Source organism: Mus caroli, unplaced genomic scaffold (genome assembly GCF_978045245.1).
Source record: "Mus caroli unplaced genomic scaffold, Mus_caroli_1 scaffold_15, whole genome shotgun sequence".
In the NCBI taxonomy this organism is placed as follows: Eukaryota; Metazoa; Chordata; class Mammalia; order Rodentia; family Muridae; genus Mus; species Mus caroli.
The window spans coordinates 87,446,132-87,518,220 of NW_028227270.1; the positions used below are offsets into that span (position 1 = coordinate 87,446,132).

General features: G+C 38.1%; 1 protein-coding gene across 3 annotated transcripts; it reads right to left on the bottom strand.

Annotated features, from left to right (window-relative positions):
* Positions 1-2,756: 2,756 nt before the first annotated feature.
* On the bottom strand, positions 2,757-39,634 carry LOC110288157 (vomeronasal type-2 receptor 116-like). Of its 3 annotated transcripts, XM_085831193.1 has the most exons (7): positions 39,454-39,634; positions 39,228-39,282; positions 28,372-28,663; positions 27,281-28,087; positions 26,338-26,565; positions 25,117-25,240; positions 2,757-5,362 (listed from the first exon to the last, which is right to left on the bottom strand). In XM_085831193.1, exons 3-7 carry the CDS (start codon positions 28,495-28,497, stop codon positions 4,431-4,433), a joined length of 2,217 nt encoding a protein of 738 aa, XP_085687319.1. In that variant the 5' UTR covers positions 28,498-28,663; positions 39,228-39,282; positions 39,454-39,634; the 3' UTR covers positions 2,757-4,430. The 3 variants fall into 3 exon arrangements, with proteins under 3 accessions (XP_085687319.1, XP_085687317.1, XP_085687318.1); XM_085831191.1 differs by having other exon boundaries at positions 39,228-39,634; XM_085831192.1 differs by lacking the exons at positions 39,228-39,282; positions 39,454-39,634 and adding an exon at positions 32,424-32,537.
* Between the last annotated feature and the right edge of the window lie 32,455 nt (positions 39,635-72,089).

Genomic DNA, 72,089 nt, shown 5'->3' on the forward strand with positions numbered 1-72,089 from the left:
ACCTCAACGATGCTGGTCTCTTCTTAATCACCACTAATTTCTTAGCTCCAGCTAACCAGCATCAATAGTCCCAGTAATGCAAAGTTTTTGCTTTAGTAGTTCTGGTATCTTGTTAATCACAGCTGATTCTTCAGCCCCAGCTAACCAGAACTACAAAATCTTCACAATAAAAACAGCAATGGCCCTGAAGAGAGTCTTTAATTTTTCCCTCTGAAATTTCACAAACCAGGCCTCCATCTTCTGCACTGTTCTCAGCATTATCTTCCAAGCTCCTACACAACATCTGACAGAGCTCTTAACAACAAATGGATCTTCAAGCCCAAAGTTCCAAAGTCCTTCCACAATCCTCCCCAAAACATGGTCAGGTTGTCACAGGAATACCCCACTCCTGGTACCAATTTGTCTTAGTCAGGGTTTCTATTCCTGCACAAATATCATGACCAAGAAGCAAGTTGGGGAGGAAAGGGTTTATTCGGCTTACACTTCCATGCTGCTGTTCATCACCAAAGGAAGTCAGGACTGGAACTCAGACAGGTCAGGGAGCAGGAGCTGATACAGAGGCCACGGAGGGATATTCTTTACTGGCTTGCCTCCCCTGGCTTGCTCAGCCTACTCTCTTATAGATAGAACCCAAGACTACCAGCCCAGGGATGGTCCCACCCACAAGGGGCCTTTCCCCCTTGATCACTAATTGAGAAAATGCCTTACAGTTGGATCTCATGGAGGCATTTCCCCAACTGAAGCTCCTTTCTCTGTGATAACTCCAGCTGTGTCAAGTTGACACAAAAATAGCCAGTACACTATCCTACAGTCAAAACTCTAACCCATAATTGTTCCTGTCTAAAAGAACTGCAGCTACAAAAATGGAGAAAAGTCTGAGGAAAAGGAGGTCCAGGGACAGGTTCAAAGTGGGATTCAGCTCAAGGGGAGTCCTAAGGCCTGACAATATTACTGAGGCTATGGGGTGCTCACAAAAATGGACCTATCATGACTGCTCTCCGAAAGACCCAACAAGCAGTTGAAAGAGTCAGATGCAGATATTTACACCCAAGCAATGGACAGAAGCTGCAAGTGGATATTAGCCAAAAAAAAAAAAAAAATCCAGAATATCCATGATAAAACTCATAGACCATGAAGATTAACAAGAAGGAAGGCCCAAGTGTATATGCTGCACTACCACTTAGTAGTGGGAACAAAATAATCATGAAAGTAAGAGGATTAGGTGGAGACCTTGGTGGGAGAGGGGAGGGTGAGGTAAAAGGGGAGCAGGAGCAGGTATGGGGGAGACAGGAAAGATGCTCAAAGATCCAGGAGAATGAATAGAAATGTGCCAGTGAATACATACCATGTATATCCTTTTGGGCCTGGGTTGCCTCACTCAGGATGATATTTTCTAGTTCTATCCATTTGTCTTCAAACTTCACGATTTCTTTGTTTTTAATAGCTGAGTAGTATTCCATTGTATAAATGAGCTCCATTGTCTGTATCCATTCTTCCACTGAGGGACATCTGGTTGTTTCTACCTTCTTCCTATTACAAATAAGGCTCCTATGAACATAGTGGAGCATGTGTCCTTGTGGTATGGTGGAACATATTTTGGGTATATACCCAGGAGTGGTATAGGTGGATCTTCAGGTAGAATTATTTCCAATTTTCTGAGGAACTGCCAGATTGATTTCTAGAGTAGTTGTATTGGTTTGTAGTCCTGCCAGCAGTGGAAGAATGTTCTTCTTTCTCCCCATCCTCGACAGCATCTTTTTGTCACCTGAGTTTTGATCTTAACCATTCTTATTGCTGTAAGGTAGAATTTCAGGGTAGTTTTATTTGCATTTCCCTGATGACTAAGGATCTTGAACATCTTTTTTTAAGTGCTTCTCAGCAATTCGAGTTTCCTCAGTTGAGAATTCTGTTTAGTCCTGTAGTCTGTTTTTAAACTGGCTTATTTGGTTTTCTGGAGTCTAACTTTTTGAGTTCTTTGCATATTTTGAATATTTTTTCTCTTTCAGATGCAGAGTTAGTGAAGATATTTTCCCAATCTGTAGGTTTGCATTTTTGTCTTATTGACAGTGTCTTTTGCCTTACAGAAGGTTTTCAGTTTAATGAGGTCTCATTTGTGTTGATCTTAGAGCCTGAGCCATTGTTGATCTGTTCAGGAAATTTTCCCAATGCATTTGAGGCTATTTCCCACTTTCTGTTCTATTAGATTCAGTATGTCTGGTTTTATGTGGAGGTCTTTAATCTACTTGGAGTTGTGGTTTTTTTCTAGGTAATAAATGTGGATCAATTTGCATTCTTTTACATGAAGGCCACCAGTTTGACCAGCACCATTTGTTGAAAATGCTTCCTTTTTTCCATTGTACAGTTTTGGCTTTTTTTGTCGAAGATCAAGTGTCCATAGATATATGGGTTTATTTGTGGGTCTTCAATTCTATTTTCAATTTAGAGTCCATAGTGCATGTGGCACTGTGGTGCTTTTACCTCCTGAGACATGAAGCACTACCTGAGACAGTGAAACATTAAGGCCACCTGTGTATCTCTAAATTCTTTAGACATCAGGAAAGCATATAGAAACTTTGCAGAACAAGTAGTCCTAGATGTTAACTTATATAACCTGTATAGCTTGCATATACTATATTCTGACAACTGTATTCTTCCTGAAAACCTCTGTCCTGTCCAGCAGGACTCAGTTATTTGTGGACCACAAACCTGGGAGAAAATGGGAGGGAGAGAAAGGAGAAGCAGAGACCAAGAAGGGGTCCTATCAAGGTCTCCGTTTATTAGGCTGAAACGCCAGGTTTTTAAAGCATACATTGAGGGGAATAGGGTGGGGTTGAGGGGGGGAATTAACAAAGAACAAAGAAGTGGGCATCTGGGAACATGAAGGCCGACGTCAGGCTCCAGGCGGTGGGCACTCTGTTTCTTATCTCTGGAATTCGGATCCTTCTTAACAGCCTTGGGTGTCAGGCCAGGCTCAGCATGTAACTCATGTCCTTGGATGTCTTGGGAGTCAGGAAGAGATAAGGAACAGGGGACTATAATTCAGCTTTTACAGCCTCAGGTGCCAGGAAGGGAACAGGGAGAAGGGAGTGACGACCCGCTCCTTAGCACAAGGCCATTTGGCTTGTCAGGATGGGAGACTGTGAAAGGCTCCCTTTCTCACGGTATGTTCTCCAACAAACCTCCATTATATTCTGTTTCTCATATGGCTGTAAATACTCAATTGTATGCAAAAACTCATCTATGATCCCTTTCTACTTTCCCTCTTTCTACATTGCCTCAGAAATATAAAAAAAATCCATGTAGTTAAAGTCCTACTCCCCACCTCTGAAAGTTTCCCTCTTCACTCATAACACAAATATAACAAACTTTACACAGAAAATACAATAGGGACTGCAGATGTCCAAACTACATCAGAAAAAAACTGACTGATATTGATGACCTTTAGATTGTTACTAGAACAAGAGACATTAACACATCCTCCTTTCATGGAGCCATAAGTTTTCTTCAGGAATACTGAATATCTGACATTGAGTCTATGATTACAATCAGTCTTTCCCTGAGATCATCAAAAATAATATTTCACTTCCATTGTCAATTATCCATGTTTTCCACTTCTCTGAGAAAAATATGTAACTTATTTCAACAAAGAATATATCCTTTATATTATTATGTTGAAGGGTTTTAGTAACTCCATCTTCCATAATATCTCTTGTCAAAGTAAGTTTATGCTATTTGCCTTGGCTCCAATGCATTGTGATCATAAAAAACTATGGATCACCTGACTAGTCCCATTATTTCCCTGAGTGCTATGTTTCTGAACAACTACTAGTTACCAGTCAGGTATCTCTTGTAGTTGCCTACTCTGAGCAGCTTCATTTTTCCTCATGTAACAAAATAATTAGATTTGAAAATAGGAGTCTTTACTCTCATTGTAAAGCATGAAATTTCTTCTCAGAAATCATTGAAAACAGGAATATATTAAATTGAGGCTTGAAAGATAATATTCTCTCATACTCTTCAACTTACACAGAAGAATATAAAATAATCCTAAGGAGTACAAAAACAAATGAAATCAATTGATTGAAATTTATTGTTTTTTGTTGTTTAAGAAGAATAAAATAAATACATCATGAGTAGACACTCTGTCACATCTCCAAAAACTAGCATTTTTAGGGAGATGAAGGCAGATATCCTTATCTTTATGCCCTACTGGACTACTCTTATTTGGCTCCAGTCCAACACAGTATACATAATTAGATTCTCTTACATAAAAATGTACAACATGAAATTAAATTATAGGTTCAGTATGAGAGTCCTTAATATAATTAAATGAAGAATTATAAACCCACAGAATCACATCAAAAGTTATAATGCAGTGGCACTGGGATCAGTCAATTGTTTAATTTACTAGAATATACTAATTCTACTTTCTAAATATAGTTTAAATGACTATTTCCTCTAGAATGATTTTTGTACTTGATGTCAAGACAGGAGTTCTTATCTGGCTTTATCAAAATGATGTAGCACTTGGGGGCAAAGATCAAGCCAAGAAGTGCTGAACTGGAAGCCAAGATAGAAAAGACTTCCATAGCTACCATTATGCTCCCCTTTGTGCTATGGTAGACAAGAAGGAAGGTAATCCAGACACAGAAGAATACCTGCATGCTGAATGACAGGAACTTGGCTTCATTAAATGTGTCAGGCAGATTCCTGGACAAGAATGCCATTATGTAGCTCCCAAATGCCAAGGTGCAGAGGTATCCCAAAACACAGTGAAAGGCAACTGTTGAACCCTTTCTGCATACAATGATGATATGTCCATGTTCAGCATGAGCATCTTGATCAATGAAGGGTGGAGAAGTAATCAGCCAGATTCCACAGAGAACAAGTTGGATCAGTGTGCAGATGGGAATGATGAAATTAGGGGCCTTTGTTACCATTAACCACCTCATCATTCTAGCTGGAACAGTGATCTTGAATGCAATAACCACTGTAATAGCTTTGGCCAACACTGTAGAGAGAGCCACAGTGAACAAAATTCCAAATGCTGTCTGCTGCAAAATGCAGGTGGCTGTGTTGGGTTGACCAATGAAGAGCAGGGAACTGAGAAAACAGATGATGAGAGTCAATAGCAGGAGGTAGCTGAGAGACCGGTTATTGGCCTTGACAATGGGTGTGTCTCTGTGCTTCACAAAGACTATAAAAATGACAGCTGTGAGTACAGAGAAGCATAGAGCTGTGATGGTGAGTACCATTCCCAGAGGGCTTTCATAGGCCAAATAGCTCAAAGACTTCGGAAGGCAGTGGTTTTTCTCTGAGTTTGCATAATGACTTTCTGGACACCTCACACACTGATCCATATCTGTTCAGGAATGAATGTGACTTTGAAACAATTCTCAGGTGTTCCCTTTCCCCCTAATCTGGTACTGAATCCAGATCATTGAAATAATTACATAATCACCTTCTTTTATTATTTCAGAAACAAATGTTTCTGTATTCTTTGAATAATGTCAAACCTATACAGCATGGTTTGCCTATGCTGACAAAAATCAAAGAAACTCAAAGATTTTCTGTTTTAGTTCTATACCTCCCCTGAACTGGTGACTCGGTGACATCTATTTTATAATTAACAAAGTTACAAAATAATACTGTATGATCTTAACTTGATTCTGACATTGTCTTTCAAAAAGTCACAATTCTGGAAATATCTTTTACTGTATGGAAAATCTTCATTGAAATTCATTTTTTAAATTATGGTCTCAGATTTGAGATCATTATTTACTTAATTTCATAAAATTCCCGTAGATACTTCAATTAGTTTCATACTCTGGATCATTTTGAAATAATAAATACGGTCAAATTCTTGAAACTTAAATGCTTCACTACTAATACATTGTTAAAATTAGATATAGGATGATTTTTAACGTATATGGAAAGAATTGTTGATATATTTCTATGTATTCAAAAACAAAAATTTGAACACTCTTTTTTTAACACTCTTCTTTTAACCGTTTGTGATTTTTAACTTGAAAACCATGTACACATTAATTTATATACCCATATTTCTACCATATTAACACTTGTGTATTTCTGAAAATAAAATAATCACCTCATCAATGGATTTTCCCATTTTATGTTTTGAGGTAAATATTTTAAAGTTTATTTTCAAGAAAATTGATTATCTCTTTTGGTATATTATTTTGTGTGTGTGTGTGTGTTTTCAGTGATCATGGAACTGTAATCAAAATTTTCTCACAGTTATTTATCAATCTATTTATCAACACTCACACTGTTTTCCTTTGCTTTTATTATGTGGTTTTGTTGTTGATTTTCTATTGTACAATGCATGTTTCAAGTATAGAATTTAATTTTTGACTTAATTAAGGTACTAGATATACATTTTTAACACACTTATAGAAAGATAATACTGCTCTTTAAAAAGTAGGTTTTGTTTATTCTAAAACATTAAATTACCACTCCTTGACAAAATATCTTTCTACCATCTCTCAAGGACACATTATTGAATAATATGGATATGACAAGCAGCTTTATTAATAATAGCCAGGAACTGGAAAGAGCCCAGATGTCTCTCAAGTGAAGAATGGATAAAGAAAATATGGTTTATATATGCAATGTAATACTATTCAGCTATTAAAAACAGAGAAATTATAAAATTTGCAGTCAAATGGATAAAACTAGAAAATATCCTGAGTGAGGTAACCCAGACCCAAAATAGCATACATGGTATATACTCACTTATAAGTGAATAGTAGCTATAAAGCACAAGATACTCCCACTTGAAATAACAAACCCAAAGAAGCTAAGTCACAAGGAAGACCCAAGGGAGGATGCTTGAATTTCACTCAGAAAGAAAAATATAATAGTCATCAGTGGTGGGCAGAGGAAGAGTATTGTGTGAAAGAGGGATGGTGTGGGTAGTGGGTGAGAATTGTGTGTATGGAGAGCCAGGGAAAGAGGGCCATGAGAGTGAATGGCAATTCTCAGCAAGCTGGCAAGTGGGGCATCTTGAGGATGTTCCAGAAATCTGAGATAAGAGAGGCTTCAGGAAGTCTCTGAGGGTAACTCTACCTAAGACTCCTAGCAATGGAGAATATGGAGCCTGAAGTGACCACATGCTATAGCCAGGCAGGACTCCCAGTGAGGAGATAATGATATTAACCACTCATAAAATCTTCAACCCAAAATTTGCCCTGCCTATAAGAACTGCAGTGACAAACATAGATCAGAGAAGGAGGGAATCAGCAACCAATGACTGCCCTAACATGGGACCCAATGATAGACAAGAACTAAACTCTGATGCTATTAATGATACTCCATTATGCTTGCAAAGAGAAACCTAGCATAATTGTCATCTGAGAGTCTCCAGGAACATCTAACCGACACAGAAGAGACCTACAGCCAAAATTTAGACAGAATTTGGAAAGACTTCTGGAAGACTTGGGGGAAGGATTTAGGGAAGCAGAGGGGATAGGGACTTCATAAGATCAACAGAGTAAACTAGCCTGGATCCTTGGGGCTTCCCAAGACTTCACCTTCTACAAAGAGCATACATGTACAGGACCTAAGTCCACTGTACATATGTATCAGATGTGCAGCTTGGTCTTCATGTGGGTCCCTCAACAACTGGAACAGAGGGTTACATTGACTCTGTTACCTGCCTTTGGATTCTATTACCCAAAATGGTTTGCCTTGTGGGACCTGAGTAGGATTTATGCCTAGGCCTTTTGAGTTGGCAGAAAGGGTTATTATCTGGGGGAGCTCCAGAAGAGAAGAGGAGTGGGGGCCGAGGGAGATGCTGTGTTGTGGGAGACAATGAGAAGAGGGGGTATTTCAATAGAGAAGTAAAATAGATAAATAAATAAATAGGAAAATGTTGAATCAATGATGATATTAGAAATTTTAATCATGTATGTTACTCTACTTTGAATTATACATGATTTCAAAATATAGTCACTAACAGAAAACTTTGTATAATTTTATATTCACCACTGAATTGACCCTACTCTGTTCATACTGAACATATTTATGGATCTACCATAAAGCTAAAGTACAGGGGAGGAATATTTATCAAAACAGTATTTCATACCTGGTCATGTGGACCCACATGAAAATTCATGGTGTGTGTGTGGGAGGAGTAACCATATTACATAAGGAGGAACTTGTTGCTGCCATTTATATTAATCTATTTAGTGTCAAGCAACCTTCTAAATGTTTCTGTTTATGCACATAGACAAGTAAAGCATCCTTAGCCAAAGAAGCATTTTTTCACATTGATTTGTAATAAGAGCAAAGACTGTGGAGTATATTTAGAAAAAGTTATACTTTAATCCTCACCCATGAACAAGTGCTCTTAAACTGTCTCCTCCAATGTTCATGGAATATAATGGAAATGGAAGATGATTATGAGGACTAAAATTTGCCTGGTTCCAGGTAACACGTGCATTGCCTTAAAAATTCTTAAAAAATAAAAATAACTTCCCTTGTTGGTTCTGCATAGGCATGGGCTGAAGAGTGGGGGAAATATTTTTCTATCATCTACAAATATTCAAAGAAAAGTAATTGTTTTATTTGTGTACCAACTGGTGACTACACCAGGCTCAAAGGTACAGTCTGAATCTAGGTGGTCTCAAAATTGACCATGATTAAATCAAAAATTTCATACCAAAAATGGAAATATAAAACTTGTAAAGATGAGATTAGTTAACAAATGTTGAAAGGAGGAAGCATCCCTGTGATATATTGAATACATGTGAGAAATTGTGAAAGAGTTAATTTGACAAAAAGTAAACCAAATGGAGGTTAATCCTGCCAGAAATGCAGATATACTGACCCCAGACTTTCTCCTTTCTCTGTTACCACAGACTATATCCCTCAATCTCACCCTTAGTGCTGCAATAGAGCAACAGCGGAAGCTTTGCTTCTTCCTTTCCCCCATCTTCTGTGGATCCCACAGATTACTCCCTATTTTAACTCCCACAAGCCTCACTGTATCCCAGCTTCCAACACAAGTAGGAACCCCTTGATAACTCAAAAGATGCACTTTCCAGGGCTACTGGCCAGCTAAAATAGGCCTTAAGTACTCTTATGGCTCCAGAGTTCCAATTCATGAAGTCTCATCCCCAGCTCTATTGAATAGTGTTTTCTCTTTCTCTTTCCTCTCCTACCCCATCCCTAACAGATCATGAGGACCTGTTCCTCTAAATCTTTTGTTGCCCCATAATTTATTTAATAATGCTAGCCTTCAATACCAGCAGGCATTGTCTGTAAGCACATCAGCTTATCTGGAAAGTAAAATAGGTAACACATAACTATCACACTCTCCAAGTATCCGGAGAGGAAACAGAAAAAAAGGAACAAAACACCAAAGAAGAAAGACAAATCAACTTCTAGATATATAATCAGCCAAACCCACATATCTAAATGATGGCCTAACAATCAGATCAATAACAGTCAAGACAACTTGTCTCCATTAGAGTCCAGGTATCCTACCACAGCAGGCCCTTAATATTCCAACACATCTAAAGCAAAAATCATTATCACAAACTATGAAAAAATAGTGGAAGTCCTTAAAAAGAAAATAAACAATCTCATAAAGACATCCAGGATAATAAGAAAATGGAGGAGATTATTAAATCTCTTAAAGAACTCTAAGAAAGCACATTCAATTTAAAGAAAAGATTAAAACTGTTGAAGAGATGAAAGTGAAATTAAAACCAATAAAGAAAACACAATATGAGGGAATTCAGGAAATAAAATATTTAGGAATTCAAAATGGAACCAAAGATTCAATATACAACATGAAAATAGAATATAGGAACTGAGAATCTAAGCATTTGAGATATGTTAGTAAAAAAAGGAATCCAGTGGTAAAATAAAATATTAAATCCAAAATCACCTGAAATAAATGAAAAACAAAACAAAACTTCTGTGACACTTTGAGAAGACTAAACTAAGAATAGGCATGGAAGAAGGAGAAGAAACTCATCTTAAAGACCCATACTATGTTTTAGACTAAATTTTAGAAGAAAATGCATGTAAATGTGTATGAAATATAGGGAATATATAAGATCAAAAAAGATACTACTACTCACCACATAATAATAAAAACTACACAGAATAAGGAAAGAATGTTAAAAGCTCAAGGAGAAAAGATAGAGTAGCATCACAGTAGAGGCTCTGAGTTTAGAAGAGCCTGTGCCGATGTACTGCATTTTCTAAGAGACTACAGTTTCCAGCACAGATAATTATATTCAGCAAAAATTTCAACTAGCATAAATGGAAAAAATAAACTATTCATGACAACAAATTTAAACAATATCTACCTACAAATCTAACCCTACAAAAGGCAATGTATGCATATTCATGTGTAATATACACAAAATGATCTATAAATACCCTTTATAAGTCATAGGCACTTTGATATTTATGGAGTTAGTAGGGATTATGATGTAATTAATAGCTTGAAAATATTCACCAGTACAGTCGAGTTTCATTATAGAAATTTCCAAACTGGCACAACTATAGATTCAACATAATAGATAACAAAATACTGACAAAACTGTTTTTATTTATAATGGGAGATCTCATGAATATGTTTTTCATATGCTTCTCAAGTAGAAATTATGTGCATTGTGACAGCCTTCTGAACTGATCATATTATCAAGTGAAGCAGGACAATCAGAAAGAAATCTATCTAATTAAGCGATTATTGCAACTTAAACATGCTGTGTCATTCTGAAGGTAAATTAATGGAGCTAGGAAAAATCATCCTGACTAAGAAAACCAGACCCGAGTTGACAAATATGCTATATATTAATATTTATGAGGATTTTATCTGTTAAATACTAATAAGCAGGTTTCAATCCATGTAGTCAATGAAGGGAAGTATAAAGTAAGGGACTGGGAGAGAGAGGGATTACCATATGAAGCAGAAATAGAATCTGTAGTCAAGACTGATTGGGAGGGGAGATTGGCACAATATAATCAAATTAGGAAACCAGAGAAGAGTTCAATACAGAAGAAAATATGAGGATGGACAGGTAAAACTTAGGGCTATTTGAGAATTTTATAAAAAGTCAGTACAATAGGTGTTACTTAGAACAAATACACATATGAAAGAAAGTTAAATTGAAATCACAAAATAATGAGAGAGCCAAACTACAAATAGACAGTTCTAGCCAATAAATATAAGCGCTATTATCAAAAAAGTTACACACAGCAGAAATTATACACCTATAAATTCCAAGACAGTCTGGAGGGATATACAGTTCTTAGTTAAGGAACCCCAAGGAAACCCCCAGCAACACAGGCTATTGTCAATTCTATTGGTTTCTCCCTACAAACTGAATAGAGGGTATTTGGCTGAAGGCAACATTTCATAACTCACTGGAGAGAGACAGTGAACTGGGACCTACCTAGAGTCTTTGTTACTACTGAGCAGTTTTCATATTATGGAGAGTTACTCTGCATATTACCAAGAGAAAATAAGATACCATCGCTGCTACAAACACTGCAACATATGCCCTTGAGCTGACTGCAGGATGCACTCCTACAACACTGGCAAAAATTGTGAAAATAACAACCTGATATCTAATTTCAATTATGGCCCACTCCATGGCATGTAACCCATGCCTGACACTGCCAGGGCAGTCAAAAACTGAAATTAGATAGGCAAGAGTCTTAGGAATCAACCAAATAGTATTGGTTCTACAAAAGGAGCATAGCAATATACTCCCAGTGACCTTTGTCTATACACATAGAAAACTTTTAAAAAACTTTCATTATATAAGCTTCATCTTACAGTAAATGAGAATAAATACAAAGACACACAACTGACAATGTATAGAGAACAGACGTTGAAACACTCAGTTCTAAGTTGTGTGTCTCTACAAAAATGTTTTCTTTGGATCTTAGGGAACACAGTAGAAAAATATCCAGAAAGATTATAAGAGCCAATGATAATGAAAGACACCAAAGAAAGAAAGCCTTCTAGATACATCAGAAATTATACACCTATAAATTCCCAGGGAGTCTGGAGGCAAGGTATATACATAAGACAGATGAAATTCTAATGCTGAAATAGGAAATAGACACAAGCCAATTCCATAACACAGAAGCTATCTCCAAATGATAACTGCTTATAAATGATATTTTTCAATGGATTGCTACAGGGTAACCAAACAGAACTTATAGGGATCTACATGCCAAGTAGCAGATAGACAATATGAAATAAACTCATTCATATTTTGGGGAGTTTTCATTGTTTCACAATGCTCTGTTTTGGTACTATATTTTAACCTTACAGATCTTTGTTTATATGTTATGGTTTCTGATTTGGTTTTTATTGGAATTCTGAGTGTGGAAACACATGTATGTGTCAATGTCTGCATTTGTTTCTTGAAATATTTTTGAGTTTTCTTTTTCTTTACTTATTTAGTTATTCAGTCTGTTTATCTTACTCTGGTTTGTGTGTATTTACTTTACCATATTTCTTTTCCTTATTACATTGAGAGGTCTATTTTAGTCCAGCGAGAAAGAGAAAGTAAGGATATGGATTTGAGCAGGTGGGTAAGAGGGGAAGGATTAAAAGGTGTTTATCGAGGAGAAACCATATAACATGTTATATGAATCAAAACTAATTTGAGATTCCACCTTATGCCTGTCAGAATGCCTATGAAAAAATAATTCAATTGACAGCTCATACTGGCAAGGATATGGAGAATGAATAACACTTCTCCATTACTGGTGGGAATGCACATTTGTAAAGCTACTGTGGAAATAAATAACCTATTTTCCCAGAAAGTTGAGAATCAAGATTCCTCAATACTTATTTTTCTCACTTATGGGAATATGCCAAAAAGATGTTTCATCTCACCACAGGGAAACTTGACTAACCATGCTCAATGCTACTGTATTCACAAAGAATAATGACAAGCACATAGGACACATTTATATAATGGAATATTATTACTTGGCATAGTCATATTAAGTGGAAACGGAAACTCATGAAGCTAGCACAACTGTTTCAACAGTTTCAGTAAAACTGAGGTGAATGTTGCAACACTGTCATTTTGTCTCTCACTTTCTACCTGTTACATTCTTGTGGACTTTCTACATTATGATTTATTTTGTGTCATTTCCAAAGAAAATTATGTCTGATTTTTTTCTAGGAACAGTCTTAAACTTACTTAAAATTTCTGTTTTGGGGGGAATAATTTATCTGGCTTTATCAGGAAGTCATCCTTATGACTTAGAGATAATTAAGCACAGATAAAAACATAGCTAGAAATTCATAAATGAAGCATGATTTCAGGAATCTTCTTGGGTGAGTATTTCTAAGCAAACTCAAACTGTATAATTGGTGCATGGTGATCAGGGACAATTGACAAACTCTGACTGGCTAAGGGAATAGGTTATAATTCAAAGTTTCCTTTTACAGTATGCTTATAGTTCTATGAATATTTAGCTTAATGATAGGGGATCAAACAAGGTACAACAGTGCAGTAATAAATCTCAGTAAGTAAGATATAGCAAGTAAAATAAACTTTTCCTTCTTTATGACATAGATGATGAGACAATATAATAAAAGAAGTTGCATACTAGTATTTGCTAGTTAATAAAAAAATTAGTTCAGACATTTTCTGTTTATCTGGAGTTCTTTAAAACTGCCTAAAATCAGCCCGTTATATAATAAATTCATTTGCTTTGGAGGAGACATTATTTAGATTCTTAAAATTGGAGTTTTAAGGCTGGTAATATAAATGAAATATATTCTATTTGGGCTTTTTAATTGTGAATGAACTTGTAACTCTGAACACATAGTGAAGAACCAAACATATAATCTGTACTTCTTGGTTAAGCATTAATTTTCCCTTGTTCTTTGAAAGCTGTATAAATAAGGAAGTACCTTACCTATTTAGTCAGAACTGCAGAAGTGGTCTGACAGGTAGTCAATCAGAATTGCAATATTTCCCTGATCACTACACCTGAATCACTCCTCATTCACTCACTCACTCACTCACTCACTCACTCACTCACTCACTCACTCCTTATCTCTTCTAGGAACTCGGTTTGCAAATGGCCTGATTTGATCCCCTGCAATTAGCCAGCTGTTGAAAAAAATCACATCGTGAAATTTGCAGGCAAATGTATGAAAATATTTAAGATTATCTTATGTGAAGTAAGCCAGACCCAGAAAGATAAATATGATGTGTATTTGCTTATATCTCTATATTAGCTGTTAAATAAGTGATACTAAAAGTACACTCTGTGGAAACAGGGGTTAGGAATAGAGAAATGGACTGTGGTGTTCACATGGTTTTCCCTAGGAGGGGGAAATAGAACAGATTGTATTGGTGGGCTTGAGCCAAAGGGCATGGAAATAGGAAGAACAGTTAGGAAGTGGGAGCTGAGATGGAATGAAGGGATGGAATAAGGATAAGTAAACCTAGAAATGAAGAAGATTTGAGGGAAAGTACAAAAATCTAGTGCAGCAGAAACTTCTAATAACATATGATGGTGATACTAATGAAGTCTCCTAATAATGAGGAAGATTGAAACCCAAATTGCAATCTCGTTTCAAGAAATGAAGCTTACGACAACAAGTCCCTTCTGGTCCATGCCAGCAATGGGGCACCTTGGGCACGGAGTCTGAAGACACCCCCAAGGTCCCCACAGGACCCCCCACGGGATGGTAAGACCTCTGGTGAGTGGAATACAACTTCTGTTCCAATCCAATCGCTCACGACCTGAGACTGCATTAATTAGGGAAGCAGAAACCCTGGCCTGACCAGGGTCACAAGTCCCTTCTGGTCTGCACCAGCACCAGGGCGCCTTAGGCGTGGAGTCTGTGGACACCCCCAAGGTCTCCATGGGATCTTAGGACTTCTGGTGACTGGAACACAATTTCTGAGGTTCGGACACCAGATATCTGGGAACCTTCCATGCAAGAGGAGAGCTTGCCTGCAGAGAGTACTCTGACCACTGAAACTCAGGAGAGAGCTAGTATCCCAGGTCTGCTGATAGAGGCTAACATAATCACCTGAGGAACAAGCTCTAACCAGAGACAACATTAACAACTAACTCCAGAGATTACCAAATGGCAAAAGGCAAATGTAAGAATCTTACTAACAGAAACCAAGACCACTCACCATCATCAGAACACAGCACTCCCACCCCACACAGTCCTGGGCACCCCAGCACACCCGGAAAGCTAGACCCAGATTTAAAAGCATATCTCATGATGATGGTAGAGGACATCAAGAAGGACTTTAATAACTCACTTAAAGAAATACAGGAGAACACTGCTAAACAGGTAGAAGACCTTAAAGAGGAAGCATAAAAATCCCTTAAAGAATTGCAGGAAAACACAACCAAACAGGTGATGGAATTGAATAAAACCATCCAAGACCTTAAAGGGAAGTAGATACAATAAAGAAAACCCAAAGTGAGGCAACGCTGGAGATAGAAACCCTAGGAAAGAAATCTGGAACCATAGATGCAAGCATCAGCAACAGAATACAAGAGATGGAAGAGAGAATCTCAGGTGCAGAAGATTCCATAGAGAACATTGGCACAACAATCAAAGAAAATATAAAATGTAAAAAGATAATAAATTAAAACATCCAGGAAATCCAGGACGCAATGAGAAGACCAAACCTACGGATAATAGGAGTAGATGAAAATGAAGATTTTCAACTTAAAGGGCCAGCAAATATCTTCAACAAAATTATAGAAGAAAACTTCCCAAACCTAAAGAAAGAGATGCCCATGAACATACAAGAAGCCTACAGAACTCCAAATAGACTGGACCAGAAAAGAAATTCCTCCTGACACATAATAATCAGAACAACAAATGCACTAAATAAAGATAGAATATTAAAAGTAGTAAGGGAAAAGTGTCAAGTAACATATAAATGCAGGCCTATCAGAATTAAACCAGACTGGACAGATGTTATTCAGACACTAAGAGAACACAAATGCCCGCCCAGGCTACTATACCCAGCCAAACTCTCAATTACCATAGATGGAGATACCAAAGTATTTCACGACAAAACCAAATTCACACATTATCTTTCCACAAATCCAGCCCTTCAAAGGATAATAACAGAAAAAAAAAGAGTAAAAGAATGGAAACCATGCCCTAGAAAAAGCAAGAAAGTAATCCCTCAACAAACCAAAAAGAAGACAGCCACAAGAACAGAATGCCAACTCTAACAACAAAATAATAGGAAGCAACAATTACTTTACCTTAATATCTCTTAATATCAATGGACTTAATTCCACAATAAAATGACATAGACTAACAGATTGGCTACACAAACAGGACACAACATTCTGCTGCTTACAGGAAACCCATCTCAGGGAAAAAGACAGATACTACCTCAGAGTGAAAGGCTGGAAAACAATTTTCCAAGCAAATGGTCTGAAGAAACAAGCTGGAGTAGCCATTCTAATATCGAATAAAAACGACTTCCAACCCAAAGTTATCAAAAAAGACAAGGAGGGACACTTCATGCTCATCAAAGGGAAAATCCTCCAAGAGGAACTCTCAATTATGAATATCTATGCTCCAAATGCAAGGGCAGCCACATTCATTAAAGACACTTTAGTAAAGCTCAAAGCACACAATAAAGCATTTAGTAAAGCATTGCACCTCAAACAATAATAGTGGGAGACTTCAACACATCACTTTCATCAATGGACAGATCGTGGAAACAGCAACTAAACACGGACACAGTGAAACTAACAGAAATTATGAAACAAATGGATTTAACAGATATCTACAGAACATTTTACCCGAAAACAAAAGGATATACCTTCTTCTCAGCACCTCATGGTACCTTCTCCAAAATTGACCATATAATTGGTCACAAAACAGGCCTCAACAGATACAAAAATATTGAAATTGTCCCATGCATCCTACCAGACCACCATGGACTAAGGCTGATCTTCAATAACAACATAAATAATGGAAAGCCAACATTCACATGGTAACTGAATACACTCTTCTCAATGATACCTTGGTCAAGGAAGGAATAAAGAAAGAAATGAAAGACTTTTAAGAGTTTAATGAAAATGAAGCCACAACATACCCAAACTTAAGGGACACAATGAAAGCATTTCTAAGAGGGAACCTCATAGCTCTGAGTGCCTCCCAAAAGAAACTAAAGAGAGCACACACTAGTAGCTTGACAACACACCTAAAAGCTCTCGAAAAAAAGGAAGCAAATTCACCCAAGAGCAAATTTAATGTTGAACTTAAATTCATTTTTTGGGTAACTAGCTGTCACCAAGCTTGTTAGGCTTTTCACCTCTACCTAAAAATCATCCCACTATTTTGCCACATAGATGGGCTGATTCATAAAATTGTTTTAGGTATCTCGACGGCAGGAAATAATCAAACTCAGGGGCGAAATCAACCAAGTGCAAACAAGAAGAACTATTCAAAGAATCAACCAAAATGAGGAGCTGGTTCTTTGAGAAAATCAACAAGATATATAAACCCTTAGCCAGACTCATTAGAGGGGACAGGGACAGCATCCTAATTAACAAAATCAGAAATGAAAACGGAGAGATAACAACAGATCCTGAAGAAATCCAAAACACCATCAGATCCTTCTACAAAAGGCTATACTCAACAAAACTGGAAAACCTGGATGAAATGGACAAATTTCAGGACAGATAGCAGGTACCAAAATTAAATCAGGATCCAGTTAACGATCTAAATGATCCCATATCCCCTAAAGAAATAGAAGCAGTTATTAACTGTCTCCAACCAATAAAAGCCCAGGACCAGATGGGTTTAGTGCAGAGTTCTATCAGACCTTCAAAGAAGATCTAATTCCAGTTCTGCACAAATTATTCCACAAAATAGAAGTAGAAGGTACTCTACCCAACTCATTCTTTGAAGCCACAATTACTCTGATACCTAAACTACAGAAAGATCCAACAAAGATAGAGAACTTCAGACCAATTTCCCTTATGAATATCGATGCAAAAATACTCAATAAAATTCTTGCTAACCCAATCCAAGAACACTTTAAAACAATCATCCATCCTGATGAAATAGGTTTTATTCCAAGGAGGAAGTGATGGTTTAATATGTGGAAATCCCTCAAGGTAATCCATTATATAAACAAACTCAAAGACAAATACCACATGATCATCTTGATAGATGGGGAGAAAGCATTTGACAAAATCCAACACCTATTCATGATAAAAGTCTTGGAAAGATCAGGAATTCAAGGCCCATACCTAAACATGATAAAAACAATCTACAGCAAACCAGAAGCCAACATCAAAGTAAATGGTGAGAAGCTGGAAGCAATCCCACTAAAATCAGGGACTAGACAAGGCTGCCCACTTTCTCCCTACCTATTCAACATAGTTCTTGAAGTCCTAGCCAGAGCAATCGACAACAAAAGGAGATATAGGTGATACAAACTGGAAAAGATGAAGTCAAAATATCACTTTTGCAGATGATATGATAGTATATGTAAGTGACCCTAAAAATTCCACCAGAGAACTCCTAAACCTGATAAACAGCTTCGGTGAAGTAGCTGGATATAAAATTAACTCAAACAAGTCAATGGCCTTTCTTTACAAAAAGGATAAACAGGCTGAGAAAGAAATTAGGGAAACAACACCCTTCTCAATAGTCACAAATAATATAAAATACCTTGGCGTGACTCTAACTAAGGATGTGAAAGATCTGTATGATAAGAACTTCAAGTCTCTGAAGAAAGAAATTAAAGAAGATCTCACAAGATGGAAAGATCTCCCATGCTCATAGATTAGCAGGGTCAACATTGCAAAGATGGCTATCTTGCCAAAAGCAATCTACAGATTCAATGCAATCCCCATCAAAATTCCAACTCAATTCTTCAATGAATTAGAAAGTGCAATCTGCAAATTCATCTGGAATAACAAAAAACCTAGGATAGCAAAAACTCTTCTCATGGATAAAAGAACCTCTGGTGGGATCACCATTCCTGATCTAAAGCTTTAATACAGAGCAATTTTGATAAAACTGCATGGTACTGGTATAGCAACAGACAAGTAGACCAATGGAATAGAATTGAAGACCCAGAAATGAACCCACACACCTATGGTCACTTGATCTTCGACAAGGGAGCTAAAACCCTTCAGTGGAAAAAAGAGCATTTTCAACAAATGGTGCTGGCACAACTGGTGGTTATCATGTAGAAGAATGCGAATTGATCCATTCCTATCTCATTGTACTAAGGTTAAATCTAAAGTGAATCAAGGAACTCCACATAAAATCAGAGACACTGAAACTTATAGAGGAGAAAGTGTGGAAAATCCTCAAAGATATGGGCACAGAGGAAAAATTCCTGAACAGAACAGCAATGGCTTGTGATGTAAGATTGAGAATTGACAAATGGAACCTCATAAAACTTCAAAGCTTCTGTAAGGCAAGATACCGTCAATATGACAAAAAGACCACTAACAGATTGGGAAAGGATCTTTATCTATCCTAAATCAGATAGGGGACTAATATCCAATATATATAAAGAACTTAAGAAGGTGGACTCCAAAAAATCAAATAACCCCATTAAAAAATGGGGCTCAGAGCTAAACGAAGAATTCTCACCTGAGGAATACTGAATGGCTGAGAAGCACCTGAAAAAATGTTCAACATCCTTAATCATTAGGGAAATGCAAATCAAAACAACCCTGAGATTCCATCTCACACCAGTCAGAATGGCTAAGATCAAAATTCAGGTGACAGCAGATGCTGGCGAGGACATGGAGAAAGAGGAACACTCCTCCATTGTGGGTGGGATTGCAAGCTTGTACAACCACTCTGGAGATCAGTCTGGTGGTTTCTCAGAAAATTGCACATAGAACTACCGGAGAATCCCACAATACCTCTCTTGGGCATATATTCAGAAGATGTTCTGAGTAGCAAGAAAGACACATGCTCCACTATGTTCATAGCAGCCTTATTTATAATAGCCAGAAGCTGGAAAGAACCCAGATACCCCTCAACAGAGGAATGGATACAAAAAAATATGGTACATTTACAGAATGGAGTACTACTCAGCTATTAAAAACAATGAATTGATGAAATTCCTAGGCAAAATTACTAGGACCTGGAGGGCATTATCCTGAGTGAGGTAACCCAATCACAAAAGAACTAAAATGATATGTACTCACTGATAAGTGTATATTAGTCCAGAAACTTAGAATACCCAAGACTTAAGATACAATTATCGAAACACATGAAACTCAAGAAGAACGAAGACCAAAGTGTGGACTCTTTGCCCCTTCTTAGAATTGGGAACAAAACACCCATGGAAGGAGTTATGGAGACAAAGTTTGGAGTTGAGACAAAAGGATGGACCATATAGAGACTGCCATATCCAGTGATCCATCCTATAATCAGCCTCCAAACGCTGACACCATTGCATACACTAGCAAGATTTTGTTGAAAGGACCCTGATATAGGTGTCTCTTGTCAGACTATGCCGGGGCCTAACAAACACAGAAGTGGATGCTCACAGTCAACTATTGGATGGATCACAGGACCCCTAATGGTGGAGCTAGAGAAAGTACCCAAGGCGGTAAAGGGATCTGCAACCCTATAGGTGGAACAATATTATTAACTAACCTGTACCCGGGAGCTCTTGACTCTAGCTGCATGTGTATCAAAAGATGGCCTAGTCGGCCATCACTGGAAAGAGATGCTCATTGGACATGCAAACTTTATATTTCCCAGTACAGGGGAACACCAGGGCCAAAAAGTGGGAGTGGGTGGGTAGGGGAGTGTGGGCGGAGGGTATGGGGGACTTTTGGGATAGCATTGGAAATGTAAATGAGGAAAATACCTAATAAAAATATTAAAAAAAAAGAAATGAAGCTTGTAGTGCAAGGATTGCGTTTCATGCATTTGAGTTCTTGGCTAAAATGGTGCCAGGAAAATCCCTACATAATCTATTCTGTTGCTACGACAGTAGGTTGCTGTGCACAAACAGACAGGAAGGCTCTACTTATGAAATCAACAACAGAACATAACAACTTTTTGAACATGGAAAGGTCAAAATGAAGCTACATGCAACTTTTAATCCAATGTTACTCTGTTTCAGACACAAGATGAGTGTAAATATCCACTCAATGTCCAAATAATTATCTACATTTAATCCTGCTCAAAAAATTATATTAGGGTCATGGTGCCATAAACTTTGAAGGAGTAATGAACTAAACTCTCTTCTAAGTCAAAGACAAATAAATGATATGGAACCCATTTCTGATAATACTTGAGCAACGAAGAAGCAGAGACTACATAACCCAGAGACCTAGAATAAAACCAATGCTACAGGTCACAAAAAAAAAAAAAACCCAAAAAAACAACAACAAAAAAAAAAAAACAAAAAAAAATCTTGGGTTCAGCCGGGCGTGGTGGCGCACGCCTTTAATCCCAGCACTCAGGAGGCAGAGGCAGGCGGATTTCTGAGTTCGAGGCCAGCCTGGTCTACAAAGTGAGTTCCAGGACAGCCAGAGCTATACAGAGAAACCCTGTCTCGAAAAACCAAAAAAAAAAATCTTGGGTTCAGTTTGTGAGTACTTTATTGAATATTTTTGCATCAATGTTTATAGGAGAAATTGGTCTGAAATTATCCTTCTTTGTTGAGTCTGTGTGGTTTAGGTATCAAGGCAACTATAGCCTCGTAAGTTGAGTTTGGCAATGTTTCTTCTGTTGTTATGATGTAGAATAATTTGAAGAGTATTAGTGTCAGCTCTTTTTTGAAAGTCTGGTATAATTTTGCACTAAAATCACCTGGCCATTGGCTTTTTGTTGGTTTAGAGAATTTAATAACATCTTCTCTTTCCTTAGGGCATATAATTAATTTATTTGATCTTGATTTAGCTTTGGTAAGTGGCATCTATCTAAAATATCATCCACCATGATCAAGTAGGCTTGACACCTAGGGAAGGTACAATATATAAAAAAAATCCATCAATACAAATGACCATTTTTAAAAAAACTGAAAGAAAAACTCTTATGATTATAAATGACAATACCTAATACCCTTTCATGTTAAAAAATCTTGGATAAAAGGTACATAATAATGATAATAATAATAATATAATAAAAGCAAAATAATGCAATCCAATGGTCAATTTCAAACTAATTGAAGAGAAACTTAAAACAATTCCTCTAAAATCAGGGACATAGAAAGGGTATCCACTCTCTCTCTATTCCCTATAGTACTTGAACTTCTAGCTAGAGCATCTAAAGGAGATAGGGAATATAAACAGGAAAGGAAGATGCCAAAATATTGCTACTCAGGAAAGATATCTGAGTATGCATATGTTGCCCCAAATCTCTACCAGAGAACACCTACAGTTGATAAACACCTTCAACAAATTGGGAGAATACAAGATTAACTCAAAACAATGAGTTCATGCAAATAATACAAACTCTTTTATAATTAAGATGATATATCTTTCAATTTGTCTTCTGATCCACAGTATATTGTCAGATTGTTTCCTTGTATTGAAATATTTACTTTGCATTATGGTAAGACCACAGTTGTTTTACTATTACAAAAGTTACAAAATATTTACCACAAAAGAACTTTGCCCTTCTTTTTTGAGTTTGTTTTGACTCATACCTACTTGCCTGGTCCCATTCATATGGGGAATAGATTTGCAGACCTTCATCCTGGGATGATTACGCTTTCTGCTATTGAACTGGTAACTCAGAGCTGCTTCTTACATCACCAAAATGCATCTGCTTTGCTTTTCCATTTTATTTATCCTGAGAGGTACCTGGACACATTGTAAGAGATTGTTCCATTTGTCCTATAGTCACTCATAGTCTGCCTATGGGGGTAAATCCTCATGGATGTAGTCCTGGTGACTTATAGCAGAGATATGTCACTCAGAGATACCTTACTTTCGAAAGTTTTGTCATGTTCATGCATGTGTAAATCCTTATTCATATGTCATTATGCCTTGTGCCTGATCTAGGAAAGCCTATAAGATTTCTGTTCAACATCTTTCCCCCCTGCTTTATACTAATAATACATCAACATAAGGCCTTAAAGATAAATAATGCTCCTGTTTATACTTCTAAATCTTTCAAATCACTTTGTGATCAATTAGGAATAAGTCACTCTACAGGTGTTCCATATAATACACAAGGACAAGCTACTGTAGAAAGAAACTCATCAAACTTTAAAATGACATATTACTTAAATTATGAGGAGAATCTAAATATAGTCTTCTATGTCATATTCTACAGCATATTCGTTCTGTGATCAACCATTTGAACTGTAATGAACAAGATGTCATACCAATTCTACTACATTGGCAAGGGAAAGAAAACACTATATACCCTTTAATGAGATGTTTTGAAAGGCCAATGGAAAGGCACTGATGTACTTTTAACTGTATGAGTCATCTATGGATATTTACCCTTTGGATTCAGCTCAAGAACTACAGTCACAGATCTCATTCATACTTTCTTGAAAATGATTTTAGAATTTTTAGTAGATATAATATTACATACTTTTATATACTTTTTATATTATCTACTTTTATACTAGATGCTTCTTTTACTCCCCAAATAATCCTTATTAGTAAATGGTACTCTCCTGAATGACCATCAACCATTTTTCTGAGCCCTTTGACAGATGATAAACCATCATCCCAGAAAGAATTTTTTTCACTTATTAGCTACTTCAGGTTTTGTAAAATTAAAAACACTTAAGATTAAAGGCTCTGGAATAACAGAAATACCAGCCTATGTTTCTGCTGCTTTTGCTATATTGATTGAAAAGAAAAAAATTGGAAAAAATACACCATTTATAGAACTAATTCTATTTTCACTATAAAGTGTCCATCTTGTACTGTTACTAATTCTGTTAATTACTTAAATTATGGGAGATTTTTGCTATAATGAATCAACTTTCTTATGGTCTATTATCTGTAATTTTGAACCAGTCTTTCTATGATGACCAAGGAATTCAAACCTCACACTGGTTCCTTTTTATATTCTGGCATATTCATAAGTACATGACTTATTCAGCCATTGTCACAGGAGATTCCTCACTTACTACTACAACAGAGGGGAACAAATACAGCCATTATGCAGAGAGAGAAGTGCAGGAAAGGTATACCAGAAGAACAAGGCTTTCTACAACAATTAAGAAATGCTTACATGTACACACAAACACAAAAGCAAGAATCAGAGAGCTTAAACAGATCTGTACTACATCCTCTGCTTATATACTATAGGTTTCAGTTTAGTACTTTGATGGGATTACTGAATTTGCAAACAAGTGGGTTTCTGATTCTGTTGCAAACTTTTGGGAATTTTACTTTTCTGTTTTCTTATTTTCTCTACCTTTGATGAAATGGTTTTATTTTATTTTATTTTATTTTATTTTATTTTATTTTGTTATGTTTTGCTTGATTGATATAGAAGCCTGTTCTTTTCTAGTAAGAGACAGATAAAGAACAGTTCTATATGAGAGAGGGAGTAACTGGGAGAAGCAGAGAAAGCATTGTTGTATTTGTATTTGTATGAACAAAGAGTCTGTTAATAAAAGGGAGATAAAGATTTTAAAAGGACATATTATATGAAATAATCTATTTTCAGTAAAACAAAAAAATCTTAATTAAGATAAAGATAAAATAATCCAATGGGGCAATCAAACTCAACTACTCACCTACTTTGTTAAAAAATGATAAAGAATAACATGTACTGTGAATAATCATAAAGAGGAAGGGAGAAATCCAAGCCATGAGAAGGGTTTGAAAACGCAAAGAAATGGTACTCAAAATACTGTGTTTATGGGGAAATGAAACAGATTGCTTACTTTTGAACAGAATGGGTTTCTTCAGTGAACAATGTCTGCAACAGAACAACAATGTAAATCAAGGATAGTTTCAATGTCCAGCATGTGTCACCTCAAAAGGAAATAAATGTAACTGCAAAGTTTAAACATCTAACCAAGGAACAAAAGGATATCTTTCACTTCTCTCCAGTCCTTTTCCATTTGTTTAGGATTGTACATGCTTATGTATACATAGGAAAGTTCTTTGTAAGCCTGTATTTATTACCTGTCTCATTTGAAATCTCATTATCTGCACAAGGAGCACAATCAAAGCAGCAGACAGCCTTGCCTTCCTGACCAGCTTTTCTGAATCCAGGCCTACAGCTTCCACTGCATACAGACTGAGGAATCTGAAAGAAATGAAAAACATGAGCAAGATATGTTCAGAGTTTTGTGAAAAATTTGAGATATTCTGAGAATCATTGTACAATTAATTTGCAAATGCTTATACTTATAGTAGGAGATAATGCACTTTAGTATTACTAATTTTGACAGCTCTTGGGCTATACAGATGATGTGTTTAATTGAATCTTGGTCCAATAGGATGAATCTGTTTTTAAGTAGGTCAGTAAAATAGTTTTCTAAAAGATCAAGGATCACTTCAGATTAATATTTTCGAAATACCTACTGGCTACTAGGGGAACTTTTATATTCAAAGTGGCTGCGGATCTTGAATGAGAACATTCTCAGGCTTGGATTCATCAGGGGAAAAAAATCTATGAGCATTTTTATGAGAAGTTTTATACAGACATTTACCTGAGGGTGAAAGATGTACTATAAAATTGCGGTAGGGGGTCAGTGTTAAGTTGGCTATTATCGCAGATAGAATGAAAAGAGATGGAAAGTGAGCAACCACATTCTTTAATCTCTGAATCTGTTTTTGTGAGTGTTTTGTTATCACCTCCTTTTCATCTTAAAGTGTTTTCCCCACTATGATGTCCCGCATAATTACTGTGCCAGCCAAAAGAGATTTGTTCTTTCTTTAGTTGTGTTTTATAACTATTTAACCAAAGTAACAAAGCAAATATAATACACACACACACACACACACACACACACACACACACACACACATACACACACCTCAAGCTAGTCTTCCTTCACAATGGCTGATTAAGCAAAAATGCCACCTTATTTCACACTGAAATTTCTTGGGCTGGGTATAAAATAAACTTTCTATTAGTCTTTAGAGGTAGCGATAAAACCTAATACATACTCTATTTATAATAAATGTGTGTTCTTTAGTAGAATTTGAAAACAAACTTTTCCATTGATCAGGATCAGGGAATGAGAAAATAGTCTACTTTGGCTGTATTTATGTGGAGTTTCTTCCTTAGTGGTAGTTGAATACTTATTAGTACTCAATGAGTGTCAAAGGTTCACTACATACTGAAAATTCCTTTTGTTTTTGTGAAAGGTCAAAGAAATGGGATAAGTCACAACTCACCCTTGTAAAGCTTGTAGGCCATTGAATCATCTGCTCAGACAAAGACAATTGTTGACCCTGGGAGGCATGCGTGAAAAAGGTTCCTACTTTCACCTTTAGTCCAAGACCCTTTGGAAAATTCCAAAAATTAAGAATATCATACTTTGAATCTAAGTTTCTTCCTCTATCCATTACTGTGTGATCTTTCATATGATTTTTATGCATGGTGTTCTTTAAGAAAGGGAAAAGCTAAAAGAGATGCAGAAACATATGTTTAAATACATCTTTAAATACTATAACACTTTTAAAAATAATACAAATAATCTCAGAGTTTTTAACCTATCATTTTAAAAAGTCTTTAAATGAGACATTAAAAGCTGAGTAAATGAAAGAGTCTTGATTGGAAATGCATTAAGTTTCAAATCAAATGAAATCATTAAACACAGATAAGAGAACAAGTTAGGTAGATTCAGATGGCTCAAATTTCTTTAAAAATCTCATGACAGCTATTAACTTTTGGCATTTATTTAGGAGCGTCCATACTTAAAGTGAGGTCCCCAAAGTCTAAAGTGTACTTTAAAGTGATCTGTAACTTCAAACCATGCAGTAGTGCTCAGAAGCATTTTAACCCTTAAGGGTCTATTGTGTTTACCTCTGCTCTGAGGAATATATATGTGAAATCAAAACTTTTCACAGTGATCAGATTATGAAGAAAACTGTGAGGTGCCTTGTTATATTAATTTAATGTTGACTTTAATTTTTTTGTGTGTGTTCCTGATATGCATTTATAAAAATCATTTGTGTTGTATATTACATTGATCTTCAGAAAGAGAAAAATTATCCTTTCCCTTGCATATTGACAACATATTCCAGAATCTATAAGCCCAAACCAGAATCTAAAGGCCTTAGAATACATAAAAATATAACATTGCTGATATTACAACACACAAAAAAGGAATATTACCTGCCAAGGGAAGAATACAGTTTCCTCTCCACTATCATGCACTTGTGTCTGTAGTTGCTCAAGAAATATCTCATGGAGACTGTAGGCCACAGCATATACAGCATTGTATATATTGTGTCCCTCTTCACTCATGGCCGGGTCAAAAATGTGTCTGGGCAGTAATACCAAAGAAGCATTGACTTGGCAGTTCTCCAAAAGATGACAATCAAGCTCAGAAAATGAGCACTTGAAGAATAAAAACCAAAACTTAGGGAGGTAATTGTCTGCTGGGTATTTGTAGGGATTAACTGTTTGAATAAAATTTGTAAATTCAATCTTCTCTTCATGGTAGTGTGAAAAAATGAAACTACCATGAAATGACTCTACCATGAAATAATCACTATGGCTGACAACATCCCAATGACAATTCAAGACCCAGACTTTCCATGTCACTAACCGTTGCCCAATGTGTCTCATTAAACCCTGTAAATAACCAATATCCCCATAAATAATTATCACATTTGCTGATGATTCCTGAATCTCCTCCATATTTTGCCATAATTTGTTGGAAAATGAATTCATGGTTCCAGGGATCAATTTTAAAAATGCTATGCAGATGTTATTACTTTCCATATCTTCTGTGAATTCTGACAAAATCTGAGTCCCTCTGTGGTCATCTGGGAGGATCAGACCAACCCAAGACCAGCTGAAATGAAGCATTAAAGAGACAATGGCAAGTGAGAGAGATGTGTCCTTGGGGGCCATCTGATAGAGAGAATTAAACTGTCCTGGATCATTCAAGGTAGAATCATAAGGTCCAAAAGTGAGCTGCAAATAAAACAACAACAACAACAACAACAACAAACAAAATTGGAAACCAGAGAAAGAACACAATTAATTAATATCTGTAAACAATTAGGATAGAGATGGGTTTCTCATATTTCATATGGAAAACATTACAGAGTTTTTCACAAATATTACTGACAGTTCTTCAGTTTAAATAACCTAAGTGGTTTCATCCCGCTATTTCTATTTCATGTAATGGTAATGTGGATCTATCATCAATGGCAACAAGACATACTTCCTTCCTAGTTCTCACACCTAGCCCTCACCTGAGGTATTTTGTAGAGTTTTAGCAGGGTTGCGATGTGAGCAGATGTTGCCCATGATGTTCCTGTAAGTGCAGCAGGTGACTTTCTCTTCTGTCCACAGACATAGTTAGGTAGGGGTATTTTCATCCTTGTTAGCCAAACCAAGGCACCATAAAGAATACTTTTTTCAGTAAATACAACATTATAGAGATCAAAGCCCAGAGTTGTGTTGGGTAGAAGATGAGGGTTTTTGTTGATCTCCTCAATGGCAAATACCAGGGCCAAAACAAACTGGTAGTTCTTAAACTTATACCTGCACAGATTTACAAAGAAGGAAGACACAGACCATATAACCTTTATGTTTAGTGGAAAATGTTTATAACTTAAATGCTAATGTTTCTATAAAATCCATATTTTAACATCTTCTCATAAATGGCTGGAACTAGAATTGGCATTTTAATTGGATAAGATTAAGTTTCTACAGTACCAACACTCATTAAGTTTAGTCTTTGGAACTGTAATTTATTATTATATTCATTTACTGATTTTTTAATACGTGGAAAAAGTTTATAAGTCAATGAATTTGGGATTAGGTTACAACAAAATATCAGAATTTTGCTGTCTGGATTTTCTGTCAGTCTCTGTGATTATAAAAGATCAATGTATCTTGATCAAATCACCCACTTTACTGGGACAGTATATTATTTAAGGAATAGTACAAAGTTAGGTCAAAGAATATACTGCCACATTTGTCATTTCTATGATTTTTGAAAAAAATATGGCAGCCATTTGTAAACAATGTAGACTAGACTATCCTTGAACTCATGAGGATCTTCCTGCCCATGCCTCTCAATTTCTGTTATTAATTTATATGAAACTACACCCAAATCTATTTCTCCTTCATGGTTTTTTGAAATGTGTATTTCATTTATGTGGATGTGAGTCTCTGTGTTCATGAAAATCAATAACTCTGATGGTAAGTATGATGAGGAATTCCTGTGTTGATCCAAACTTTCCATATTACTTCACACAGTATCTTTTAATCTTTTAATTATTGCCTGCCTGCTTGCCTGCCTGCCTTGTTCTACTGACTGAAACGGAGTCTGACTATGTAGCCCTGGCTGGACTGGGACATACTCTGTAAGGCAACCAGGCTTTGAAATCACTAAGCTTCTCTCTCTCTCTCTCTCTCTCTCTCTCTCTCTCTCTCTCTCTCTCTCTCTCTCTCTCTCTCCTTCCTTCCTTCCTTCCTTCCTTCTTTCTTTCTTTCTTTCTTTCTTTCTTTCTTTCTTTCTTTCTTTCTTTCTTTCTTTCTTTCTTTCTCTCTTTCTTTTTTTCTTTTTTCCCATCATTTTTATTAAATATTTTCTTCATTTACATTTCAAATGCTATCCCCAAAGTCCCCTATACCCTCCCTCTACCCTGCTCCCCTAACCACTCACTCCCACTTCTTGGCCCTGGCATTCCCCTATACTGGGGCATATAAAGTTTGCTAGACCAAGGGGCCTCTCTTCCCAGTGATGGCCGACTAGGCCATCTTCTGCTACATAAGCAGCTAGAGACAGGAGCTCTGGGGGTACTGATTAGTTCATATTCTTGTTCCACCTATAGGGTTGCAGACCCCTTCAGCTCTTGGGTACTTTCTCTAGCTCCTATGTTGGGGGCCCTGTGTTCCATCCTATAGATGACTGTGAGCATCCACTTCTGTATTTGCCAGGCACTGGCAAAGTCTCACAGGAGACAGCTATATCAGGGTCCCTTTAGCAATATCTTGTGGGCGTATGCAATAGTGTCTGCGTTTGGAAGCTGATTATGGGATGAACGCCTGGGTGGGGCAGTCTCTGGATGGTCCATCCTTTCATCTTAGCTCCAAACTTTGTCTCTGTAACTCCTTCCATGGATATTTTATACCGTATTCTATAAAAGACATGGGAGAAATGAAGTACCCACGTGTTGGTCTTCCTTCTTGATTTTCTTGTGTTTTGGACATTGTATCTTGGGTATTCTAGGTTTCTGGGCTAATATCCACTTATCAGTGAGTGCATATCTAATGACTTCTTTGGTGACTGGGTTACCTCACTCAGGATGATATCCTCCAGATACATCCATTTGCCTAAGAATTTCATCAATTCATTGTTTTTAATAGCTGAGTAGTATTCCATTGTGTAAATGTACCACATTTTCTGTATCCGTTCTTCTGTTGAGGGACATCTGGGTTCTTTCCAGCTTCTGGCTATTATAAATAAGGCTGCTATGAACATAGTGGAGCATGTGTCCTTATTACCAGTTAGAACATCTTCTGGGTACATGCCCAGGAGAGGTATTGCTGGATCTAGCAGTAGTACTATGTCCAGTTTTCTGAGGAACCACCAGACTGATTTCCACAGTGGTTGTACCAGCTTGCAATCTCCACATCCTCGCCAGCATCTGCTGTCACCTGTATTTTTGATCCTAGCCATTCTGACTGGTGTGAGGTGGAATCTCCGGGTTGTTTTGATTTGCATTTCCCTGATGATTAAGGATGTTGAACATTTTTTCAAGTGCTTCTCAGCCCTTTGGTATTTCTCAGTTGAGAATTCTTAGTTTAACTCTGTACCCCATTTTTAATGGGGTTATTTGAATTTCTGGAGTACAGCTTCTTGAGCTCTTTGTATATATTGGATATTAGTCCCCTATCAGATTTAGGATTGGTAAAAATTCTTTCCCAATCTGTTGGTGGCATTTTTGTCTTATTGACAGTATCTTTTGCCCTACCGAAGCTTTGCAATTTTATGAGGTCCCATTTGTCGATTCTTGATCTTGTAGCACAAGCCATTGCTGTTTTGTTCAGGAAAATTTCCCCTGTGCCCATATCTTCAAGGGTTTTCCCCACTTTCTCTTCTATAAGTTTCCTGTCTCTGGTTTTATGTGGAGTTCTTTGATCCATTTAGCCTTGAGCTTTGTACAAGGTGATAAGAATGGATCAATTTACATTCTTCTACATGACAATCGCCGTTGTGCCAGCACCGTTTGTTGAAATGCTGTCTTTTTTTCCGCTGGATGGTTTTAGCTCCCTTGTTAAAGATCAAGTGACCATAGGTGTGTGGCTTCATTTCTGGATCTTCAATTCTATTCCATTGATGTACCTGTCTTTTGCTGTACTAGTACCATGCAGTTTTTATCACAATAGCTCTGTAGTACAGCTTCAGGTCAGGCATAGTGATTCCACCAGAGGTTCTTTTATTGTTGAGAGTAGTTTTTGCTATCCTAGATTTTTTGTTATTCCAGATGAATTTGCAAATTGCCCTTTCTAACTCAGCGAAGAATTGAGTTGGAATTTTGATGGAGATAGCATTGAATCTGTAGATTGACTTAGCTTCTTTCTTATTCTCCTTCCTCACTGCTATGAGGAAGACAAAGTAGCATACCAACACCCCACTTTTTCCTAGTTGTTTTCAGCACATAAGCTGGTACTCTGTTCAGAAAACTTGTAAGGAGACTTTTCTTCCTGTTTCATATTATCAGTGGAATCCAGGAATTCACTCATTTTCTTTGGAAGACCTGAATTCAGATCCCCACACTTGAATACAGATAATTTTATCCTATTAAGCAACAATGGTAAGGAAAAAACCTTGCACACTTAATGATGCCAACTCTCCCCAAATATACCCAAAGAAATAGCATCTTCTTTTAATGTCAAAGCATGCTGTTCACAACACAGGTTCCTTAAGGTTATACTTATTAAATTTTTCTTCACTTGGATATAGAAATACTTCATATTAAGACATTTTTCAGGGTTTCCTAAAAAAGCAATATATATTTTTATAGTTTTGAGAGGTATATTGGGAAGGATATTAATTTATTCTATGTTAATCACACTTGAAAAACAAGGAAACTGGTCATTTTTATATGTAGGTTTTCTCTGCAAAATTCTGATCTTTTGTTCAGGTTGTTTCAGGGATATTTTGTTTGTTTCTTTACTTAGTTTTTTGCTCATCAAATGCTTGTGCCTCTGATTTTTTTGTTCTTCCAATTCTTTTCCCAAAACTGTTCTCATTTAGAATAACTGATGGTCTACCACATATCTGACATACCTGCTGGGTGAAAGACCACTGTATTTTTTTCTTCCTTTCATTATACCCCTTATCAGGGAATCTGCTGGGATTTAATGCCTTTAGGTGTGTTTCTTTTAAACCAAATGTAGTTTTCTAGAAATGTCACACAAAATGAAAGAAAATAAAATATTTTTTATATATCATAATATAAAACAAATGAGTAAGAAAATAAGTGTATTTAACAGGATAAAATTATGCCAACCCACAAAATTTAAATACTGTGTGGCAGAATTATAACAAATAAAGTAGAATGTGAGCTTAGAATTGAAAATTTTACTTAAAAATCTGTTATTTTATATCTCTCAAGTCATAAACACTAGGCACCCAAATTAACCAGATTAGAAGATCGTGTTTCAGTGAATGTCTGTAAAATTAGACAAACTAAACATTCTAAGTCACATTCAGAAAGTCAAACACCTTACATCTTTCATATTTATTATCTAAAATATATATCAGCAAAGTATAAACCTGGATTCTGAAGACCTTGATTGGAAGACTCCATTACTACACTACATACTTGTATTATGAAACATGGAGAAATCAATCTGGTCCTCACCTGGATGCTTTTCTGTCCTGGCTATGTTTGACATTTCTGGGAGGTGCTTTGCCTGTTACTACAGAAAATAGAAGTAATATTCACTCTCACTCATCTGTGAACCATGAGGGATACAGTAAAGACCTGTCATATATGATATACCCTGTGGTACAATAATGGACATGCCTGTTATAGTTGAACTCTTCTTTGTTTGCTTTGATATGAGGTCCCCACAATGTTATTGGACACATGCTTGGCACTATTAAAAATAGTCAGTATGAAATTAGGTAGGTCATAGACCCGGCTGAAGAACTTAATACTGTTATTCTGCTAAATTGACATAGTATGAGGTCAACTCCTTATGACTGATCGCTGTACTAGTGGATTAGTACATTTCTCATCCCTCATCAGAGAAGCTTCTTTTTGCAGTAGATAGCAAAAAAAAAAAAAAAAAAAAAAAAAAAAAAAAAAAAGAAACCGTTGACTGACTGATCCTGGTATGGATAATAATAGATTATGAAATACTTAGCTATTACTGAGATTCACATATCATACCCCTACCAAAAGATTGGGGCTTCATGGCTGAATAGAAGCAGGAAGATTGCAAGGAACAGATGATGTTGATAACCTCAATGAAACAACATTTTCTATACAAACAGGCTAGCTGCATGTTTGAACCCACAGCATATAAAAGACCACGTGCATGCAAACAAGACAAAATAGCTTTATGGGAAAGGAGATGTACATGAAATCTCAACCTAACTGAGATGCTATTGAGATTTTATAGTTAGAGAGAGAGAGAGAGAGAGAGAGAGAGAGACAGACAGACAGACAGACAGACAGAGTTTCTTCACTATTATGACCACTAGGTGGTCAAGTACACTAAAGGGAAGGCTCCACTTACAATAGTACTTATATAACACAAACTTTATTTGACTCAGAAAGCAAAGCTACATTATGTTAGTTGCATACATGGGTAAGGGTGGTGAGAAAGGACATGACAGGATGTGGTGTGGGTGGATAGTATCAAAATATTTTGTATGAAATCATTAAAGAAGTTATAAGTACTTTTAAATGCTAAAAATAAATATTATGTCTAATCAATGAACATTTGTCAAAATTGTGAGATACAATAAAAATAATAGAGCTTTGCTAATAGATACTAGGCCTTATATGCACACATATATAAATATAATGATATGTTTCATTTTATTATTTTATGCATGTAAGCAAAGACCTTCAAACACATTTTATAGTTTAATCACTACTACCTATTTCATAATAAAGCAGAAGAGGGGCTCTAAGCCTCCAAACACAAACTAATTATAAGGATATGACAACTTTATTTCCTAGATTTCATATGTACAATTCATCTATGATAATTAATTTTTCTTTAAAATTAAAGATAATTTCATTTAATTGTTTCTCATTATTTTCATAAAGTAGATTTAAAATCTCTATCACATTGGTTAAATATTCATCTTGATTATTATATTTAAAGTACTTCCATGCTTTTGAGCATGTGTATAATTTCTCTTTTTATTTATGATGAAAGGACTTTTTTCTTTTTTTCCTCTCCCCGTCTTCTTATTTGTCCAAATTCATTCCCCTCCTCATACTTTCCCTCTTTAAAAAGCAAACAGGCAAATTGAAAACAAACAAATAAACCATTATTTTAAAAATAAATAGTGAAGCCAGATTTCATGGTCCACGTCATTAATCCCCACAATCAGGAGACAAAGGCAGACAGATTGCTGTGTTTAAAACCAGCTTGTTATACATAGATTGTTTTGGGAAGTCATATCTACAGAAAGAGACACTGTATTGAGGAAAATAATAAAGGAGAGAGAGAGAGAGAGAGAGAGAGAGAGAGAGAGAGAGAGAGAGAGAGAGAGAGAATAATTTAACTAGGAATATGTTTTCCTTAATCCACACAATCAAGGAGACAGAGGATAGTGATCTCTGTGAGTTCTAGGTCAGTCTGTTCTATATAGTTAATTCCAGAACTGCTAAGGTTATGTAGAGCTATAGAGACCATCTCACAAAAGCATGGGTTCCCCAACAACTAAAACAGGACTGCATAGTCCTGCAGTGACTTGACATGCTATGGTGATACTGAGGTTAGGGGGCCTCTACTTTCTCAGAGAAGTGATAGTGGGATCCTGTAGGATCTGGGAGGAGAGGAGGGCTGTGATTATGATATAAACTGAATAAATACATGAATTAATGAAAAAAGTAAAACAGTGAAAAGCACATGAATCCCCTACCCTTGCCAAACACACACACACACACACACACACACACACACACACACACACACACACACACATTTACCAAAGTGTTTTAGTTAGGGTTCTTTTTTGTTGGATGAAAAACCATGACCAAAATCAAACTGGAGAATAGGGTTTATTTGGTGTCATTATTATAATTACTAATGATTGATGAAACACCATGACAAAAAGCAAGATGGAAAGACATATTTTTATTATGCTTGTGCTTTCGCATGGTAAACCATCACTGAAAGAATTTAAAGCAAGAACTCAAACAGAACTAAAATGTGGAGGCAGGAGGTGATACAGATGACACAGAAGGCTTCTATTTACTGGCTCACTAATAATAGCTTTCTCACTCTGCTTCTTTACAGAATTCAATACTACCAGTCCATGAATGGCTAGACCCACAATGTGGTGAGCCAGCACTCATCAATCACTAATAGAAAAATTGTCCTACAGATTTGCTTACAACCCACTATTATGGAGAAATTTTCTCAATTGCTGTTTCTTCTTCTCAGATGACTTTAACTTATATATGGTTGATATAAAACCATCCGGCACACTTGGATTACATTTCTTCATCACTGTTCATTATTGGAAGAAGTCAGGACAGGAACTAACATGAATTGGAGGTCATGGATCTGTGATCCAGAGGCCATGGAGGAACACTGTTGATTGGATTGCTCACTGCAACTTGCTGAGCCTGATTTCTTATGGAACCCAGGACCACCTGCCCAGAGGTGGAACCACCCACAATGGGCTGGGCTCTACCCTACTAACAAATGATTAAGAAAACACCATACAGTATTGCCTTAAGCCTGATCTTACTTACTCAATGGATTCATCCTCATCTGCAGTGACTCTAGTTAGTGTCAAGTTGACATTAAACATAAATAGCCAGTACATAAAAATATATGAATACAAACAATCTACACACATATTAGATGATAGAAAAATATTTATAAATTGTTAATAATAGATTAAAGGAAAGTTTAGGGTATTAAATGCTGAAAAATAATCTTAGGTGGCTATTTATAATATTATCATTAGGATAGTAATAAAAACAGAACATTCAGACCAACCAGTCAGAAAGGTCAGAAATCTAAGACATTTCATGTATTATTGCTAAATGTCTACTGCATTAGGTAATTTAGATTGAAAATCAGAATATACTTCATAAATTATTTACTCATTCAATTATAGAAGATATAGTTGAAACATTATGCATTAAAATCACCTCTTAATCCATTTTACAAGGATCAGAATTTCCATTTATTTCTGTGAGAGTTTGGAACAAACTGTAGAATAATCCCTACAGTGCTGACACTAACTGTCTCCAGCACTCACCACAGTCAGGCTCTGACAAAATTCTTTACATCAGAGAGGTTGCTGTGCTCTTAATGGGCTTTTGCTTTTCTGGCTATGCTAGAAATACCTCTGTATATTACATTGCCTTTATTAATTGTCTTGAGACAAGAGGAGTTAGCAATCACAACAGAGTGCCAAATAAAAGAACTATCTGGAGACAAAGTAAGATCAATGGGTATAGAACAGAAGACACCAAATTTGTGTTCTCAAAGTAAAGGAATGCAGGCCAGATACATAATTGACATCCATAAAAGGATTTAGAAGGCACTCAAGGGTCATTCTGACTGTGTACCCCCCTCCCCCCCAAAAAAGAGTGACAGTACTGCAATTTGTGGAAATTGAGAAATCAATTATAAGTCCCCAAGCCAAAGTGGAGAAGTGTGTTCTGGATCAAGATACATTTAGGGGTGAATCCATTTTTAATAGCACAGAAGAAGGCACATACACATGGTTTAAGGGTATACAAAAATGCATTTGGAAACTGCATCGTATAAGATGAAATTATTAATCTTTTTTAGTAAAAATAGTTTTCCTGTCATGAACTACTTTTGGTATTATTTGTAACAAAAACCCTGAAGTTTTTAATAATATATAATCATTTCATTTATCATGGACAAGCCATACTCTCAAGGCTCACATAACTTTTTTCACATATAGACTTGTTGCATACCATAAAGAAAAACAAATACAGATTTCCATTGGTGCCTGAGCTGCTGAGAGTAGAGGCAGAGGAAAAGGAGAGTAACAAGAGGCATTAGTTAAGATAAAGCAGAAGTGGCTCCACCCAGCTTCTAAAGTCCACAGTCTGCTAAGCATGTGACAAATTTGTGATTTTTATCTGAGATAAAATAAGATCCTTAAGAAATTAGATCTACCTTTACATATTGTATCAACATATGAATAATTGCATTGAGACATAAAGTTTGGGTCTCTGGCCACCTTTGGTATTTTAGTTTGAAACAAAATGTGTCCAGATTACCTAAAGTATCATGATTTTTTACAAGATATTTCTTCTACCACTTCCTTGATTTTACCTAGCATCCCACTAAATTTTAAACAAATACACAGTAATGTCACACTGAGCACAATTCACATTCATATGTATATTTTCTTTTTATAAATCTCTAACCTGCTGTCATCCTACCAATTTGTTCGTATGTATTTACAATCTCTATTGCTCTGTTCCAGATTCTTTTTACACCGTTCTGTAGGATTTGCAATATTTGTATGGGATAAACACACCTTACTTCCACTATAAGCAGAGACACTTTACTATAGGTTGTTAAAATGAACTATAATACAAATACTTTAACAAATGGCTATGTGGGAATGTCCCTGTATTTTCAAATTTTCAATTATATGCTATCAGAGTAAAGTCCTGTCAAGATATTTGGCTTTATCATTTCTGTGACCCATCACCTGCTTCCTATAAGTATATGCTTGTCCTTCCTTGCATGTTCCAAACACAGTTCTCTCAGATTATGATTATTAAGCAAACTGCCATGGTGAAGATCACATAGCCCTCAAGGCTAAAAGGTAACAGAGAGAAGTGGACCAGCAATTGTCCTGTTGCTGATCGGCTTAGACTAGATGAGTAAAGAGTGGGTTTTTGGAAGAATAAAGAGCTGGTGGAGTGGTGTCATCCAGGGCAGAATAATGGAGCAGAAGGATTGGCCTTATGGACAGACATGAAAGACAGAAGCAGGGTAGGGAGGTACAGCAATTAGAGCCACACAGAGAGACATAGTGGCTGGGAAGTCAGGTTGAGCTTGATAGGCTATGGGAAGGATTTCTCCAGTAAACATCTCAATAGCATTAAACTATGGCAATATCTCCATGCCTTTATTGTTAGTCACCAACCAACTGGAACCCCAAAAACCTCAAAATAATTTTTTTAAAGAAGTCAGACTTTTCTAGTACTATTACTTAATCTTTTATATCTCAAAAAAGCTAAAAACAACCCGCAAAAAACCAAAAAACAAAAAGCAAAAACGACAACAACAACAGCAACAAGAAAACTGCCTTAAGTGACCACCCTCACAGAAAATGTATCTTGGTGAGCACATCCATCTAAATGAGGAAAATCACTGGAAGCATATGTGAACATTTAATATCTGTATCTGAGAATAAAAAATACCAAAGAACCACTGAATAACACATACACAAAATGAAATAGACAAAGTGTAGAGCAGAAAAGTTAATGCTGAGAGTCCTGTTCTGAAATCACCTGCATGCAACATAGTAAATTCACTCACTGACATTATCCTTTGTCAAGAGTACACTGAACTTGAAGAAAACTGTGAACCATCAGGTCATATTTAGACTAAACTACTTATCCTATGAAATCACAATGCTGACAATTATCAAATCATCGTGCATTACAAGCAAGACAGAGAAGATCATGTTTCAGTAGCATACGAGGAAAGACACATGAATATCATCAGTATTATCACTTTTCCTCTGAAAGAAGAAAATAAGTACATATGAAAATATACTTGAAGAAACTTGAGAATGGAAAAAATAGATTATGGAAAATAAAAGGACGTTTCCACTCAGCATTTTAAATCCCCAAAATTGTGAGTTAGTAAAATTAATAATTGTACTTACTGTATGTGAATGTCCTGGAAAGCGTATGGTAAATATTTATGAGGAACTTTGTTGCCTGTGTAGAAAATATGAAGAGGAAAAAATGTACCAATAGTCACATCTCCTTTATGGTAAGAATCTTCTGAGATTGTTACATAACATTCATTGTCAGTAAAGGAACACACAAAAGAAAGAATATAAAGGAGCCCAAAGACAAAAGTCCAGAATATCTTATTAACAAACATACCTGCCCATAAAACCAGTACCTACAAATTTAGTGATGTCTAGCTCAAGTATTTGTGAAGATGTGTGCTTCTAACTTTATTAATGGGTGAAGTTGTCACACTATTTATCTCAAGTGCTTACTGACACTTTCTGTACCATCATTGAGAATTACAAAATTCTTTCTTGCCTTTGGCTTTGCATCTGAGGCCCTGACTTCTGTTTAAAAACTTCTGTGGCTAGAGAAGATACAAAACATATTTTGTATCTTCTCTAGCCACAGGCACCATGATTTCAGGCAAGACAGTAGACAACTAGAGCTTAGGGATCAATTTTATGATTGGGCTGTTTACACCAAGTTTGAAGCAAGAAATTTTCTCATATGACAACACCTTTGGCTGATGAAAACATGCTGTACCAGAGGTAGCCATAGAAGGTAAACTGGGAGAAGGCCCCCAAATGCCCATGTCATGCATACACCAGCAAAATGAGTGAACCACACTTTTCCAAACAAAAGACATCCCGTAGAGACTTCATAGTGACTATAAGTGTCTCAGAATTTTAACCTATGATACATTTGCATCTACAGAACAATATGATGTCTGCAGCTAATACAATCAATTTCTTTATCTCATTGGAAAAGATAATAGACCTTCTGGACTCTTCTCTTCCAAAGTGTGTACTTCAGCGCAAACATCAAGTACCCTGTTTACATTCTGAGATTTGAACTTCTCCACTCCTACATTTTCTTTTATTTTGGGTTAACCTTCTAGTAGAAGTATCATTGTAATCCATTCCTGTATCTTCCACTACTTACTCTGCTCTGAAAGCATTAGGGTATGTGAGAAATTCTTCTCCTTTCTAAAAAAAAGGTATAATAATTTAAAGGCATTGCAATGTATCCTGTCTTTTTACCTAATATACTGAAGCAATCATGTACAGGGCTATATTTCCTAGCCACAATGAGTTTAGGGAAGTGAATGTATTATGTATTGTGATATAGTAATAAAAGGATGACCCACAAAATAAATTGACTCCACTAAGAAAGAATGTGAAACAACAATAAAAAGCACTATAATAAGTAAGGTTAAAAAGTCAAACAAACTCTAGCTTGTTAGGACTTTCATTTTTGGTTCAGAATAATAATCTCCAATGAGTATATAATAGACAGAACCTGTCTATCATAAGACTGTATGCAATGAAAAGTCACAGGCAAACTTGATGCCCAATAAACCACAGTTCAGTGCAATCCTGGATAATGGAGCAAACCTGTGTATCTATCAACACAAAGCTATTCCTTGCTTCAACACTAAACACTAAATCTGTGGAAAAGAGGTTCATTGACAAAATCAACAAGAATCAAGATGCAGTATAATAAGACTTAAACACATGGTTTTGAGGGAGTGTCCTGGTAACAAGAGCAGGGATTTTAAAAATAATTTATTTATTGACATTTTCAGGGAAAAATCATTGTTATCATCTCTGGAATGAGAAATTATGAATATGCAAGCTCTTCACTGCTGACACAAACATCATAATCTATGAAACATAAGGTGGAACAAACCAGTTTTTCATAATTATTCAAGAGAAAACATTGAAGAAAAATTTATTAGTTAGTTAACAGATAAAATTCACTGTCAAAAATAGGGTCATATCCTGACTTTTAAGGAGTAACTATGCAGCTCTGGGTCCCATGTCCTCATTACTACCTAAAGATCAGACTATAGGTATCAGCACTATGCTTATTTTCATATCTGTCAATTTCTGAGTTATAAGAGCAATGTTAAAAATTTAAATCCATACTGCATCTCAATCTGTATTGCTCTGCATTCCACTCAAAATGTCATACAACCACAGCTCCTGTAAGAAGTACAACCGGCAGACACAGACAATATATAAACATCACTCATGACACAGAGTCAAAGATGTATGTAACATGCATTACTGATTTTCGTTAGTTTGATTTTCCATTGCAGGGACCCAAGAACAATATACAATGTCAGAGGAAACATTTTGGAAATTAATTGTTATGACGGTTGAAGACACTGGTCTGTAGCCATCCATGAAAAAGAAGGCCTGAATTGAAGCTGTATGATCAGATAACAAACAGAGTAAGTCAAAACCCTAACATTGTTCTTGGAGTGCTAGAACAGTATTTAAACTTAGTAGCTGCTTTTCCAGAACATGTGTGATCTATTTCCAGCATTGAGATGGTGTCTCACATCTTTCAGTAACTCCTGTTGCAGAGAATCCAATGCCTAAGTCTGGCAGCTGCAGGGAACAATGCATGTTTTGTAAATACATGCATGTGGGAAAACATTAAAGCACATAAAATAAAAAGAGTAACAGTTGTTTAAATGATCCTGAATTTTAAATACTTAGAGTGAGTAATAAACAGTGATTTAAAAATATGCAACCAACAGACAAACTCAAATGGTAAAAATTACACCAGAAATTATATCATTATGTCTTAATTATTAAATAATTAATTTTTAATACATGAAAATTCAAGGTAACATGTCTCTTCCAAAAATGCAAATCCCATTTAAATGAAGCCTGAGTGAGAATGATATTGGAGAAATTGTCAACGAAGGATTCAAATAAATGACTGTAAATATAGTCAATACACTTTAGGAATACAAAGACAAAGAATATTATTCAGTAAAGTCAATACATGACATGATAATAGGTCAGAATTTTTCAAGAAAACTCAAACTGGAACAATGCTAGAAAGGAAAGGCCAATAGAGCAAAACCAAACCTCAGTGTAAGGTCAGCTTAATTGAACTGACAATGTTGAGAATAGAGCTTTGAGGATAGAAGACCAAGTATAGAAAGCAGATCACTCAATAACAGGCAATGAGAAACTTAAAAGTGTATATGAATGGAATATGAGAGAATTTGGGGATACCAAGAAAAGACCAAATCCCTATATTGTGATCATGGAAAAAGAACAGACCATCAACAAAGTCATAGGAAATACCTTCAAGTCAGGTATAGAAGGAAAATTTCCCAAAGCTAGTTCTTGTACACCTTCCAGTGTAGGAAAACACTACAGAACTCTAACTGCACAAGACTGGAAAGAAAATTACCAATGATGTATTATAGTTATATATTAGGAAAACATAATAAAGAAAGGCTATTGTGGGGCAGGAGAAATGGTTCAGTGGTTAAGACCACTGACTACTCTTCCAGAGATCTGGAGTTCAACTCCCAGCAACCACATGGTGGCTTACAAGCATCTGTAATGGGATCTGATGCCCTCTTCTTGTGAGTCTGAGAACAGCTCCAGTGTACCCATATAAATAAACTAAAGTTTTAAAATATTTTTTTTGGAAAAAAAAACAAAACAAATACCTCTCAGATGGTCAAGTCCCAGTACACAAACACAATGAACAAGACAAAACGAGGCAGCATGACCAGTGTAGAAAAAAAAAAAAAACTCACTAAGTCTGAGTTACATGAAATTCCAGCTAGAACATTCAAAAGTATAATTATAAGAATAATTAATGAAATTAAAGACAATACAAATGAACTTTGAAATGAATTTAAAAATAATAGAACTAAATAGCTGAATGAAATAAGAAAAACAATGTGTGCCAGGCAGTAGTGACACATGCCTTTAATCCCAGCACTCAGGAGGCAGAAGTGAGCAGATCTCTGTGAGTTATAAGCCAGCTTGTTCTACAGAGTAAGTTCTAGAACAGTCAGGGCTAAACAATGAAACCCTGTCACAAAACAAACAAATAAACAAAAAACAAAGGGTATTGAAAGTTGCATTGCAAAAGATCAAGTAACTTATAAAGAAAACCCTAGTCGAATAATACCATATAGTTTAACAAATTTTTTAAGTTCAGCAGGAAATCAGAAGATGTACTTTAATTCTTTAAACATCATAATCATTAACATAAACTATTATAAGCAACAAAAGCAATTATTAAAATTGAAAAATAATAAACTCTATGATTAAAAATATAAAAGGATTTATGTATATAAAGACAGCTCTACAGAGAAAATTGAGAGAAATTAATTATGTTTACTTGAAGAGAAGGAATAAACTCACTCAAGACATCATAATGAAAAAAAAAACCAAGTATTTTAGGTATAATTTTTCTTTATCACAGTAGAGCCATGAAAACTTGGCTTGAAATCAAGAAAATGACAAGAATCAATGTTCATATTTAAATAAGTATTGAAAGAGGGAGAAGAGGGACTGGTTGGCATTGTTGTTCTGTTACAGGGTCTGAAGGTGTAAAAGGTTTGAGTTTTCATTTGAAGGGTGGGGGGACAATTAAAGATTACACTGTAAGATCCCTAGAACTGTGAGAGGTGTGAGGTAGGCATTGATGTTTATGGTAATCATTGATATTCTTGGGACCACATTTGGATCTTAATGTCCTATAATATGTGAGAGACTATTATACTGGATGAGTTAAAAAGCAAGATCTGCGAAGAATTATGACAATGACCAGGACTAAGAAAAGAAGTAATTAGGACATCTGGCCCATGTGCCCTTCCATAGGAACTAGATCCCAGAGACTGACTTTCTGAAGCCATGTTTGTTCTGTTTGTCACTTAGGTGCATCTTGTACTGTCTTTGTTTGATTGACAGACAATTCTTTCCACTCCCAGACCCAGGGAGTGATCCACACATCTACCTCTGCCCTGGGCTTCTGTAATCATGCCACAGGCACAGAGATTGGACATACTACTGAGCCAATGTTTCCTGAAGGGCCTCAAGGAACTTTGAGATGTGATTTAGTCTCAAGATAAATTCAGCCATTAAAAGCCAACACAAGTCCACTTAACCGCTATATCAAGTCCTGCCATAATTCCTGGCTTCTTTAGGTGGGGGTATCATCACCTAAGCAGTTCTCTTAGTTTGAGAGATTCCAACAATTGGAGTTGGGAGAGGTTGGTAACTTGAGTAGGTAGGTCTTAGTGTCGTCTGTTGCTTTGATAAAACACTAAAACCAAGTAAATGTAGAAGGAAGAGTTTATTTAGGCTTATGGATTCAGAGGATAAGAATCCATGATAAAGAAGGTGGTCATTGAGACAATGTGAAAGTCCAGCTTTGACACATCAGGGTCTGAAGGAAGAGGCATGGCATTGGCAGAACACAGAGGCACAGACATCTTCTTTAAATGTCAAGCAGGTTCTCTCTTCTTTTGGGGGAAATAATACACAGACCAACAGACAGAAAGACAGACAGACAGACAGACAGACAGACAGACACACACACACACACACACACAGATGAAACAAGTCTCTCCAAACTTTGTTTCTTCTCCTACAGCTTATATATCCCAGCAAAATTTTTCAGCAATATCACAATTACAAAGCGGCTCCATTCTATTTTTCTTTAAATGATTGATTACAGTGAGTTCCCCAATAATCTTACATGGGTAAATATTTTACATACTACACGTAAAAAGCAAAATTATTCCCATAAGAACACATATTTTCATGTCTAAGAAACTTGTGAAGAGGTCAACTCAGGAACTTTAGAAAATTCCACCAGACCACTCCCCTCCTAAAGGCGAAAGGTCATAATGAACATAGGCACCCCACCCCTCCAGAAGGGAGGGGATAATTGCATTCCTCAGACCACAGGGAGGAGGGACCAACCACTGGCCATTGGTAGGGGAGGCTCAGAGCGTCAGGATCATTGACGACCTACATCATTCCCTATAGACCAATCAGTTTAAAAGTCACACTATTCTTCCAATCACATTTGTGCCTAATGGCTGCTGCCTTGAGAACTGTATAAATGCTTGCCGGATGGGCTGCACATGGTCGTTCTCTTGTTCCATGTGCAGGGCAACTCCAACATGTTGGAACAAAAAATTCCTCTTGCTTTTTTGCATCAATTCCCGGCTCTGCATTGTTCACTCAGGGAGTCTCCAGTAAGATAAGGCTCACCAGAGTCTTACACTTGTTATATAGTAATGAAGTGTATAGGAGCAAAATTTTTTTTTCAGCTAGTTTCTCTTATGGCAGGCTAAAATATGCTGATACAAAAAGGATAAATGACTTAACTATTAATTAACAAAGTAATCTTAAAAAAAAACTTAAAAGAATCTTAAATCCAAACTTCTATGTAAAAAAACAGTCATTGTCACCTTAAATTCTCAAGATATGCAGCTGCTTATTAACATTATTAATTAAATAATATAAGGCAGCAGAAGGCAGAAATGGGTACAAAATATTAATCACAGAACTCCTTCTGGTTTGTACATGTGCTGGGAGCAGAGTCTCTGCTCTGGATCCCCCAAAATCTCACTCAGCCAAAACCACAGTTAAAGCTCCACTCCCCACATATGACACATGCAAAATCACAGGTGAGATCACAATCCAACCACAATACCTGACTTAACTGGGACCCCCTGGACCATAGGATGCAGATGCCCAGCCTAGCCAGAGACCCACTCTCATTCTGGCTTGCACCTGTATCTGGAACAGAGCTGCTCTGGATACCAACCCACTCAGCCCACACCCCAGTAACAGCTAAACCCCCTAGGGTTTCTGACACATACAGGATCACATGATCACAGCATCACAGGCTCAGAGGAGAGACAGGTTCCAGTCAGAGATAGCAAGGCCAGTTAACTCCAGAGAAAACCAGATGGTGAGAGGCAAGAGCAAAAACATAAGCAAAAGGAACCAATACTACTTGGCAACATCTGAACCTCATTCTCTATCCTGTCCCGCGGGACTCAGTTATTCGTGGGTGCGAGGGGAACCGCAAACCTGGAAGAAAATGGGATGGGAGAAAAAGAAGAGCCAAAGATGAAGACCAAGTAGATATTTCCTATCAAGGTCTTCTTTTATTAGGCAGAAATGCCAGGTTTTAAAGCATACATCGAGGGGAATAGGGAGGGGTTGAGGGGGAATTAACAAAGAGCAAAGAAGTGGGCATCTGCTGACATGAGGGCCAAAGTCAGGCTCCAGGCGGTGGGCACTCTGCATCTTATCTCTGGAACATAGATCCTCTTTAACTGCCTTGGGTGTCAGGCTGGGCTCAGCACTGTAACTCATGCCCTTGGATGTCATAGGAGTCAGGAAGAGATAAGAAAGAGGGGACTATAATTCAGCTTTTACAGCCTCAGGTGCCAGAAAGGGAACAAGGAGAAGGGAGTGATGACTGGCTCCTAGCTCGAGACCATTTGACTTGTCAGGGTGGGAGACAGAGAAGGGCTCGCTTTCTCACGGTAGAGTCTCCAACATCTCCCCCTCTTCAATTAGATTTAATAAGGCCACACTTAACTAAGCTGATCAAATGATCTTCTCATCCTTGGATGAGTGGGCATTAACCATGGCTGGGGGAGCATTGACTTGATTCCTCCCATGGGTGCTGTCACGACCCATACTCATGGCTCTTGATATCTTTTGGGGAGGGAAGGCAGAGCCTTAGAAAGATTCTTTGGTTGTAACTGGAACTAGATACCAACCTCCATGCAAACCGGGTGTGTCACTCAGGGAACCCAGAAATGGTCCAATTGGACCTTCCCCTGCAGTGCTTAGTCTCATACCCACACCGGTGCCCATACTGGATTCATATTATCACGAACCAGCATGCACAATTCTGAGTCCTATGCAGCTCCTAAAGGAGAATTGTCAACCTCAGATTCAGCAAGGCCTCTACAAGAATTATGCCAATTGTAACACCACAATTTGTGGCTCTCAAGCTATATTAGGAGCTGGAGGTCACCCTTCTGCATCCCTATTGTCTCCAAAGCCTGAGGAACCAAGAGACCCTGCATTTGCAGCAAGGGTGGAAAACTGGAGACAAGTTGCTCTTTTTGCCTCGGTGGGAGGAAGATCTTCTTTGTCTGAGTCTTGGATATCCAGTTGATGATAGTGAACTGCAACTGGATTGCTTAAAGCAGCTTCAATCTGTGACTTAAAAAAAACTGGTTAATCTTTTAAAGGCCCAAGGGCCAAAATACAAAAGCAGCAAAATACCCACGAAAGGTCCCAAAAGGCTGGGAAGTAAGGTAGTGAGCCAAGGAGAAGTAGAAAACCATTTTTATACCAATATTCTTGTTTCTCTCTGTTATGTTTTCTCTCTTCTAAACTAGTTCTAACTTTGTCTATGCTACCTTGAACTAAGCCAGTCTTATCAGAATAAAAACAACATTCTTCTTTGAGGACTGCACATAATCCTCCTTCTTTAAGGAACACTAAATCAAGGCCTTGACTGGTCTGCAATACCACTTCAGACAGAGAGACCAAGGAGTCTTTTAAAAATTTCAAGCCCCTTTGTAGCTATGTATATCTCTGTCCACAGCAAGGTGAAGCTGAGTATATTGATGTTGGGAAGTGAGCAAAGAGGCAATGCCAGTTCCTGTGCCTGTGGCTCCTAAGCCTAGGATCACTGCTAAGGTCACTGCAGAAATAGGCTCTCTCTTATCATGGGGTAGGTCTGTGTCACTCTCCCAGAATCAGAGGAGGTCCTCTGCATGGTGCACTCTCAGTTTTGGGAGAAGCTGAACTACAACACAATAATCTCTGTCATCTAAAAAGGTCTGAGTAACTACATAAGTAGTAAGTCCAGTAGAGCATGCTAAATAAGTACCATTAGGTACTCCATGGTATTGAGAGGTGGCATTTACCATAATAGTCTGATTGCAAACCACTAATAAGGCCTGTGGGGAAAGCATGGAAGGCCCCAAAAGGGATAAGTCTATGCTAGACACCTGACTGAGAGTGAGCCCATTGTGAATGCCCGACTCACCAGCAAGAAAGACGCCACAACAGGATCCTTCTGCACACGTTTATTGGGAGAGCTTGATTGCAGAGGCAAAAAGACCCCAAGCCCCAGAACTGGTGCTACTTATATAGGCCTAGGAGAGGCGTGTCTACATCCGATTGGTTATGCTTTCAGTACCTCATTTGCATGCCTCGAGCCAGGCAGTGACTCAGCAAAAAACTCTATTGCACATGCACACATTGGTTGTTTACCCAAACTTATGGGTGGTGGCCAGCGGTAGCTAGCGCCATCTTGTAATGGCGTATGTAGCTTCCCACATCTCCCCCTTTTAATTTTAATAAAATGATGCTGGACTAGGCCTGTGCAGTTATGTCCATCTGCCGCAGCTCCTGTTTTAGGTCTTTCCTCTAGTGACACAGCCTTACCCGTCATAGGGTTACCCTATCGCCACCAGGCCCCATGTCTTAGGTTGGTCTGTGCACAAGGAAAGTTGTTCGTCTTTGGATACCGCGACGTTGTGTGACAGCAACTGCTAAATGACCTAGGGCGAACACTACAAAAGAGGCCAGCCAAGTTTTAAGGGAATGAATTAGTGGGGAAATCATGATCACACTACCGTGTACAATGAGGAAACATCAGCGATGTGCAAGGGCTGATCAATGATCGTTGAGTCTCTCTCATCTCAGTGCAATGGATCCATAAATACGTGGGGTGCAAGAGCAGAGAACTCAGATGCCGACTAATTCTTGAGCATAGATAACCAAACTTCAGGGGAGGCGCCATTTTCAATGGCTAAAAGTGCCTGAGTTAACCTTGTCACATTTTTGTTGGGTTCTGAATTTGCAAACTGTACTGGCTATTTTTGTGTCAACTTGACACAGCTGAGTTATCACAGAGAAAGGAGCTTCAGTTGAGGAAATGCCTCCATGAGATCCAACTGTAAGGCATTTTCTCAATTAGTGATCAAGGGGGAAAGGCCCCTGTGGGTGGTACCATCCCTGGGCTGGTAGTCTTGGGTTCTATAAGAGAGTAGGCTGAGCAAGCCAGGGGAAGCAAGCCAGTAAAGAACATCCCTCCATGGCCTCTGCATCAGCTCCTGCTTTCTGACCTGCTTGAGTTCCAGTCCAGACTTCCTTTGGTGATGAACAGCAATATGGAAATGTAAGCCGAATAAACCCTTTCCTCCCCAACTTGCTTCTTGGTCATGATGTTTGTGCAGGAATAGAAACCCTGACTAAGACAAATTGGTACCAGCAGAGTGGGGTATTCCTGTGACAACATGACCATGTTTTGGGGAGGACTGTGGAAGGACTTTGGAACTTTGGGCTTGAAGATCCATTCGTTGTTAAGAGCTCTGTCAGATGTTGTGTAGGAGCTTGGAAGATAATGCTGAGAACAGTGCAGAAGATGGAGGCCTGGCTTGTGAAATTTCAGAGGGAAAATTAAAGACTCTCTTCAGGGCCATTGCTGTTTTGATTGTGAAGATTTTGTAGTTCTGGTTAGCTGGGGCTGAAGAATCAGCTGTGATTAACAAGATACCAGAACTACTAAAGCAAAAACTTTGCATTACTGGGACTATTGATGCTGGTTAGCTGGAGCTAAGAAATTAGCGGTAATTAAGAAGAGACCAGCATCGTTGAGGTGACATCTTCTGGGAAGTGTTTTCTGAAAGCACAAAGAGGCTGTGTTCCAGAGATAGGCAAGGTTGTACTCCTTCTGCAGTGGGACTTGGTAATGTGTAAGGGTCACCCAGGTGGTACTGGTTTTGAAGGCATGAAGGGGTCACACAGCAGCTCAGGCTCGGCACTGTGAGAGGCCATGGAAGGCCATTGGTGAAGGTGCAGCCCCAGTTGTAATTGAAGGTCCAGGACTGAAGGAGTCACGCAGTGTTTTGGAGATGCCAGTACCACGAGATGACCACCCAGAGCAGCAGCAGCAGCAGTGGAGTACAGGCATCTGGAGCCCAGAGGACGACGTGTGTGCTACAAAGGGCATGGCTGGAGAAGTGACCCAAGCCCTTGGAGGAGCCCAGAAGATCGTGAGTTGGATCCCAGACGTTGGACGGTTGGAGATTGATTTTTGCTTTGATTGTGACTGTGCCCTGATATTTTCCCTCTTGAAGGAAGAAACTGTTTTAGTGGAGCCCACAGTTAAGAGACTTTTAATTGTAAAAAAGACTTTGGATTTTAAAAGAGATGGATATTTTAAAGAGATTCAAATTTTAAGAATATGTAAAGACTGTGGGACTTTTAAAGTTATTTAGATCTTGGGGATGAATAAGAATGTAAGGGTTGAGGCTTACTAGTGATGTGTTTGTGTGTCAAGTTGACAAGGGGTCAATTGTACTGGCTATTTTTGTGTCAACTTGACACAGCTGAGTTATCACAGAGAAAGGAGCTTCAGTTGAGGAAATGCCTCCATGAGATCCAACTGTAAGGCATTTTCTCAATTAGTGATCAAGGGGGAAAGGCCCCTGTGGGTGGTACCATCCCTGGGCTGGTAGTCTTGGGTTCTATAAGAGAGTAGGCTGAGCAAGCCAGGGGAAGCAAGCCAGTAAAGAACATCCCTCCATGGCCTCTGCATCAGCTCCTGCTTTCTGACCTGCTTGAGTTCCAGTCCAGACTTCCTTTGGTGATGAACAGCAATATGGAAGTGTAAGCCGAATAAACCCTTTCCTCCCCAACTTGCTTCTTGGTCATGATGTTTGTGCAGGAATAGAAACCCTGACTAAGACACAAACCAACCAAAGCATGAATACCAGTCCACAGCATATGGCAGCACCGAACAAAATCACTCCCTCTCATTACTTAAAGTAAGAAAATGCAGAGGTAAGCCAAGAGGTAAAGTCTCCAAGGGTCACTGGTTCCACTCTGGTTCCATTAAGGTTCAGGATCTGTATCTGCAGCTTCATCTGCAACCTTTCCAGCTCCTGTGACCAGTTCCCCTTCAGATAATTTGATAAATCTGTACTTTTAATAAAACAATCATTAATATACCTAATTGGAGTAATGCACACATGCGGAGTTGATGCCACACAACTCATTTGTATGACATCCATCATCTGTTCCATGTTATGTTGTAAAATATCCACTCTTTGATTCACTAACATTAACTCTGAGGCGATATGAGAATCCACCCTTTGCAGGGTAAGCAATGCCTCAGACGTTTTTTCTGCTATCTGACTTATGGTGTCAGCAGTATTAACTTGATTGGCCATAAATCACTGACACTGCAGACACCACAATGGCAGTAACAATGGCAGCTGTGATTTCAAAATCTTTCTTTTTCTGCACAAGACTCATAATTGGGAACTTCTCTGGATCTGCCTCAACAGGCACAGGGACAAAGTTTGGTAGACGTACCACTAAGGCTAAGAAAGTGGTTCCATTCCAGCATTGCGTCAAAAAACAAGTGACATTTGTACAATCTAACCATTCTGTATTATTTTGAAATTCAGCTAATATAAAAAAATGGAGGATTAACACAAACTTCTACTGGAGAAATGGTCATATTTCTGATAACTCTATTAGATGTCACATTATCTAAATGTGCAGAGGTATTGGAAAGTGTGGCAGAAACATTCAATATCTCATGAAAGGCTCCAGTCAGCAATGCAAAGGCTGACAAACTGGTACTAGCACCTGCCTCATTACTTAAAATCCATTGGTAATATAGCCAAATATTTTCTTTTCCTGTAGCATCTCCTTTATCATTCATTATGGCAAAATCCAATGGAGGTGACAAAACAAAACCCTTTGCTATTTCTTTCTGAGGAAAAACTTTTGATTGACAAGGCAAAAAAACTATAGGAAATGCAAGGTCTGGATGACACCAGGGCACGCTGCTTATAGCAGTAGCATTGCCAACAGGCCATCGTGATCTTTTGGGAATAGTCACATTTCCCTTTAACATAATAGTGGTGATGTTTATAGGTGAAGTTACATTATTTCCAACATCATTTGAGCCTGATTGTGCTCCTTGAGCAACTTGCATTAAAGCATTAAGTAACACTCCAGAGCTCACTTTATTTTGGCGAACAGGATCTGCCCAATTAGAGATAATCTTTTTCTTTAAAAACATACAGGGTGTAAAAGGTTTATCCACGTTACACACAAAGCGTAGTGTATAATTTAAAAGAAAACTCGTAATATTATACACCCGTGGCTCTTGAGGAGTTTGTTGTGCACAAGGCGCATCCAAAAAACATTCAGTTGCAAAAAACAAAGGCAAGGTAGAAGAATTGGAATGTACCAGTAAGGGTACTGGCCATGATCTCACTATAGCCCACAAAGGTATACTTATCCCTGTCTCAATCATCAGGAGTAAGAATAACAGGATCATCTTGGGATTCATCTTGATCATTCATGGTTCTTGTCAGTTGCATCGGAACCCAAAGTGGATTATCTTCACCCTGTGGAAAAACACAAATAGCTCCCCTGGATCTGATTAATATGGGATCCGGGCCATACCATTTATTATCAAGGACATTTTTCCATTTGACCATTTCATTGGGCGGTTGAGGCCATTGTCCGTGCCTTTTGGCTGGTGATCTTCCAGCATCATCCAATTTTAAAAAATTAAGAGTAAATATTGTAAGGGATAGAGCCATCTTTGGCGTCATAGTCTCTATTCCCCCTTTTTGTTTTTGCAAGTATTGTTTCAAAGTACGATGGGCTCTTTCAATGATGCCTTGGCCCTGTGGATTATAGGGCAACCCACTAATATGTTTCACTTGCATTTGTTTGCAAAATTGACTAAATTTAGAAGAGGTATATGCAGGACCATTATCTGTCTTTAGCAGCAGGGGCTTGCCCCATGCAGCCCAAGCCTCTAAGCAGTGGGATATGACATGAACTGCCTTTTCCCCTGTCAAGGGAGAGGCATGTAGGACACTAGAACTGGTATCGATGGACACATATATATATTGTAATTTACCAAAAGCTGGGATATGCACGACGTCCATCTGCCAAATATCTAGGGGTCGCAATCCGCAAGGATTAATGCCCACAGAAGGTGCATTAATAAATTCTACACATTTACCACACTGTAAGTCAATATCTCGAGCTTCTGTTCGTGTGAGCTTAAACTTCTGTCGCAATGTAGAAGCAGGGACATGATAAAGTTGATGAAAATTCTTAGCACCTTCTATAGAACTTTGTGATAGCAAAACCATATCTTTGGTGGCTGAATCAGCAATTGCATTTCCTTTAACCATAGGTCTAGGTATTGATGTATGTGCTCTAATATGTTGAATATAAAAGGGGTGCTCACGCATCAAAATACAATCTTGTATTTTCATCAAAATTTCAGATACTGGACTAGAATGCTTAAAACTTCCAGCAGTCTCTAATGCTAATACAGCATTAACCACATGAACAGAATCAGAGATAATATTTATGGGCATAAGGAACCTTTTAAAAACTTCTAAAACCATCAAACATTCCACCAATTGAGGGGCTCCTGGTGTAAATTGCAACCGTACAGCCTTTTCATTAATCACATAACTTCCAATTCCTGTTTTGGATCCATCTGTATAAATATCAATGGCTCCCTTTATAGGGGTATTAGCCATCACCTTTGGAAATATCACTGGATGCAATAACATAAAATGTAATAAAGGTTGTTTCAGATAATGATTATCAATTAAACCAGAATAACTGCATCTAAGAATGGTCCATTCATCTATAGTAGCACACAATATTTGCATTTGTGCAGCAGTATATGGAATAATTGTGCTATCAGGCATTTTTCCAAAGTGAGTAATTGAACTTTTTATACCTTTATGGGCCATATTTGCTACCATGATGGGATAATGCTCTATAGTCTTATTAGGGGATATATGTGGATGTATCCATACTAAAGGGCCATTTTGCCATAACACAGCAGTTGGCAAATTTATGGTTATTAATATGCTTAGGCACAAAGGTTCTTGCTCATTTATACAATTTAACTGTGCCCTTTGGGTAGCTCTTTTACTCTCCTAAGAATTTCAGACGCCTCAGATTTTAATTGTCTCAATGAGGTAATATATGATTCTCCTTCTAAAATTTGAAATAAAGGTTTCAATTCTAAAATAGGGATCCTTAATTAAGGTCTAATCCAATTTATATCTCCTAATAATTTTTGAAAATCATTTAATGTCTTTAAATGATCTTTTATTATACTAATCTTTTGTGGGGTAACACACCGTAAAGTAATAGTGGCTCCCCAAAATGACTAACATTAGACTGCTGTACCTTTTCTGGTGCAATAATCAAGCCATTATTTTTTTAAAGTTTCATTAAGCAAGCCATAAGCTTGCTGTATACTTTCTTCTTCAGGTCCACATACCAAGATATCATCCATATAATGACAGATTTTTAAGGAGGGGAAACCATCTCTAACTGGTTGCAAAGCTTTTCCTACATATAACTGACATATGGTATGGCTATTTGCCATTCCTTGGGGTAATACCCGCCATTGATACTTTTTATCAGGCTCCATATGATTAGTAGAAGGCAGGGAAAATGCAAATCTAGATTTATCTTTCTTATTTAGTGGAATTGAAAAGAAACAGTTCTTAATATCCACTACTATAATTCTCCAATCCTTAGGTAGAGCTGAGAGTAGGGGGAGTCCTCTTTGTACAGGACCCATAACTTGCATTTGTGCATTAATGGCTCGTAGGTCATGTAACAATCTCCATTTACCTGATTTCTTCTTTACAACAAAAATAGAGGTATTCCAGGGTGATTGCATGGGTTCTACATGCCCCAGGTCTAATTGTTCTTGTACTAATTCTTTAGCTGCTTTTAACTTCTCAGAGGGTAAAGGCCACTGAGGCACCCACACCGCATCCTCCGTATGCCATGGAATGCGCAAAAGCTCCTCAGCGGCCCCTAGAAAAAACCCATTCCTTTCTTATCTGCTTTTTCTGTGGCTTTAACTGGTGAAATTCTGCCTTGTCAACTTTTTCCAAGACCTAGTCCAGGTATATATCCCATTCCTTTCATCATTTCCTTGCTTTTCTGAGAATAATCATTAGTCAAATATAAAATTCATGGCGGACAACACATCTCTTCCCCATAAATTTACAGGTAAAGGGAGCACATAAGGTTGAAAAAGCCCTGTCCTTCCTTCTTTATCCTTCCATTGTAAGGATTTTGCACTTATAGTTGGGGTAGCCTCATATCCTAATCCTTGTAGGCTATGTGATGATTGATTAACAGGCCAAGAAGCAGGCCACCAGTTACTGGATACAATGCTTTTATCCGCTCCTGTATCCATTATACCTTTAAAGGTTTTTCCTTCTATTTGTAATTATAAAGTGGGACGATTATCCAAATCTAAAGAAATGTAGGCCACATTAGTTCCTGTAGAACCAAATCCCTTATCCCTTCAGGAATTCTGGCTACTAGAGAACATGTTATGCAAACTAGGAAGAATCAGCAATTGAGCAATGCGATATCCAGGAGAAATGGCCACAATACCTCGGGGTGCAGAACACATAATCTTAACTTGTCCCTCATAATCTGAGTCTATAACTCCGGGATGTATCATCAATCTTTTCAAGGCAGAAGAGGACCTACCCAACAGTAGGCCCACTGTATCCTTTGGTAAGGGACCTCTAAAATCTGAAGAAATAGGTTGGTACCCCATTTGAGGTGTAAGAATTACTCTGTAGGTGGCACAGATGTCCGATCCTGCTGAACCCAGAGTGGCTCTCCTCGGTCTTTGGGTGTCGTCATGGACACTGTGGCCTGGAGTGCCCCATACATTTGGGGGCCCTGGGGACGGGGGCCCCCTCACTCCATTTTTTGGATGTTGCACTTTAAACTGAGGTATTGGCCTTCCTTTTATATCTCTGACTGATCTACATTCATTGGCCCAATGTCTTCCTTTCCCACATTTTGAGCAAATACCTGGTACCTTCTTTTCAAACCTACTCTTTCTACCCTTTGTACACTGCTTTTGCATGTGACCTATTTGTCCATAATTATAGCAGGTTATTCCTTTTGTTTGCACCATCAAAACTGCGTCAGCCAGCCCTGCATTTGAAAGGGGTCCTCTGCCGGGTGTGGTGGCTCACGCCTTTAATCCCAGCACTTGGGAGGCAGAGGCAGGTGGATTTCTGAGTTCGAGGCCAGCCTGGTCTACCAAGTGAGTTCCAGGACAGCCAGGGCTACAGAGAAACCCTGTCTCGAAAAACCAAAAAAAAAAAAAAAAAAAAAAAAAAAAAAAAAAAAAAAAGAAAGGGGTCCTCCTATTTCTCTACAGGCCTTCATCCATGCCTGTAGTCCTTTCCCTTTCCAAGGTGTGATCGCATTTCTGCATTCTTTGGTACATTGCTCATAAACTAATTGTTCAATTAACGGCATTGCGGCCTCAGAATCACCAAATATGCATCCAGCTGCTTCCATCATTCGAGCCACAAATTCAGAGAACAGCTCATTAACTCCCTGAATAATTTTTGTCAAATTACCAGATACCTCTCCTGGATTAGGCAATGCTTTCCAAGCTTTCACTGCTGCCTGATTGATTTGATCATAGACCTGCACTGGGTATCCTAATTGATTGTTTGTCCATATACCCTGACCTGTAAGCATTTCAAAGCTCCATGCTGGTTGCCCTGCAGTAGCATTAGCATAGGCCTGACTCAAACACAGATCATGCCATATAGACTTCCAGTCTAGATACTGTGCCATCGTAAGACATGCCTTTACCACACTCATCCAATCAGAAGTAGTCATGGCATGGTGAGCCAGTCTATTAATTTGGAACTGAGTAAAAGAGGCATTGACTCCATAGGTCCTTACTGACTCTGTTAAATCTTTCACTTGTTTATGCAATATTGGCTCATAATATTGCTGTTGAGTTGATCCTGAAAAACAGGAAAAGCCTGACATATTTTCCGCAACCCTCTAGGAGTGCAAAAAGAGTGGCCATTACCAATTGTTTTCTTATCTGTATAAGGCGGAGGTGGTGGGGGAGCACTGATACTCCTCCCTATTGGACCATATCTTTCTGCCACATACTCTGCAGTTGCCTCCTCCAAATCTTCCTCCTCTCCTGCTGATAATTCTGAGTCCTCTGAGCTAGATAATTCTAATAACTCAAAGTCCTTGAGAGGAGGGTAGATTGACTTAATTTTTTGATCTTCATTCTTTATATTATCTTTTGAATCTCTATATTTTGGTTTCTTTTCCTTTTCTCTTTTTATATCTCTTCCTTTACTTATTTTTCTGCGCGCTCCTTCCTTTTCATTTCTCTCTGTTTCTGACAAGCTTTCCTGGTGCTCCTGCAAAAGTCACTGCCCTTCCTTAACAGCTGGCTCACATTTCTTGTTCTGGATACAAGCCTTAATCAACTTTCATAGCAGTCTTGTTCCTGCTTTCACTTTCCCTTCAGCTTCCTCTCTCGCTATATCTCTCCCTAACTTTTCCCAACTAGGTAGTGGCAACGACTCAGTGGGGGCAAACCAAGGAGTGAGTCTATTTCTTTTAAGAACCTGCTCACTGTACTTTCAGAAATCTTTAGACCTCGTTCTTTAAGCAAGGCTTGCACTGGCCCTACTAACGGCATAGACTGGCCAGTACCCATGGTCGTCCTGGACTAAAGTGTCCTTGAGACACTCACTTATCCACGTGCAATTCTTAGTCCCAAGATTGACTCATGAGTTTATCTACACTTGCTTTATGATCTTATGTATCTGTCAAGCTATTCCCAGCAGATACACTCGTGTCCAGGGTGATAAAAATTAAGACAATAACACAATATTAGGACAAGAAAGAAAACAAGCAGCACAACCCCAACAACAATTACTGGATCTATTCCGTAGGAAAGCATACCTCTCAGAGACTTACATTAATTTCTTTTTTACTTACCGGTACCGCCATTCCCCAGCTGAAGAGTTCTGAATCCATGAAGTCGAATCCTTCTCAACAGCATTTATTACAGGAACACTTCTCCTCCCTGTGATGCAGTTCTGAATCCTCCCTGAAACAGGGGGTCTTCACTCGTGCCTGAAGATGTCTCATCCCGGGTTTTGGCACTACTTGTGAGCTCCTGACTCGCCAGCAAGAAAGACGCCACAACAGGATCCTCCTGCACACGTTTATTGGGAGAGCTTGATTGCAGAGGTGAAAAGACCCTGAGCCTCAGAACTGGTGCTGCTTATATAGGCCTAGGAGAATTGTGTCTACACCCAATTGGCTATGCTTTCAGTACCTCATTTGCATGCCTTGGGCCAGGCAGTGACTCGGCAAAAAACTCTACTTCACATGCGCACATTGGTTGTTTACCCAAACTTATGGGTGGTGGCCAGCAGTAGCCAGCACCATCTTGTAATGGCGTATGTGGCTTCCCACAGCCCATCCAAGTCTGCTGGAATCATTAATTGCAATAACTGATCCAAATGTTGCCACCCCTTCATAAAAGGGAGGTTGAGGAGAAGAACACACCCAACATTCTTCATATTGAGTAGCATTAGCTGCATACATAGTATCAATTGATGCATTTACCAAGGATAAAATTAATTCTGAGGAGGAGGGAGGTAAAGCAGGTAAAGTAGGCTGGAATATAGTAGTCCCAGGTGGATCTAGGGTAACAGCCTGTGGGAGACTCAGCTTTTTCGGATATGAGGAATGCAGAATAAGTTTGGGGCCTATAGCAGCTGACCCTAAGGATGGGGTGTTCTTAAGTAACTGGATTTTGAAAGTCACTCCGAAATCTCTTTCATTTCTATAGATGCGTAAACCCCACTCAGCCCCTCGTGTATATTCCCAATTAAAAAAAAATTTCCCCTGAGTCAGTAAAGGAGATGTCCAGGATGTTGCACCATCCTCGGGAAGTTTGGCTGGAACTAGCACAGGCAGCATAATCGGGCCTGCTCTGGACCTTTGTTAGGTCCCAGTTAGAAGTGGGTTTCCAATAGGTGTCTCCTGTGGTCTCACAGCCCCAGGAAGCACAGAAATAATCAGGGGTGAAACCACATTTATAATTAAGAGTGCGGCTCCTGTGACTGGGGCCAGGAAATACATGCCCCATCTTTTTAAAACACTGGTGAGTGTTCCCCTACAACTTAAGCTAGCACATCCAGGGGTGGTATAGGCAACTTGTCTTGGATCATCAACAGCTTGTTCTTGGGGCATGAATACTGAGTGCGTTCCCCAGTCATTATGAACTCCTAGGACTAATTTACAAAGATCGACCCTCAGGATGGGTCATGGGATAGAGCCTTCAATTTTGGAGGTTGCATTAACTATGACACAGGCCTCGTTAATGATCAGCCGGGTGTAATTATAAAGTCAATAAGGATTTTCCTTAACTTGGCCTACCACTGGCTATATGTTTCTCATCAGGCAAAGACACAGCTAAATCTCAATGATCAGGAGTGACTTCTTTCGTGGCGCTTTCATTTTTCTGTAAAGAATCACATTTAGACACTTCCAGTCCCACCAGCACTGGGGTAGCTAGGGCATGGAGTTGGCTAACACCCGCGAGTTACCCACAAGTCCCGCCACGGGATCTTACGACCTCTGGTGAGTGGAACACCACGTTGGCTACAATCCAATCGCGCGGGACTAGAGACTGCATTAATTAGGGAAGTAGAAAACCTGGCCTGATCAGGGGCACAAGTCCCTTCTGGTCCCGCCAGCATTGGGGTAGCTAGGGCCCAGAGTAGGCTGACACCCACCAGCTAACCACAAGACCTGCCACGGTATCTTAAGACCTCTGATGAGTGGAACACAGCTGCTGCTCCAAGCGAATCGCACAGGACCTGAGACTGCATTAATTTGGGAAGCAGAAAATCCGGCCTGATCAGGGGCACAAGTCACTTCCGGTCCACGCGAGTACAGGGATACCTTGGGCATGGAGTATGCGGACACACACAAGGTATACACAGGACCCTCCATGGGATCTTAAGACGTCTGTGAGTGGATCACAACTTCTGCCAGGAGGCAGGCTCGAACACCAGATATCTGGTCACCTTCCCTGCAAGAGAAGAGCCTACCTGTAGAGAGTACTCTGAACACTGAAACTCAGGAGAGAGCTAGTCTCCCAGGTCTGCTGATAGAGGCTAACATAAACACATGAGGAACAAGATCTAACCAGAACAACTACAACAACTAATTCCAGAGATTACCAGATGGTGAAAGGCAAACATAAGAATCATACTAACAGAAACCAAGACCACTCACCATCATCAGAACACAGCACTCCCACCCCACTCAGTCCTGGGCACCCCAACACACTCGGAAAACTAGACCCGGATTTAAAAGCATATCTCATGATGATGGTAGAGGACATCAAGAAGGACTTTAATAACTCACTTAAAGAAATACAGGAGAACACCTCTAAAAAGGTAGAAGACCTTAAAGAGGAAGCATAAAAATCCCTTAAAGTATTGCAAGAAAACACATCCAAACAGGTGATGGAATTGAATAAAACCATCTAAGACCTAAAAAGGGAAGTAGACACAATAAAGAATACCCAAAGTGAGGCAACGGTGGAGATAGGAAACCTAGAAAAGAAATATGGAACCATAGATGCGAGCATCAGCAACCGAATACAAGAGATGGAAGAGAGAATCTCAGGTGCAGAAGATTCCATAGAGAACATCGGCAAAACAATCAAAGAAAATGGAAAATGCAAAAAGATCCTAACTCAAAACATCCAGGAAATCCAGGACACAAAGACCAAACCTATGGATAATAGGAGATGAGAATGAATATTTTCAACTTAAAGGGCTAGCAAATATCTTCAACAAAATTATAGAAGAAAACTTTCCAAACTTAAAGAAAGAGATGCCCATGAGCATACAAGAAGCCTACAGAACTCCAAATAGACTGTCCCAGAAAAGAAATTCCTCCTGACACATAATAATCAGAACAACAAATGCACTAAATAAAGATATAATATTAAAAGCAGTAAGGGAAAAAGGTCAAGTAATATATAAAGGCAGGCCTATCAGAATTACACCAGACTTTTCACCAGAGACTATGAAAGCCAGAAGAGCCTGGACAGATGTTATACAGACCCTAAGAGAACACAAATTCCAGCCCAGGCTACTATACCCAGTCAAACTCTCAATTACCATAGATGGAGAAACCAAAGTTTTCCACGACAAAACCAAATTCACACATTATCTTTTCACGAATGCAGCCCTTCAAAGGATAATAACAGAAAAAAACCAATACAAAGATGGAAACCACGTCCTAGAAAAAGCAAGAAAGTAATCCATCAACAAACCAAAAAGAGGACAGCCACAAAAATAGAATGCCAACTCTAAAAAAAAAATAATAGGAAGCAACTATTACTTTTCCTTAATATCTCTTAATGTCAATGGACTCAATTCCCCAATAAAAAGACATAGACTAACAGACTGGCTACATAAACAGGACCCAACATTCTGCTGCTTACAGGAAACCCATCTCAGGAAAAAGAAAGACACTACCTCGGAGTGAAAGGCTGGAAAACAATTTTCCAAGCAAATGGTCTGAAGAAACAAGCGGGAGTAGCCATTCTAATATCAAATAAAATTGACTTCCAACCCAAAGTTATCAAAAAAAAAAAAAAAAAAAAAGATAAGGAGGGACACTTCATATTCATCAAAGGTAACATCCTCCAAGAGGAACTCTCAATTCTGAATATCTATGCTCCAAATGCAAGGACAGCCACATTCATTAAAGAAACTTTAGTAAAGCTCAAAGCACATATTGAACCTCACACAATAATAGTGGGAGAGTTCAACACACCACTTTCATTAATGGACAGATCGTGGAAACAGAAACTAAACAGGGACACAGTGAAAGTAACAGAAGTTATGAAACAAATGGACTTAACAGATATCTACAGAACATTTTATCCTAAAACAAAAGGATATACCTTCGTCTCAGCACCTCATGGTACCTTCTCCAAAACTGACCATATAATTGGTCACAAAACAGGCCTCAACAGATACAAAAATATTGAAATTGTCCAATGCATTCTATCATACCACCATGGACTAAGGCTGATCTTCAATAACAACATAAATAATGGAAAGCCAACATTCACGTGGAAAATGAATAACACTCTTCTCAATGATAACTTGGTCAAGGAAGGAATAAAGAAAGAAATTAAAGACTTTTAAACTTAAATGAAAATGAAGCCATAATGCATCCTAACTTATGGGACACTATGAAAGCATTTCTAAGAGGGAAACTCATAGCTCTGAGTGCCTCCAAAAAGAGACTAGATAGATCACACACTAGCATCTTGATCTCACACCTAGAAGCTCTAAAAAAAGGAAGCCAATTCACCCAAGAGGAGTAGATGGCAGGAAATAATCAAACTCAGGGGCGAAATCAACCAAGTGCAAACAAGAAGAACTATTCAAAGAATCAACCAAATGAGGAGCTGGTTCTTTGAGAAAATCAACAAGATAGATAAACCCTTAGCCAGACTCACTAGAGGGCACAGGGACAGTATCCTAATTAACAAAATCAGAAATGAAAAGGAAGATATAACAACAAAGCCGGAAGAAATGCAAAACACCATCAGATCCTTCTACAAAAGGCTATACTCAACAAAAATGGAAAACCTGGATGAAATGGACAAATTTCTAGGCAGATACCAGGTACCAAAGTTAAACCAGGATCAAGTTAATGATCTAAACAGTCCCATATCCCCCAAAGAAATAGAAGCAGCCATTAACGGTCTCCCAACCAAAAAAAAAGCCCAGGACCATATGGGTTTAGTGCAGAGTTCAATCACACCTTCAAAGAAGATCTATTTCCAGTTCTGCACAAACTATTCCACAAAATAGAAGTAGAAAGTACTCTACCCAACTCATTCTATGAAGCGACAATTACTCTGATACCTAAACCACAGAAAGATCCAACATAGATAGAATACTTCAGACCAACTTCCCTTATGAATATCGATGCAAAAATAATCAATAAAATTCTTGCTAACCAAATCCAAGAACACATCAAAACAATCATCCATCCTGACCAAGTAGGTTTCATCCCAGGGATGCAGGGATGGTTCAATATACGGAAATCCATCAATGTAATCCATTATATAAACAAACTCAAAGACAAAACCACATGATCATCTCATTAGATGAGGAAAAAGCATTCAACAAGATCCAACACCCATTTATGATAAAAGTCTTGAAAAGATCAGGAATTCAAGGGCCATACCTAAACATGATAAAAGCAATCTTCAGCAAACCAGTAGCCAACATCAAAATAAATAGTGAGAAGCTGGAAGTAATCCCACTAACATCAGGGACTAGACAAGGCTGCCCACTTTCTCCCTACTTATTTAACATTGTAACTGAAGTCCCAGCCAGAACAATTCGACAACAAAAGGAGATCAAGGGGATAAAAATTTGAAAAGAAGAAGTCAAAATATCACTTTTTTCAGAAATCTCAGTAGAGATTATTATTGCTGATATGCCTTTCCTGTTATTATCACATATTCTAATGACTCTTGGGCAATAGTCAACCCTGTTAGGTACACTTTCTGCAGGTGAGCACAGATGTTCTCTCTTCTAAAATGCCATGCAGATGAATTAATGAGTTTATAATTTTTATTAATGATTCAATAGAATAACTAAATTTATATGAGTAGTTTTGAGTCTTCTATACAAAAATCTTCAATTAGAGTTCTGTAAATCTTCATGTTTCACATGCTAATTGCCCTTGGGTAGAAAGCAGCCTGGGAACTAATTTATGATTTGGCAAAACATTCCATCTAGGCTAGCTCTGGAACCATTATCTGATAACTAAAGGTCATGCTCTGGGAATGCACAACTTATAGTAAATGCAAGGACAGAAGATAAAATATTGACTGAATTTTATCTATAGTAATCTTAAAATCTGGCTTTTGCTTCAATAGTTGGCCCAACTGGTACATGCCAAGAGCCCACAGGACACAGGAACTGTGAAGCAGCCGGGGACAGGATCTTTCTGGCTTCCATGTGTGCCAAGAAGCTTACCCTGTACCAAATCTCTCTGTACCCAAATTCTGTGCAGAGAGAGCTGGTCTCCCAGGAGGGTTGACACACCTAAGATCACAGGGTGACAGGCTCACAGCAGGGACAAGCTAAGGTCAAAGACAGCAAGATCAGCTGACATCACAGATAACCACATGGGGAGAGACAACCTGAAGAATATAAGAAAAGAAACCAAGACTACTTATCATCAGAAACTGAAAGACTCCAAAACTCCCAAAGGGAGGCACTTACTCAAGCCTCGGGTCAGCCGCGCACCCAAGAAGACACTGAGACCGAACTTAAGATGTATAGAGAGTAAGATTTAATACAGCAACGACAAGAAAGAACATAAAAAGCACATATACCAGATATCTGGGGTCGAAACTCATGCAGCCAGCAAGGTGCAGAGGAGATTCGGCAATTAGCCCAAATTTTCACAGGCTTTTATAAGAAAAGGGCAAGGGGGGAGCAGGGCAGTGAAAGTACAAATTTGCGTCACTAAGGTGTTCTGCCAAGGGGCTTTACATAACCAAGGGGTCGTGTCCTATATTTTGGCAATGTACTCGATCTATTGGAACATTCTGGGATAGTACCAGGAGGCCTCTATCTCAAAAATGTTCTTGGCATAGTCTTCAGTTAGGAGGGGTAGGACTAGGTTTTTTCCAGGAGACCCCTTATCTAAAAAATGTTCCTGGAGCAGTTTCCAATTGGGAGGGGGTACCTTGGGGTAAAAAGTTCAGGAGTGCTCCGGGAACAGTCTCTGGATGGGAGGGGTAAGAGGACCCTGAACTGAAGAGTTCATGGAGAGTTCAGCTTTCCTTCTTTCAAAACCAGTTTTCCGACTGCACCAAGCCCTTGATACCCTACCATGCCAGAAAAGCAAGATTCTGATTTGAAATCACATCCCATTATGATGACAGAGGACTATAAGGACATAAATAATTCCTTTAAAGAAATATAGAAGAGCTGGGCAGTGGTGGCACATGCCTTTAATCCCAGCACTTGGGAGACAGAGGCAGGCAGATTTCTGAGTTCGAGGCCAGCCTGGTCTACAGAGTGAATTCCAGGATAGCCAGGGCTACACAGAGAAACCCTATCTCAAAAAACAAAACAAAACAAAACAAAACAAAACCAAACCAAACCAAACCAAAGAAAAGAAAGAAGGAAAGAGAAAGAATTGCAGGAAAACATGGGCAAAGAGATAGAAACCTTTAAAAAGGAAAGACAAAAATCTCTTAAAGAATTACAAGAAAACACAATCAAATAGGCAAAGGAAATGAACAAAATATCCAAGACCTAAAAATGGAAATAGAAACAATAAAGAAATCACTAAGGGAGACAGCCCTGGAGTTAAGAAACCTAGAAAAGAGATCAGGAGACATAGATACAAGCATCACCAACAGAATACAAGAGATAGAAGTGAGAATCTCAGGTGAAGATAACATAGAGAACATTGAAACAAAAGTTAAAGAAAATGCAAAAGGCAAAAAGCTCCTAACCCAAAACATCCAGGAAATCTAGGACACAGTGAGAAAAACAAACCTAAGGATAATAGGTTTGGAAGTGAGCAAAGATTCCCAACTTAAAGGCCCAGTAAATATCTCAACAAAATTATAGAGGAAAGCTTCTTTAACCTAAAGAAAAAGATGCCCATGAATGAGCGGCCATGGGTGTGGGGGAAAGAGAGGAGTTTCAGAGAACGGGCATCCTGCCAGAGTTCCGGTGCTCTGGGTGGGCAGATGCGAGAGGACTGCTGCAAGCTTTCCACTCAGCCCCAGTTGAGTGTCTGGCTATGTGAAGCCACTGACCACACTTGGTGGGTGGTGGACAAGGGGCAGTCCTAGGCACCAGTTTCCCAGCCTCCAGTTATCCCACGATTAATATAGTGGAAGAGCTGAGAATAGAACGGTGCCCCAGGGCAGCACTGGGCCTCAGGGCCAAAGGGAGGAGAGGGCAGGTGGAGAGGACATGCTGGATGGTTCCCACATGGGCGAGAATCCTTGGTCAGGTCTGTGGCTGGAGCATAGGATGGCCTTCTGGTGGGAGGTTATATGCTGCACATTAGGAGAAAGCCTATCCCTTAGTTCAAGCAAGGCAGGCCTTGGTGATCAGAGACAGTCTAAGGTTTTAGAGCTTTATTGTAGAAAGACAGGGAGGAAGGAGAGAAGGTAGAAAGAGAGACTGGCCATGGCCATGTAAATAAAGGGGTAAGGGAAGGAGAGAAGAAGGACTAGAGAGTAAGAAAGGTTAAGTAAAGAGAGCGAGGAGGGGCCAAGCAGCCCCTCTTATAGCAGCCCCTCTTATAACAGCTATCTTGCTGTTGCCAGGTAACTGTGGGGAGGAGCATACCTGGCTATAGTCAGGTAACTGTAGGGGGTGGAGTCTAGCCATAATGCCAGAATTTTAAGACATTGTCTGCATTACTGATAGTCACAGAATTATGGAGTTGGGGGATCTGTGGTTTCAGCACCTGATTCTGGGAATGTGGCTCACCTTTCTGTCCCTTGTAGAGTTTTCTACTGGGTCACTGGAACATGCCCCATTCAACCAACATAGGTTGCCTATCACAGTCCGACACATGAACATACAAGAAACCTTCAGAACTCCAAATAGACTGAATCAGAAAAGAAATGTCTCCTGTCACATAATAATCAAAACACCAAATGCACTAAACAAAGAAAGAATATTAAAAGCACTAAGGGAAAAAGTTCAAGTAACATATAAAGGCAGAACTATCAAAATTAACCTGACTTTTCAACAGAGACTATGAAAGCTAGAAGAGATTAGGCAGATGTCATACAGACCCTGAGAGAACATAAATGCCAGCTCAGGCTAGCAAACCCACCAAAACTCTCAATTTCTGTACGTGGAGAATCCAAGATATTCCACAGCAGAACTACATTTCAAAAGTATCTTTCCACAAATCCAGACCTACAAAGGATAATAGTTGGAAAACTCCAACATCAGGAGTTGGGAAACTACACCCTAGAAAAAGCAAGAATGTAATAGTGTTTGGACAAATCCCAGAGAAGGTAGCCACACAAACAAAATTCCACTTTTAACAACAAAAATAATAGGAAGCAACAATCACTGGTCCTTAGTATTTCAATATGGACTCAATTTCCCAATAAAAAGACATAGACTAACAGGCTGGATATGTAAACAAGGCCCAGTATTTTCCTGCATACAGAAAACACATCTCAGTCACAAAGACAGGAACTACCTCAGAGTAAAAGGCTGGAAAATAAATTTCCAAGCAATTGGTCCCAAGAAGCAAGCTGGAGTGGCCATTCTAATATCAAATAAAATCAACTTTCAAACAAAAGTTATCAAAAAAGATAAGGAAGGACACTTCATAGTTGTTAAAGGAAAAATGAGCTCTCAATTCTGAACATCTATGCTCCAAATGCCATGGCACCCACATTAATAAAAAAAAGTTACTAAAATTCAAAGCACACATTTCACCTAATCCAGTAATTGTGGAAGACTTCAACACTCCAGTCTCATTGATGGACAGATCGTCGAAACAGAAACTAAAACGAGACACATTGAAATTAACAGAAGTTCTGAACAAAATTGATTTAACAGATATCTATACAATTTCATCCTAAAACAAAACAATATACCCTTTTCTTAGCACCTCATGGTACCTTCTTCAAAATTAACCATATGATTGGTCACAATATAAGCCTCAAGAGACACATGAAAATTTAAATAATCCCAACATCCTTTCAGACCACCACACATTAAGGCTAGTTTTTTTTTTTTTTTCCTCTGTTTTTTTTTTTATTTTTTTTTAATATTTTTATTACATATTTTCCTCAATTACATTTCCAATACTATCCCAAAAGTCCCCCATAGCGCCCCCCACTTCCCTACCCACCCATTCCCATTCTTTTGGCCCTGGCCTTCCCCTATATTGGGGCATATAAAGTTTGCAAGTCCAATGGGCCTCTCTTTCCATTGATGGCTGACTAGGCCATCTTTCGATACATATGCAGCTAGAGACAAGAGCTCCGGGGTTCTAGTTAGTACATCATGTTGTTCCAACAATAGGGTTGCAGATCCCTTTAGCTCCTTGGGTACTTACTCTAGCTTCTCCATTGGGGGCCCTGTGATACATCCAATAGCTGACTGTGAACATCCACTCCTGTGTTTGCTAGGCCCCAGCATCGTCTCACAAGAGACAGCTATATTTGGGTCCTTTCAGCAAAATCTTGCTAGTGTATGCAATGGTGTCAGCGTTTAGAAGTTGATTATGGGATGGATCCCTGGATACGGCAGTCTCTAAATGGCCCATCCTTTCATCACCGCTACGAACTTTGTCTCTGTAACTCCTTCCCTGGGTGTTTTGTTCCCAATTCTGAGAAGGTGCACAGTGTCCACACTTTGGTCTTCATTCCTCTTGAGTTTCATGCGTTTAGCAAATTGTATCTTAAATCTTGGGTATCCTAAGTTTTGGGCTAATATCCACTTATCAGTGAATACATATTGTGTGAGTTCTTTTGTGATTGTGTTACTTCACTCAAGATGATGCCCTCCAGGTCCATCCATTTGGCTAGGAATTTCATAAATTCATTCTTTTTAATAGCTGAGTAGTACTCCATTGTGTAAATGTACCATAATTTCTGTATCCATTCCTCTGTTGAGGGACATCTGGGTTCTTTCCAGCTTCTGGCTATTATAAATAGGGCTGCTATGAACATAGTGGAACATGTGTCCTTTTTACCGGTTGGGACATCTTCTGGATATATGCCCAGGAGAGGTATTGCTGGATCCTCCGGTAGTACTATGTCCAATTTTCTGAGGAACCGCCAGACTGATTTCCAGAGTGGTTGTACAAGCTTGCAATCCCACCAACAATGGAGGAGTGTTCCTCTTTCTCCACATCCTCGCCAGCAACTGCTGTCACCTGAATTTTTGATCTTAGCCATTCTGGCTGGTGTGAGGTGGAATCTCAGGGTTGTTTTGATTTGCATTTCCCTGATGATTAAGGATGTTGAACATTTTTTCAGGTGTTTCTCTGCCATTCGGTATTCCTCAGGCGAGAATTCTTTGTTCAGTTCTGAGCCCCATTTTTTAATGGGGTTATTTGACTTTCTGGAGTCCACCTTCTTGAGTTCTTTATATATATTGGATATTAGTCCCTTATCTGATTTAGGATAGGTGAAGATCCTTTCCCAATCTGTTGGTGGTTTTTTTGTCTTATTGATGGTGTCTTTAGCCTTGCAGAAGCTTTGTAGTTTCATGAGGTCCCACTTGTCAATTCTCGATCTTACAGTTTTTAATGACAACAAAAACAACAGAAAGCCACATACCCATGGAAGTAGAACATTGCTAAACTCAATGATAACTTGGTCAATGAAGAAATAAAGAAGGAAAACAAAGATTGTTTAAATTTTAATAAAAATGAAGGTATAGCATGCCCCAACACATGGGATACGATGAAAACAGTGCTAAGAAGAAAACTCATAGGTCTGAGTGCCTCCAAAAAGAAACTGGAGAGAACATACACTATGACTTTAACAGCACACCTGAAATCTCTAGAACAAAAAGAAACAAATACACCCAAGAGGAGTAGAAGGTAGGAAAGAATCAAACTCAGAGCTGAAATCAACCAAGTGGAAACAAAAAGAACATTACAAAAAAAATCAACAAAACCAGAGGCTGGTTCTTTAAGAAAATAAACAAGATAGTTAAACACTTAGCTAGACTAACAAGAGGGTACAGAGACAGTACACAAATTAACAAAATCAGGAATGAAAAGGTAGATATAACAATAGAAACAGGAAATTTTAAAAAATCATCAGATCCTACTACAAAAGCCTGTACTCAACAAAACTGAAAAACCTAGATGAAATGGACAATTTTCTAAGCAAATACTAAATTTAAATCTGGATAACATTATCATCTAAACAGTACCATAACCTCTACAAATAGAACCAGTCATTAAAATGTCCCAATCATAAAAAGCCCAGTACCAGATGGTTTTAGTGCAGAATTCTATTAGACCATAAATGAAGATGTAATACCAATAGTCTTCAAACTATTCCTCAAAACTGAAACAGAAGGAACACTACCTAATTCATTCTATGAGGCCACAGTTACACTGATACCAAAACCACACAAAGACTGAACAAAGAAAGAGAACATCAGATCAATTTTCCTTATGTATATCAATGCAAAAATACTCAATAAAATTCTGGAAACCAGAATCAAAGCACACATCAAAACAATCATTCAGCAAGATCAAGTAGGCTTCATCCCAGGAATGCAGGATGATTCAATATGGGGAAATCTGTCCATGTAATGCAGTACATAATCAAACTCAAAGAAAAAACACCACATGATCATTTCATTAGATGCTGAAACACATTTGATAAAATTTAACACTCCTTCAGGTTAAAAGTCTTGGAAAGATCAGGAATTCAAGAACCATATTTAAACATAGTAAAAGCAATATATAGCAAACCATAAGCCAATGTCAAAGTAAATAAAAAGAAACTTGAACCAATCCCACTAAAATCAGAGATTAGACAAGGCTGCGAACTCTACCTACCTATTCAATATAGTATTCAAATTCCTAGTCAGAGCAATTAAACAACCAAAGGATTTCAAAGCGATACAAACTGGAAAGGAAGAAGTCAAAAATCACTATTTGCAGATGATATGATAGTATATTTAAGTGACCCTAAAAATTCCACCAAAGAACTCAGTAAATTGGCTGGATATAAAATTAACTCCAATCAGTGGCTTTTTTGTATTCAAAGGATAAATGGGCTGAGAAAGAAATTAATGAAACGATACCCTTCAAAATAGCCACAAACAATATAAAATGTCTTGGTGTTTCTCTAACCAAACAAGTGAAGATCTATACTGAAAGAACTTCAAGTCTCTGAAGAAAGAAATTGAAGAAGATGTCAGAAGATGGAAAGAACTCCCATGTTCATAGGTTGGCAGGATTAATATATTAAAAATGAACATTCTGGTGGAATCACCGTCCCAGACCTCAAGTTGTTCTACAGAGCAATTGCAAAAAAAAAAAAAAAAAAAAAAAAAGCATGGTAGCAGTACAATGACAGACAGGTAGATTAATGGAATAGAATTGAAAATTGAAGACCCAGAAATGAACCCACACGCCTATGGTCATTTGATCTTTGATAAGGGAGCTAAAACCACCCAGTAAAAAGAAGAGAGCATTTTCGACAAATGGTGCTGGCTCAACTGGCAGTTATCATGTAGAAGAATGTGAATTGATCCATTCTTATCTTCTTGTACAAAGCTCAAGACCAAGTGGATCAAGGAACTCTACATAAAACCAGAGACACTGAAACGTATAGAGGAGAAAGTGGGAAAGAGCCTCGAAGATATAGGCACCAGGTAAAATTCCTGAACAGAACAACAATGGCTTGTGCTGTAGGATCAAGAATCGACAAGTGGGACCTCATAAAATTTCAAAGCTTCTGTAAGGCAAAAAACACTGTCAATAAGACAAAACGGCAACCAACAGATTGGGAAAAGAGCTTTACCAATCCTAGATCTGATACAGGGCTAATATCCAATATATATAAAGAACTCAAGAAGTTGGACTCCAGAAAACCAAATAACCCTTTTAAAACCTGTGTACAGAGCTAAACAAACAATTCTCAACTGAGGAATAACAAATGGCTGAGGAGCACCTAAAGAAATATTCAACATTCTTAATCATCAGGGAAATGCAAATTAAAACAACCCTGAGATTCCACCTCACACCAGTCAGAAAGGCTAAGATAAAAAACTCAGGTGACAGAAGATTTTGAGAAAGAGGAACACTCCTCCTCCTCCAGTGCTGGTGGGATTGCAAGCTGGTATAACCACACTGGAAATCAGTTTGGTGGTTCTTCAGAAAACTGGACATAGTTTTACTGGAAGATCTACCAATATCATTCCTGGGTATATATCCAGAAGATGCTCCAAAATGTGATAAGAAAACATGCTCCACTAT

What these genes read in the sequence shown, in the direction of transcription:
- LOC110288157 (XM_085831191.1), bottom strand. Translation starts at nt 39,451, where the DNA reads ATGTTTGTTAATAAGATATTCTGGACTTTTGTCTTTGGGCTCCTTTAT. An exon ending in CTGTATTCTTCCCTTGGCAG is followed by an intron (nt 26,566 to 27,280) that starts GTAATATTCCTT and finishes CATCTCTTTTAG; the next exon opens with CTTTTCCCTTTCTTAAAGAA. An exon ending in GGCCTACAAGCTTTACAAGG is followed by an intron (nt 25,241 to 26,337) that starts GTGAGTTGTGAC and finishes CATTTCTTTCAG; the next exon opens with ATTCCTCAGTCTGTATGCAG.